Raw genomic sequence first — 72089 nt, forward strand, 5'->3', positions numbered from 1 at the left:
GTGAACATTAAGAAGGCCGCAGCCTAAAGAGGAACACTTTCAATAGAAGAAGACATGTCAGAGAAAGGAAAACACCTAATAATAAACAGCTCATAGAAGATCCCGTATCCCTTCAAATTGTAAATGGGGATACGACTAGCAGAACCACTTATTCGAGATATTAATCATTTCGACATGTCTTGTTCATAATTCTCGCTTTTAATATCAAATTTGGCGTTTGTTTGACCCAACAAATGTATCGTTTTAAATACATGAAAGTGACAATGACCTCTTAGCAAAAAACTGCATTTGGAATAGCTATGTCTTGATTATATATCTATTTTTACAAGCAATAACAAGAAACGTGCCCATTCATCTTACAATAGGTGCGTATAGGAATATATAAAGATTTCTGATCAGTCTTATCAGAAATTTGGTTGCTAAACTTGTGGCAGTTTGAGATTAGGAAATGCTCGTTTGAGACTGAAATGGCTTTTTATCAATGAACTGCTGAGTGGAAGACGTTCTGACAAACGAAACCTTGTGAGTCAAGGAATAGCTGTAAGGGGTACACGCAGCATTTTTTTATGTTTCGACCTTTTCCTTATCAAGACATGTCTTAATGTCAACGAGAACACAATTATCTAAGTAGTCAATTAATATGAGATTTTTGAAGTTATCGTAGTCTTGACCAATATTCTTGCCTACGCACCACCTATCAAATTGTCATTCGTTTTCCCATGCAAATTCGATATAAGTGTCATCAATGAATTCTACAGCACATACTTACTTTATTTCAAGCACAAGAATGACTAAACAGTTCATATAAATATAGAACATATACATAAGGTGATACTGTATTCGGAATAGCTGCAGAACTTATTTAAAGAGATTCACATTTTCAGGATGTGAAGAGTTACATATTCCATCAATACGAATTTAGTTTAAATATTCTCATCTCGTATAAATTTTATGCGCATTGCAGCATGTCTGTTTTATTCCAGCGTGTGCATATGATTCAAATAGATCTCTTTAGATCCTTAAATGAAACATGTTTTAAATACAAATAAACTACACAAACCTCGTTTTCTTGCAAAACATGTATGTATATAGATGACATATGCTATATGCATCACCACAGTTGATTGATGTGCATAAAAATAAATTACTTTAAAACCACTGTAATTGTAGTTTATATATAAATCAGATACAACAAAGGTAGAAGGAGGCTGAAACAATGAGACTTTTTGGGAAGTCGGATGGATGCTTGAAATTAGTATTTTTCTGGACTGTATTTTAGAATTGAAATTAACGTATATAAAATCTCTTACAATTTTGGTTGTAGAATTATATCTTTGATGAACTGATGATCGAAAAGGCATTAACCGTAGCTCTTTATTGCAAATGAGCTGAGTTAAGACACTATTTTCTTTATTGTAAAGGAGACGAAGCCTGGAAACGTCGTCCATGCCGCAGTAGAACTGAGGTTTGACAATTATACACCTGGCGTTGATGGCTGCACCCTGAAATAAAATAGTTATAAACTTATGACATCCTAAATTACCCCTTTCTTCTTGTATCAATTTTATTCGCATATAATTAAACAATAAGCATTAGTCACTTGTTAATTAACCTCTCTATATCCTTTCACGCAACATTCGAAAACCTTCAGATTTGACAATAATAATGTACAAAACGTGTACAAAGGTAATTACCTATTTTGTCAAAGAAAGCTGTATTAGAACTCAACTTAAAATAAAGATATATTAAATATTAACTGTATAAACTATATATGATAGGATAATGAGTGAGATAGGCTTCTTTCAATGGTATCAACGTGTTTGTTGCCAATATCATAATCAAGTGGAGGCTAGAGAGCCAGATTAAATGACGATTCTTCAAAGATAGCTAGACTGAAATAGTCTAAACCTCATCAAAGGGGAAGAGAGAGAGAGAAAGATCGAGAGTGAGGGAGAGAGAACGTGGGAGGGAGAGAATAAGTGTATTCCAAAAGCGTCATATGAATACACACACCTGCGCTTGGAGGGCATTAGTGTTATTATGATGTAAGTTGTCACATGTATCTCTGGTGTTTTTATATTGGTTATATAGCCAAGTACTTAAATATAGATGACATTATTCATGTTGAATTACCTCTTGTTTTTTTATATAGATTAGGAATCTGTTTCCTCATATATCGCTAGATCAAGAAATGGGTAGAGCAATATCTAGAAATACCAAAAATGAAAATGTTGGCAACTCTCAACATACACATTTTATATGTGGTCTGAATTGTGTAGCCTGATGATTGGATCATTAAGCGCCATAAGGTAATGTTAGACTTTTGAGATGCCTGTTAGCAATTATTAATCTGTGAGGTTTTGAAGGATTAAACATAACAAACCAGTCTTGTGTGCACCAATAGGGTTAGCGAGACCTACTAGTCCTAATTTGTATTGCACAGGATGATATAAACAACTTCAAACGAAGTATCATTTTTAAATGCATTACGAAGTCAAACTGACACAGTGTCGTTTCTATAAACATTAAACAGTTAAAGGCCAGAAACTGAACATTGGAAAACAAACGCGGTTAGATGATATTTTGTTGAAAATGAATTTCAGATAACGTTCTATATTAACTTTCTTTATCATGGTAGACGTTTACCAGTAATTTCATATTTTAAAGTTTATAATAAACTCGTACATCGAAACGATATCAAAAGCTTAACTGATAAAAAGGAAGGTCAAAGATGTAATTATAATAGAACAGTGAACAATATATATATATATATATATATATATATATATATATATATATATATATATATATATATTATAACAAAGTTCATTCAGTTGTGGTATTGTTGTTTGCGAAGGAGGAAACCCAGTTGAAATGAAGCTTGGAAAAGACGTCCTTGCCGCAGTGGAACCGATGTTTGAAAATTATAAAACTGACGTTGATGTATGCGCCCTGAAATAAAATATTTTTAAACTTAAGCCATTCTAAATATGCATTGGTACAGTGTGTCATATCACATTAAACAGTTGAATTTGGTCGTACATAAATGAATATAATAATATATATGATCATATAACCTAAGTTACCAATAATTACATGGTAAAGATAAACTTCTCTCTTTTAGTTTTCCCGTCTTTCATTAGACGTACGCCAGCTAAACGGATTTTGTATCCACCAAAAATTACAAAAGCGCGAACTAGGTAATTTGTATTTGTACTGGAGATAGCTTACGCCTTTAGAGATGACGTCAGCACAGGAGTTTACTGAGTTTCTGTATGTACGCAAAATTGTATTGATGCTGAAATAGTTCACGGCCAGGGCAATTCGGTACTAAACCAACATCATGCAAATACATTGAGACGAACATTTACGTCCAGTCCGATCAATTGTTTGGTAAACTTTGGTTGCCAACTACATGTTTTAAACAAGGGAGTCAATTACCATCATTCGTCAGTCATGCAATCCATCACCAGTGATTTGCCTGACTTTATCACGGCCATAAATTTGTAATCATCAATGCATGATAAACCAACGAGAGGTAAAAATCGGGTACAACAATTTGAAATCATTTGAGATATTTGGAGTCCCGTTTCAATTTTCTGGTAGAGTCCCATAAACAACATTATTCAATGATAATCACGTGGAACATTATTCTGGATTTCTTTAAATGGTTCTTAATGACGCTTGAATCTAAGATAAACTTAGCTGACACGAAGGCGGTAAAACCGACGAATATATGTCGAGGTGAAAAAACATGTCAGGGTATTGTGTGATTTGTCAGGAAAATTTTCCAAACACTGCACTTTAAACTGTACCTGTCGTCGTTGTCACTAGCTCATCGTAGGATGACAACTATCCTGCATGAAACACATTAGTCGACGTTAATCAGTTAACGACGGTTTCAACGTGAACATCCACATCGACAATTGCTTTCTAGTGTAACATTTACACCTAGAACTCTTGTTTCAGCGTCATTTACTCCACGTGGTGCTCCAGACAGCATCGTTGGCATCATTCCGCCGTGTCAGTAAAACTGTATGGCTGGTCACAAAAATAACATTTCTAACATTTCTACAAAACCCAATAATGTGTCACAGAGACATTACCGAACTGAATCGGTCTCCGACGTTAATTGGTGTTTTACGAACTTCAAATCCCAAGTTGGAATTAGAGTTGGACGGCAACGAAACAGCAAATCGTGGCAGCTGGTTTGTCTGTCGTTCCTGCTAATTTAACAACAATATCTGCCTATTCAAATGGGATGTCATCAACATTATCCGTGATGTCTTTGTGGACATCACTGAGGGTCCTGCGCAGAGATAACCCATCGGAGTATTGTTCGAGTCCAAGTATCGTCGTTACCGCATGAGCTTTGTCTTAACATGCTTATATTTTCCTTTAATGATGTATCTTGTGCTGTTAAATAACGCCACCACACTGTTGCTAACAATGCGTAGCCGCATTGAACAATGGAGTTAAATTCTAGATCACAGTGAAACCCGCATATATATAATCAAAACTCATACCAGTTCAGCAGAAGCTTACCAGATGGGCAATCTATTTAATATGGTCGCTGATTTTCTACCCACCTTTGGAAGATAAGCGGTTAGGACATGTAGGATGTAACTATTGTATGGTCTTAACGTAACAGACGAGTGCGAAAACTAACATGTTTCGTAACATTCAATATATAATATATTACCCTAGCATACAAAGTGCAAATTTTAAGAAACGTACAATATTCTGAACTAAATCCCAATTAGCAGTAAAAGTTATATCACGGGTCCAAAAGTATATAGAATTCAAACTAAATTCCAGAGGTGTCCCTTATAAATTCCGATAAGGAAGGTGTTTATATGCATGTAGTATCGAATATGATAACGTGCAAATAATCTTGACGTGTCACAATGATGTACTCTAAAATGTCATTGAACGAATTCGAAATAATCATGTGACCCAGGTGCGTGTTTCTCTTAAACGAGCGAGTGAGTGAGTGAGCGACCGATCACAGTGCTTAAACTGCATGTATGGAACGGTAAAGTCGATGCCATGCCAAATAACAAAAGCCCCTGGAACTTCTCCTCTGGTCTAAGGACGAACAACAATATACTCATTCTACTCTTGTATATAATCATAATTCGAAAGAATTGTACCGTTTGAACACTTCGAGTCTTCGTGTTGCTAAGATGTCATGTATACTGCTCTGATATATTGAAATACCGGCCTGCAGGTCGAGTATAGCTTTTGTCTCATCTCTAGTGTTGTATATTTCTGTTGTGTTATAGATTCATCCCGTATTCTTCATGTTTGCTAATACATCCCCACGACAAGCGAGTGTTCTAAATCAATGAACTATTTAGATTTGTTTAAGAATAATATAAAACATAAATTAAATCCTCTCGAATAAACATAACAACAATTGGTTCTAACTAAGACTGATGTTCATTAATGGAATACATACTTATGTTTACGTGAAACTTATATACGAACTGTTACCTGAATCATGACGCAACAATATGCCCTTAACTTAAGTCATTTGCAATGGAATTTTCCATAACATTCGTACAAAACTTGCTTCTTGACCATTATAACTTTCAAAGTAAAACTTGACTTTAAACTCAACATATGTAAACATGTTCACTTCCATATAATAATCTAAATTTGTAGACAAACGTTAGCTATGTGACATATTGTTTTTACAAAATAATAGACCATTAGTCATGTAGACCACTATCTTAAATAATGGCCAAGGTCAACCGCAGAATTTAGATATACATAACACCTTAACACGGAGAAGAAAAACAAAACAATAACGAAACAAATTATCTAAATATCAGACGGAAGACCTGGACAGATAGATTGATGGTATCACATTATCCCCTACATATTGTTTAGAAAAGAGTGAGATCAAGAACAAAATAGCGTCTCAGATCGACAAAGACTGCCTGTTAACTGGGATGTGACCCTTATAGCATTAAAAACAGATTCGTCATGTATGCTGACACCGCTGCTCTTTTGCTCCACCATTAGAGTCAAAATACTCTTATGACTGGCAAGAGCAGAGTTGATTTTACCTGTAATTGTAAAACATTCGGAAGTCAATTTAGATCCGACCTTAGACCGAAAGACTCTTTGTTTCTATATCTTGCTCTGTCTGATTGTCTCTTTGTCCACCATTTACTAGAACTACAAACGAAAAGTGCTAAATATGCTCAAAGTAGTATTATTAATATTATTATTTTAACATTAGTATAAACATCATGTCCATTTATTTAGCTACAAACATTCTTAATGTCAGTCATTTTTTAGTTTAACGTTAATTAATTTTTTTACATTTATATTATTTATACAATATTTACATTTACGGTTAAAAAATAAATATGAAAATAATTGAAATCATTATGTCACTCTAGGCATTTTAAAAAGAGTTCTTTCTGTGAAGGAAGTGGGGAAATGTATAATTTATGTCCGTTGATATCAATGTTGCAAAATATTGATAACCCCAAACAGACAACAAATAAATGAATACACGCCATTCGGTAGAGTGGAACATATATATATATATATATATATATATATATATATATATATATATATATATATATATATGGCAAAACACAAATAGTTCATAGTTGCTTGTTTTTATGTACAACTCATTCAGTTAATAGATCTTTATTTTCCATTATACCGGACAAAAAAATAAACCAAAAGACATTTGCCTTAATTTAAACTTTAAAATTAAACAAGAAAAGACATTGCGCATATAACTGATTCAAATTGCACGGCAGCTATATAAGATCAAGTTAGCTTTATCGTCAGATTTCCATGGTGTTATGCAAGCACTGAACTTAAAGAATTCAGCTTGAGTATGAAGAAAGCACGACTGTAAGGTTGTAGATAACTGACTTTATAAATATTAATTTCTAGTATAGTGAATTCTGAGAGTGAATTCATTTTAAAAGGTCGCAAGCTGATTACGGCACAAAATTGATTGCCATCAAAAGCCGACAATGACTGTAACCTTATTTAATTGAGACTGGCAAATCAGTAGATTTATCCCTAATTCAAAGAACACAATATCATAATCCAAATTACGTAAAGGAATGGGAATATGTTAACAGATTTAAATTGAAATGATTACAAAAAAGATATGATAAATAATGGAAATGATCGGGTAGTGATCGTTAAATGTCTGTTATTCCGAAGAAGAAACACAACGAGAGTTAAATAGATAGATATGGAAAGAGGGAAAGAATCAATCTGACTTCAACTTCGCGTAAACAATGCACCTTCACCCGCTCTGAATCCACTCTGAATAACATTATTTTATCACGATCTAATGAAACACATTTTTTTCCAAATAATTATGTATCGTCGTTTGAAGTAGTATCAAAGACTGAAGGGTCTAACCACCGTTTCAATGGTCACGACGCACACATAACTTTCAAATTTATCCTCCACCATTGCATCATTTTTGTGACCATGAACACTGTTGCAAAGATTTTTTCTTGCATATCATTCCTTAATGCTATCTACAATTTCCATTGTGGTGAAGTTCAAATCGTTTAGTACTTATGAAAAATGAGATGAAGTGTGTTATACGTTGCAGGCATCAAACGAGGTGTAATATTCAAGATTTTAGTACCCGGTGAGATTTTTCTTTTCCCAAACATCTTCATGTACGATTCTGTTTATTATATAATAATGTCGTAGGGTCGTTCTTGTAAAATATATTAATCCAGAAGTCAGTTCATCTGCGCGCATGCATCATATATATCACGCTGAGTTGTAGACCTCTGTTCGGTATTTGTGCGATCCGGATATATATATATATATATATATATATATATATACTCGTCCTCATGTGTTTTGGCAATTATTCATAATATATGAACGTTTATGTTTGTATATTTCAAAATGTTCCTATCTCTTTGTGTTCCCAGTGTAGATTTTGTGGAGTTCGTCGACGCGATTTATTTGTGCTAGAATTCTTGGTTGCAATATGTTTTTGACTCGAATTTGTATTTGGATATAGTGGTTGTTATATTCCAGTTGTTTATTTCCGACGAGTGGTTATTGGTTTATAAATCTGCGATTTGGCCGGAATTTTTGTGTGCATTTGGTGACTGAGCGATGCGTGTGTGCAGACTTTTGTTTGCGGCTTTGGATACTTGTCTTAAATTGTGACAAGCGTGTAAGTGTTTTCCCATTACAACATTATCAGCGAAGGATGTTTGCAATATTGCCTCGGCTGTCGTGTTTCGCGGTTTTAGTTTTCTCTCATGACTGATGGATATTTGTCGATGGCTGTTTGATCCTTAGCGTAAAGTGGGGATTGTCCTAGGAACTTTTACACAGTCGTAAACGACCACCAGACTTCGCTTCGATGGTGGATTTGAATTGGCTGTTCTGAGATACCGAACAAAACTAATACCAGAGCGGAGACTCTTCTGGTGGGTTTGGCTGCCGCCGCCGTTAGTGTGTATAATTTTTTAGGTGTTTGGGTTGTGTGAATGCTTCTTTTTTCTGGTAAGTTGGGCAAATAGTCGGGGTGTGGGCTTAACAGAAACAAATCTTCACAGGTGCCGTCGCAAAAAAAAGTAATTGATATTATTGTAAACGGCGTCATCAGAGACTCCCGTGTGTCCATTATGTTTATTGAAAATAAAATTGGTGTATCTGAGGCTGCTGTAAAACAACACATGGATGTACATGGCGCTGAGTTGCCCGGATCGCCATGCGAAATATTTTCATGAAGCCTAAACGCGAGAATATTAATTAAAGAAGGCGACGAACTAACTGACTAGGAAACCTTGGGAAATGGACAAAATGAGCCTCAAATCTTAAAGGAGCACGAGTCCAGACCTTACTTGTTCATTTTAACTGAAACTATGTTGATTTATTTAAATGAATATCACGTCGTATCACAAATAAGAATGATTATAAATTTTACACATATACTGCATCAACATCAATTTGAAGGAATCAACGTTTATTCTGAAAGATACCAACAGTCTTTGTTGTTTGTGTTTAGCATTTGATTTATCATCACATATAAATATATAATTATGATGGTGGCGACGAGGGTGCTGAATTAAAGGACTGGGTGTTAAAGCAATTGACAGTGACTGCTAACATTGTTAGCAACTTTGTTACACTTCTGGACACATATATGCTTCATAGCAGAGTTACCAGACCATCGTATCCTCTCAAATATGTTCTTTTAAAAGTCCAATAGCTATTGTTTATACAACGATGTAGTGGAAATCACTGACTAATCCACCATGGTTATGTTTACCAACGGATGTACCGAAACATTAAGTCAGCTTAGAAAAGTAACATATTATACATTTATTTAACAAGGTTGCACTTGTCCGTATAAATGTTATTTGACGACAGTGATCAACGGAAGTACAAGTTATAGGCGTAATCGATGTGTTTTTAAAGGGCAAAGGTGTTAGACACCCAGAACGCACTGTAGCTGGAGATTTAAATATTCCCCCAGCAATATATTTTATATCATTTTATGGCAGAAATGGGTGGTTGGCTAGAAGTGCGTTTACGCGTTACACATGGACATGGTAAGTCCAGATGGATCTGCTAGTCGTGCACTTTTCTATTACGAATATAACAACTATAATGTATCCTCGTTATTAGCGACATAAAAAAAGCAAAGAAGAAACAACTGCACGATGAAATCACCGAGAGGACAGTGATACTTGTCAAAGATAAACTTGCATATCTTGTTCCTAATGCGATTTTTGGAATCTACGCCGATGTAAATGTTGGTGTGTCTGTTGATAGACTCGGAACCATAGCATCTCTTATAGGTGTACCAATCGGAAGTCTTGTTAGTGCTATAAATATGATACCTGGCATTGTTAAGTAGTGCTGGTGAAACAAAAAATATCAATACGGTTACAGTCACGAGTACCTATCTTTTCAGAAATGCTTGCAACGGAACAAATAGTCTGAAAACATTCAGTAAACCATATTCGGTTTATAAAGAGGATCAAACACATTTGCATGGTGAAGTTCAAGAATATGTTGTTGGAAATGGACACTCAACGACGACTCTATAAAAACGTCTATAATAGTAGTATCAAAGGCGGTTTTGGCGGTTACTGATCGTGTTTTATAGGTCACATCGTCTATCTTACATGATTCTGGCCACAATTTGAGCACTCATTTTTGAGTATTATTAAATCCACAGGATGTGCATAATATGTGTCTCTATTCATACAATGAGCAAAAATGACGGGAGCTAGAAAGCAGTTACGTATGTCAGGAACAGATCGGCAAAAACACCATTAACACTCTGCCGGTCGACTTGATTTGTTTGCTTGGATTTTGAATTCTACCTGACATGATATTTTTAGTATATTTCAACATCTTGTAATTAAATAAGCATTAATAGTGTATCGGGTGATTAGGTTTTGACAACATTATTTGTCGTAGTTTCTCAGATGAATTTGTACATTCGTAAAATTAAACGAATAATACTTAATACTTGTATTTACAATTGGAATAGCTGCTTGGATGAGTGTATCCTTTACGTGTCTAATAACAACTTGCATGGGTGATTTAGTAATACGAACATCAAAATAACTGCTATCATACTACATTCACGTATATGCGTAAGGTCTGACGAGTCATGCCGATCGACGTTAGTACAGTTACCATGTGGCAGTTTGCGGGACCAATTATGATACAAAATCAACGAGAGAGGGTAAAGTCGCGACAGAAAGATACAACTAACGACGGAGTTAACCCATACAACCATGCATTATACATAATGATAACGTCAGAGGATAACCTGGCACAAATTTTATTTATTAGAACTTTAACACTGTATATTACTTGTTTGACTTAACAGTTGTGCTGATTTGATTTGTAAGTGAACTGGTATGCAGTGTGTGTGTGTGTGTGTGTGTGTGTGTGTGTGTGAATTTTATTATAATGAACAAAACAGATGCAACAATGTTCAGCTATGACTAAACACATAATTTTGTTTCACTCTATTGGGGGAAAGATGGAGCAACTTGCGCATCTGACTTGTTAGCAAATAAGTTATTAAAAATATTAAAGATACGTTTAAGATAATGAGAGTTTAATAATGCTAATATATTAATTTCAAATGACTCAAACGTTTAATATAATATGCTAGGATAGCATATATAAAAAAAATATCATAATGGTTTTGTTGGTAAACATTTTCCATTGCATGACAAACTTTCCAGGTCTGGTGATTTTACAATGTTCAAATAAAGGAAATTCAAATGAAAACTTGCCACTAGAAACAACGATTGTTTAAATTATTTTATTGTACTATTTAATTGTCTGATAGTTAAGGAATGGTTGTATCCAAAAACGTGCTATTGAGATAAACATATTGCGGCAATTGATGTTTCCAACGTACCGCATACAATGTGTCAAACAGACCTAGACCGTCTCTGTTCAAAAGTCAGCAAGCCAATGCTTCCTACCTTCTCAGAAATTTTAGTAGTGTAACTAATCATTCACAATCCAACATGCGGCATTTATCGTTTTGGGGGTTTTAATTTATAACTTGTGTCCAAATTATGTTACACATTCCAATTTTGGTCTTGTTAAGCTCTTTAAATAATTCAATATTTATTTATCTTTATTTTTTTCGTTCGACTATTTCACTTAATGAAGAAAAAAAAGAGTTTTCGAATCCGTCATTGTATCAACATGTAAATGTCAACGTACCAGTCGCCGCCGTCTCTTATACAAACGGAGATAAGATAGCTGATCTTGTTTCAAATAATCAGTTATCATATCGAAACTTGCAAATATGACTGCCTAAACCTGTGTTGTATGTTTGAGTGCTATGACCTTAATGTTTTGAAGAGTTGTTTGACATATATGCCCATACATAATGTTCAACTCATGACCAGCTAGAAACTGGAAAGCCCCCGATCCGACGGTAGAATTTCGCATGCAGATCAGGGTCTACGCTGTCTCACTGCAATCATTTGCACAGCAAAAACAGACTACAGGTGTGCGAACGAGTACTGGCAACAACTGTCCGGACACATCCAATGTATGTACAGTGGCATCAAGAAGGCTCTATGCCCTACAGTGAAAGGGGTCGCTCCCCTGAAATATCTGACGGGAGAGAAGATCACAGACTGTGGGCAACAGATGGGTAGAGCACTAATCAGAGCTATACTTCCGAGAAACGTCAGTCACCGATGCAGCCGTCAGCAGCATAAAGAATCTGCCCACCATGGAAGAGCTCGACAAAGTGCCAACCTTAGAGGAGCTCAGCAAAGTAATCGACTCCCTTCCAAACGACAAAGCACCAGGTAGTGACAGCATCCTGCCCAAAGCCATCAAACGTGGAAAACCAACATTGATTAAACCACTGTACGAGCTACTTTGCCTCTGCTGGGAGGAAGGAGTAGTCCCCCAAGACATGCGCGATCCCACAATTGTGACCGTTTACAGAAACAAGGGCGACCGCAGTGACTGTAATAATTACAGAGGGATCTCGCACTTGAGTATCGTTGGTAAAGTGTACGTCCGCATCATACTCAACAGGCTGCAGTTGCTGGCGGACCGTGTGTACCCGGAATCACAGTGCGGCTTCAGAGCAGACAGGTCGACGACAACTCCAAAAGAATATCAGAGAGCAAGGTCAACCACTCTACATGATGTTCATCGACCTCACCAAGGCCTTTGACTTGGTCAGCAGGAACGGCCTTTTTGAACTTCTGAGTAAGATCGGTTGGCCCCAAAACTCCTCAGCATGATAATCTCTTTCCATGCAGATATGAAGGGAACAGTCCTGTATGATGGATCCTCCTCAACCTCTTTCCCAATTAACAGCGGCGTGAAGCAGGGCTGCGTGCTGGCACCAACACTTTTTGGGATCTTCTTCTCCCTGCTCCTGTCCTACGCCTTAGACACGTCCACCGATGGCATATATCTAAACACCAGGTCCGACGGGAGGCTGTTCAACTTGGCACGATTGCGCTCAAAGACTAAAGTGAGAGCTGTGCTCATCAGGGAGATGCTTTTTGCAGATGACGCAGCTCTTGTGACCCACACCGAGGAAGCCCTCCAGAGACTGGGAGACCGTTTTGCTGATGCCTGCATGCAGTTTGGTCTCACCATTAGCTTGGAAAAAACAAATGTCAGCGTGCAAGATACCACCATTGCCCCTTCCATCAAAATCATCGGTGTCACCCTGGAAGCAGTCAACAACTTTACCTACCTAGGGTCAACCGTCAGCAACACTCTCTTGATTGATATGGAGCTGGAAAGAAGGCTTGGAAAGGCAAACACCATTATGGCTCGATTAACGAAGAGGGTGTGGGAAAACAACGCGCTGACAGAGCACACCAAGGTCCGAGTCTACTAGGCCTGCGTTCTCAGCACCCTTCTATATGGAAGTGAGACCTGGAGTACCTACATGAGGCAAGAACGCCGGCTCAACTCCTTCCATATACGGTGTCTAAAACGTATCCTGAAAATCAGCTGGCAAGACCGTGTTCCACACAGCGAGATCCTACAGCGTGCAAGCACCCCAAGCATGTACTCCCTGCTGAGCAAATGCCGCCTTCGATGGCTGGGACACGTCCGACGCATGGAGGATGGAAGCCTGCCAAAGAACATACTATATGGACAACTGGCCACTGGCATGAGAAGAGTCGGGCGCCTCTCACTCCGTTTCAAGGATGTATGCAAGAGGGACATGAAGGCATGCAACGTTTCACCCGATGGCTGAGAAGAGCTGGCCGAGGACGGAGACACCTGGAGACTGACGGTAAACAATGGCATATCAGTCGCTGATGCGAGGAGAGGCCAGTTGGCGGCAGAGAAACATAAGAGAAAGAAGAACGCGGCAGCAACCACAGTAACGCAGACTTCCCAGTATGTCTGCACCAAATGCAATAGGGACTGTCACTCACGTATAGGCCTGCACAGCCACAGCAGACGATGCCAACAGACACAGACAACACCCCATTCGCATGGTCTTTCGAGACTGAGTCGCCAATGAATGAATGAATGAATATATTTCACTGTCAATGTCTTATTAGACAACATATCAACACAACATGACTTTACACAAAATGTAACAACTTTGCACTTGATAATGAGCACACACTGTTTATTGTTTAAACTGTGTTTTAGATAAAGAACGTGGATGTGCTGATTCCTCAAGACAACCAGGGGTAGGTTATAGGAGAGGGAATCTAATCAGTATAATTATGCAAAACTACGTGGCTGATGATGATATTCGGTACCATTAACGGACATATGTAATCCTAACATTTAATGAAGGCACCTGTTATGGACGTATGTATTCTAGTATCTTTGATTGTGAAACACTCTCTAGGCGACTTTGTTAAGTTTGCGGTAAAAGAACGTAAAAAGGGAAATAAATACATTGTTTAATGTAATTCTTTTTTTCACCTTCCTACTAGTTTTCGGCAATATATACATATTTTTCGGCTCCATCAATCCTTATCAATCAGGATAACTTTGATCTCGATTCACGATACCCTAATATGACCTACTATCAAAATATGGCACCCCTGTCCACATTAGCTGGTTAAGTAGAAAAGTTTGACTATTATAATCGGTAATTATCTAATTTATATACATCCGACCCAGCTTAAGGTGATCTTGAAGAGGCTGAATACGATAAAGCAGGGAAGGTAGGCGACTTGCCAACAACTTCCACCAAAATAATATGTGATTCAGCATACATACAAATTGCAATAGGAGCAGAAGGTCATGTGATTCAAATATTGGATCATCGAAATTAAAGAGAGAGAAACAGAGCGACAAGACAGACAGACAAAAACAAAATATCAAAATCCTAAAGAATCGATATATTTTCATTTATTTCACTAGACCATAACACACACGTCATCGCTTTCAATTTTGGATCTCTTATTATTACTAGGGCTTGTGTCTTTAATAACTGGATTATTTTTGGATTTAATTCGCAATAACATAAGTCCTTTTCTCTCTCATTATTTTCACTTTATATTTTGAGATATAAATTATTTGTTAAATTTTAAAAAGCTTGTTGTTTTCGCTCATTTCTGTTACTTATGTTAAGATCATAAACTTGTAACAACAGTTAAGAAAATCCGAGTATTTTCTGTAAATTCTTCGATGACAGATTGCACTTTTATTTTTGTTTTCATCCTCACATATGTTGCAAACGGTGTACAACTAATAGTTCTACTAAATGTGATAGTTGTTTCTTATTTACAGCATCGAAATGGCTCATTAGTGTGAGTACGTTACAGTCACCCTTGCTGAACTGAATTACATTCGTCTTCGTATTCGGTTTACGATCGCTAAGGAGGGGACTTTGTCATTTGTAGTATACTTACCAGAGTTAAGGTCAAGAAGGCAATGTTTAGTGAACGTTTCTAGGCAGTTCCTCATGTTAAAAAAGTGAGATGCGTAATCTCAAAAGGACTGTACACCCACCCAAGTGGAGGCCGAATTCCGTTATTGCTACGGTCCGTGAAAAGCGACCCAATAGTACTCAGTCCGCAGCCAGCGTATCGATACTTATATTAACGTCTTTCTTAATGGTTCTTGGTTTCCGGTAAATTTTTGTTTCCTTTACCATTACTGAGCTCAACTTTACCATACTTCATTTATGCCTATACTATTGCAGTTTCACATATTTTCGTGGTTATCAAAATTTACGCTTTTTCAACAGCACGAACAAATAAGAATTATTAGTCAATGTATGAATTAGTGTGTATGAATCTGGTTGAGGTATGATGATGCTATCATTTTAGACAGTTGTTAGCTCGGATTTTACAAATGAAGCTTGTATCAATTACAGTTTTAACGGAACAAGAATAATAACTGCCACTTAAGCACAATTTAATCGGTTTTAAGTGAAAACTCTGATCACATACTCAGGGCTTCGTAGTTTTACTTAACATAAAGCTTAGAGCCCGTAGATTATGGACTAACATTGTAAGAGAGAGAGAGAGGGGGGGATAAATGGGTGTTATTTTATAATCAGGCATGACGAATGCGCAGAAATGTGTACATACATTTTTAGATGAGCATAAGTGGCACATCCTAAAATTTACCATGCATTCTACCGAGATCTCAAAGGCTCCTACATTGTAAGTAAAATCATGACCGGAATCATGCGTTAAAGAGGTGAAAAGTTGCCGGATAAAGGAAGCTTCTGTACCTCTTTGACAACCAGAATGTAATTATCGATTACATTACCAGCTTCATGAAAGATTCTCATACCACTGACACGAAGAAAAGAAACTTATGCTAATGCTAGTTATCTTGACTTACATAATGCAAAATATTGATCATTGTGATATTATTGTTTCCTTCTTTTTCAAATCATTTATAATAAAAACATATTCATGAACTATTATTATTGTCCACCCTAAAGACTAGAGTTTACCTTGAGTAATTTATAAACTGTTAGTACTGCTGTAGAGACAGTCAGTATGACCACTGATAGAGGCATAGTTCAAGTAACAATGTTGATAAGCTTTTAGGGATGACATGTCTAGTCATAAATGTTTAACGTTTGCCAACTTACAAACACATGTATTCCCAATTTCAACTGCATCGTGATAAAGATCCATCTGTGAGATGAGCATACATTGTTATTATGTTTGTGAAGCTTAAGATGTAGATCACAAATGGATGCAGGTTGCATTTTAAGACATATGCATCCTTCATAACTCTAAAATGAATAGTAAACTCTTTATACGAAGTCACAATGACAAGAAAATATAGATAAAAAATATCTCATATTGCAATTACGGTTAAAATGTTTGTCTAGTTGTATGAGTCAAGGTATGATAGATCGCTTAAAGCGTTCAGAATCATATTATGTAGTCATGATATAAAATCAACAATGTCACCAACGTTGATCTGATTTATCGTAATTCCCAGCTAATTCGTAATTAGCATAAACAACATCACAAATGCCAATATTTTGTGCAACTAGGCACAAATTGTTTTGAAAGAAACGGATGACGTCTTTATATTTTAAAATAACAATTACGTCATTATCATATGCTAATATTTTTCTCCGTTACCTCTACATTGTCAGGATCGTTCAGTATTTACGATATTGCACTCGCGCGGACTTCATATTGAACTCACGTGGACAAAGGAACTACTTTCTATTTGTAAACAAACAATAGACGCAGACGTCATCACTTTTGATTTATTTTATTTGTCTTGGATGAAGTAAACCAACTGTTTGAACCATTTGAAAGTAAAAATGCCAAAGTTGACAATGTGGATGAATTCACAGACTTACAAAAGAAACTTTCAACAAAGCAGGCGACTGAACGTGATATCAGAAATGTGCAGCGACTGCTGTATTTTAACTACTTTGTAAACAGTTCATGTATACCCACGTAGTAGGCGCTTTACGTTTTCGTTCATTAAATTTGTTTCTGAATGAACTAAAGCAGATATTTCGTGGACTGCAACATAACAGCTGCTTTGCCACATTCTGCTTTAACATTTTTGATACAATGTTTCTGATTTAGGCAGGAGTTCATACAATTACTGGGTCACTACAAATAACATGCAAGTGACAAGGCATATACTGTCTTCTTTAGCTGGTGATAAGAATGGCAAAAAATATACTTACAAGTTTACACCCTGAATTTCCTCAAAATGCTCTTTCTTAGTTCTGCAAATCCGAATTACATGAGTATTGTCCTGGGTTCTCAAGCTTGATTGCACATTTCAAAATTTGTACTGTAAATCATTTCGACTATATTACACGTGTAATTACAGCCTCCTTACTGTACACAAAATGAAATAAATGTTATATTCCATAGCGTCGTTTTGATAATTGGAATTAAAAGACTTCATATTTTCCCATATTATGATTTCAAACATTCAATGACAGAACAGAAACACAGATGTCAACACGCTGTTCTGTCGCCGCTGAGATCCGATGTACTTCATGTAGAATTGGCACAGATAAATCCAATCCATAATCACATGTTGTAGAAACGACAAAAATACCAACATCTAATCATTCCAGATCAAACGGAAAAGGTGTTGCAATGCGCATTTATTCGTAATATGACTCTAAATTTCAAATTTAAGCAGACCAAAACGCCATTTTCTTTTGAAAGTTATGTCTATCGCGCGACTAATTTCAAATTTATCTGGGCGGAATAATATGAACATTAATAATGTTTTTGTTGTGTAATGATAAATTTACGCTTGTGTATTAAGTTTGGAATACGGCATCTATTCAGCTACTTTGTTTCTTGTAGTGTACTTTTGTTTATATAACTAAGCCCTAGGTATAATAAGAAAATTAGCATATAATAAAAAGGTTACTGCATTTGTATGGGAAAATATGAACTCGGTTTGTCGGATTGATATGCTGCACTCTCAAGGTCAAGCAGTATTTCCATTTGAAAAACTTGTTCATATTTTCCCATATAAATGCAGTAACATATAATTACCTAACGTCATAAATCATATGCATCATCATAACACTTTTATATATGTGACAGGATCTAAAAGAGTCTCAAATGAAACCTGAATCAGTAAAATAATAAAATAAAATAGTGACAAACAGTCATACATATAATGATATTGTTATAAAGGATATACAATTTATCAATTTTAAAAAATTGTCATCCCATATCGTATAAAAATGGTATACCATATAGCCAGGAAAAACGATACCGGCGCATTATTTCAGATGATTGTCAACTGCGAAATTTGTTGAATGAATTAAAAACATATTTGCAAAACAAAAATTATCCAACACATATAATTGATTCTACGCTGAACCAAACCCGTAATCTTACTCAACATGAGGCTTTAAACAGAGCAAAATGTACAATAGAGAAAAATATCATTCCTTTCACAATACAATATAATCCTTCATTATCTAATATAGGCCTTATATTTAATAAATATTTGAGTCTCCTAAATTTATCAAATAAAAACAGCGTAAAATCACTAAACAACAATAAACTAATTCTTGCTTATAGAAAACCCAAGAAATTGCAAGATTTGCTAATTAGAACTAAACCAACAAAACAGACAATTTTCGTCATCTAAATGTAATAGAGAAAGTACTTCTTTCAGTAGCGCTAATACAAAAGATGTATCTTCTCTTATAACACCAACTACATATCAAATAATGCGATATATCTGATAACCTATAAAACTTACAACATGCAACACGTAAGACAAATACTTCATCAAGTTTCTAAGAGAATGAATAATCATCGCATTCATATAAAATATTATAGAGATCATCATTTTTCCTCTAATATTTCAATACATTGTAATACCAATGCTCACTCTTAACTAGATTTGTCTTTCATGCCAATAAATATTGTGCATGGAGACATGAATAGACTCATGAAAGAAACTTACTGCATTTGTAAGTTAGATAATATGTATCCTAATGGCCTTAATACCAATACACTATATTAAATTGTATATTTTGTAATTGATAAACTGCATATTCAGCAGCTCATTCGTGTACTATAGTGACACTGTATTTCATTTTGAACTGCATAGTTATGCTTTCACGTCAAAACCAATTTTTTATCCCACGTCATTTTGCATAATGGTAGTTTTTGATATTTTTGCTCATTATTTTTGTTTAGGAATTTCCCTTTTTAAAAATATAGCCAGTATTACCGTTTAAAGTGTTTTTCTCTTTGTTAAAAATGTAATTTGCAAAACAAAAATGTTGGCAGCAGAGGTCTTGATAATAAATATGTTGACCGATATTTCCGTCACAAAGATCTCGCTGCGATAACATAATTGTAATGTTGTCCCAAAAGTTAAATAGATATCAAGCCAGCAGCGAACCTGAATTCAATCAGTTTTATGCTAAAGTGGAATCAAGCGTTAGAAAAAAATGAATAAAAATACTTTTATATCGAATTCTAAAGCAAAATGGTATGATGCACTTACAAACAAAGATAACATGCTCTTAGAACGTTGACAAATAAGAAAGTATACCTTGAATGTACATTGACGCAACAATTATTACAACGTAATATTAGCACTCTGTGTGAAAACTGATGAAAACTTACGAGTTCAATATTCAGTGGTACATGTTAATTTTGTTACGGAATATTCAGGTATCAGATTGAAACTGCAGTTTCTCCGTAACTGACGTGTATCTTTCATTACATACCATATTTATCAACGACATTGTCATTCCTTGTCTTTTCTTAAATATATGATGCACAATAACAATCATAAATGTCATTATTAGAGACAATTACTTTTTGTAGAAAAATGTGTATAAAGTTACAAACTGTTATCCAATATGAAGAATATTATATAGACTTTTTTTGGACATTGTCTTCTCACTCTTACATTGGTTTGCCAACTATATGTTAAAGGCATTATATTTCAAACGCCATATTCTTTAATACGACACAATGGGTGGACATGAGCTTTAGTACAAAAAAAATATTACCTTTCTATCAGGGGGACAGAGAGATGTAGGTCATACCTGGCTCATTTCATTTTTAAAACATTAATCAAACATATTCCAAAACAATTTTTTTAAATTTGGTTGGTGTTTCATGATAGCTCATTTTATTATCCTTTAACGTTTACCACTATTTTATGAATTTGCTTTTCTTCACACTACACAGCACGCGTGTTTAAAAATAGCATCGTGTGTTAGGGATTATTTTTGATTGTTAACAAGCAATGTAAGCTCGATGTATCAGATTTATTAAATTTTGTTGATGAAGTCAGTAACAATATGCCACTCAATGTCAATTTCAATTAGATGAATATTGACCTTCCTTTTGAAACAAATGACCGAGCGCACATTACGATAACAAGTTCAAAGGTCACTGAGGAATGTCTAGCATTAAACGTGGCAAAGTAAGATGCCTTCTGGCTGCGGTATTGACTTGTATGTTAAATGAGGAACTAATTAACCAGAAGAACGCGTTATCAGTACAGTCTTCAATACATTTATAACTGTCATACATCAAATCGATATAAAACCATTTATGCCTGTTCACAACTAATATAAATTGCCCAGTGACAGGCATTTATTTAAAGGAGTAAGAAATAAAAGACTAATTTGCCACTAGTCCTACGTGAGAAATTGCAAATCTCTAATATCTTTAAAGACTCACTTGTTTTAAAATGTCCGACCTTATTCTAACCTAGTACTTAATTCTTGTAAGAACTCACCTGAACGACCTGACCAATGGGAAAGTCACCGAAATTTATCATCATTATGAGTAACTAAAACACCTCCAAAAGCATCTATTTTTAGATTTTATGCAATGTTACTTTCTTAATATATTTAACGTGCAAAATTTCAGCTTAGGATTATAAATACAATTTTCAGCCATTACTAAAATTTCCAGGCACTATAAATATTCATAACTCCATCCATCTCGCTGGAAACAAACAAAATGAAATATGTATCCGACATGTAGTAATGAAATTATCGTGACTAGTTTGCCATTTTAGACGCCTATATTGCATTAGATGCTTTGACCAAACGGCAACACGTTGCTTAGGCTTACATACTGTATGTGACACTCATCTGCGGACTTTCGTTTCACCAGTCTACCAGCGCTATCAGAAATCGCATATTATTTTGATATTGTCTTCCTTGTCTTGTTATCGTGTACGAATCCGTTTTAACGGATCTTCTAGAAATCATGCGAAGTTACATTGGTATAATTATGTCCAAACGTACATCACTTGATTGGATATTTATTCCGTTTAAATATTAACCTAAGTTGATTACAGAGGTGTATCCTCTTCTTGTGGCTGCATAGCACACACCCAACGTAAGTGGACCTAATTGCTGGAATTAGATTTGTTTTGGAGAACAATTATTGAAATTGCGCTTCATCTCTGCAAATTACATGTTACAATTAAGTTTACACAACCTGATATTTATTAACAGAACAAGTAGATGACACTTTTTAAGGCAAGCACACACCCTTCTTAGCAAAACTTTAAAAGTGAGATAAATATTGTTAAAAGTCCGAACGCCTTTTATATGAATATGAACATGACTTGATAACTTAGAAGAATTGAGTGTTGTTGTTGTTATTATCATTATTATTATTATTATTATTATTATTGTTCTTGTTCTTGTTCTTGTTATTGTCGTCAATGGGGCCATATGTTTTTATTGCAACCAAATGAAATATTGTTTCTCTTGTTTTACTGTGATCAATGATTCTTGCTTTTTGCAATTGTGGTACGTAATGTGTTTAGCCGTGGTTTTCATAAAGCTCATTCGCGCATTCAAGTTTTGCTGTACATAGTTCTTTAGCAAATCTCGAGAAGCAGATATTCCATTAACACCTAGATGTTCAGGCCTTGGGATGCAAACTGAAGAGGCAAAATTATTTTATATTTAAAAAGTTTTAAATTTTATTTATTATGTGAATGGTACCGTGAAACAATTTTTTTTTACAAATTGTTGGACGTTTATCACATATCATATGTATAATAAGCTAAATCTAATATATACAGAACAATCATAGCATTTAATAGATGCGTATTGTATTCTGTAGTATCTAAAGCTAAAGCTTCGTTCAAAACAAATGAAGGGGGACCTGTTATGTGGTTCGACAACGAAATAGAGACATGCACACGCATCCACATTCAAACTTATATGTACCTGCAGATGTCTGAGAGAATCAGAGAAAAGTGTTCACGGTCCGTTTTGAATATATTTCCATAAGCAATTATAGGTGTTTACATTACATATGTATGTAACAACAAAGTATCATAACAACAAAGTATCACGCACAATATATATAAATAAACTTTTTCTTTTGCAGGGAAAACACTTATAATAACTAGCATGTTTAGGGTAATCTAAGAATAACCGAGTTTTTGTAGTGCTAGGTAAAATTCTTTATATCCTTGCAGTTTTATTTAATTCCGACAGTGTTATCTTTCTCACTTTTCTCTTGTTTATTTTTTCTTCTTCTCCTTTGCTGATCGTGAACATTATTATGACTGATATGTATAAATACAGGTAAGCTGGTTGAATAAGCGGTTGAAATATATAAATGCAAACAAACGATTTTGCAATAAATGCTGGCACAGCGTCAATGCATGGGCATTTCGCGCGAAGGGTTCAATAGTTCTTGCAAATTAAACAAGTTGGCAACAACAACATCAATATGTGAAGCTGTTCTTGAACGCAAAACAACATACTCAGTATTTTCCATTACTATGTGTTTGGCTTATTAGCATTAAATGTCTTATTGTTTCTTTTTCTTCTTTTATCTCTAACCTGCGTACTGGTCTACATTCTGGATAAATAATTTTCTATAAAAAATATGTATTCCATTAATAACACGCAACGACAGATGCCATACTTCAGCCAGAGTGTCGAATTCCAAACAAGAACGAAAATTAAATCTACATTTTAGTGAATAAATATTACCCAAATAAATTAAATATATGGAATTTACAAAAGTAAAATGGGTTTGAAAATTTTTCTTTAAGACGAGCAACAAAAATGCATTTTTAATAGTTGAGAATTACTTATTAGAAGGAAACTTTAGATGTTGAAATTACAATATCCTAATAGAAAAGTCCAAATTGAATAAAGGAGTTGACACTTGTCAATAACTTCTCCCAGTTTTCATTTGAGATGCTTCGTTTTTTGCCATACTAATATTAAAAGTACGATCATTACAATATTTTTAAAGTGATTACAGTTGCAGCGTAGATTTTTGAAACCATGATACATATATCAGTCTCGAAATAGGCGTCCGAGAAAAGGTTGGTCACTTAGGCAAAGTGATAATAAATGTTCGCGTTACTAAAACACCCCTAGAAAACTAATCAGTCCCTTAGATACTAAATGTTCAGAGTGAACTATATTAGTTAAATGTTTTAGATAAATATTGTTATATTGAAATGCACAATGTGTATTTACACAATGCTAGGATATGTTTTAATAGGCATCGAAATGTTTTGTACATTATTCGTGTCATAAACTTCATAAAATTCATCCTATGTTTAATATGTTGCATACAAGTAATTAATTTTATTGCGTAAATCTTTTAAAAATTCGTATTAATTCTTCATTCGATATGTCATTAGGTGCAGAAAAGAAGTCATCCACTGTGGCAGCACGAGGCTTCAAAAATGCCGCGAAAGATAATCTTTTCCAGGCTGAAATAAATGATCTAAATGTAATAGCGGGAGTAATATTTGGTGTGCGTGACACTGGAATGCAAACAATTTAACTTTTAATATAGTAACCTTACCATCTTGAGGAAATTACAATAAATGTGGTCACTTTGAGTAATTTACATCAGACACAAGTAAATATACAACTAAGAACGAACCTTACTCATCGTGTAGCTTCACGGTTGGCCATGTAGCTACTTTGATTAGAAACAATTGTCAAATTTTTCATCAGTATAAAATTGGAGTTTACGTTGTAATAAACGTCTATTGACTACAAGTTTTCATTGACATCATCAATTTGAACAATTATATGGCCACTACGGGAACAGTGAACGACTTCCTGAGATGTACAAAATTGACCACAATGGCAGAGTTGGTTTTGTTCACCATATTAATCTACTTGTTATTGTCAGATAGATTGTCTACTCGAAGTGAATAGCAGTGAGCGGGGGAGGAGTGGTGTTTTCCCATGTTCAAATGCCATTGCAGATCAGCTTATACACGTTCTGTGTTAATCAGTCTTAGGAACTTGTATTGGAAATATGTACGGTAATCCAATAAAAAACTAATTTCAGTTGTTAATTATTTTAATATTATATTATATAATAAATGAATTAGGGGTTACATCCGCCAATTTAGAATTGTTGGTTATAAGCTATTAACATTTTTCCTTATGAATACCTATTTGTTTCAATTGCTTTCGTTTATATCTATATTTAAGTTTATTTTAGATACAATTTCCATCATGTTACCCAATGTTCGGTACACTTTATCTAATACACCGTGTTCCATATTAGGCATAGCTGCATGGATCCTTGACATGTTAAACTATATTGAAGAAAGAAAACGCATAGTAAATTCAAGTCTTAAAGGCTAATCGACTTTGTGCGCCACTATCCAAATAATGAATTACTTTCTGGTTTTGGATTGATTAATTTAATTGTGTCTCAAACATGTATTGCACATGAACATACTGCACCACATTAGAACTAAAGCATTCCCATCAGGTTCGCGAATCATTTGAACATTTCCAAAGAAAGCTCTTGTGGTAGCTACATCAATATAAGAACATTAAGCCAAAATATATCTTGAGAACTTGGACTCTGATTTGCAGGATATTTCGATCGATGTTCCAGTACTGATGTCACTAAATATGGGCATAGCAAAGTGTCAGTGTTGATATGCGTGGGCGTACTTCGTTTTATCGTATGCTAGTGTTGATGAAGCTAATCAAACCATTTATTACTTGGTAGAAGTTAGTTTATATATTTGGGACCCCGCGTGGCCGAGTGGTCTAAAACACTCTCCGTTACGGATCACTGCCACCTCACCTCTGTCTGCGTTCGTTCGAGTCTAGGATTCGGCCAATGTGGGTATGTGAGAAAGCTTGCCGGTAGCTTCTTCTCGGGGTTTTCCCGGGTTCTTCCTCCACCATTAATACTGGCCGCCATGCATAGCCTATCGTGTGCTGATAAATGGCGTTAAACCCCACAACAACAACAAGTTCATATGTTTAGCATTTGAAAGTTAACTAACCAGTTATCCTGAACATAAGCCAACATGTGATTTTCTATTTTCAATTACTTCAATTTTTTACAGCGCTTCAATAATGAAGCATAGGTTAGGTATAAAAATAACAGGAATATCTGTAATCAAGAGAATCAATATTCGCCTGTAAGTGAAATACGTTTAACCCCGCGAACCAAGCTGTTGAGTTCAATATCATAGGCAGATCTTCTGAACGTTGTGTAAGCGCTAAGTAATTTGGTGTACATATACACCAAAAGTACACACTACCTATCATCTGACGAACGGCGTTGTATCGTTCATTGGAGGGCATCAGCTTAACATCACCATCATATGGACCATAGATAAATGCATATAGAGTATCTCGGGGGTATCAGTATATAGCAAAACTACTGAAAGTGTTGAATAATGTCCAGCTTCTGCGAGCTATTTTAAAATTTAGTATTATAAAAAAAGATAATTTGAAATAATGTTTATCCTTTAAACTGAAATAATAAAAGGAGAAAAAAACATATAATTTGGTTCTATCTGACACCGACGTTAAGCCGTTTGTTTGTTGTCTGTAAAACAAAACAGACCCAGACGCCAGATGAATTAATTGTTTGCAAGCCCACTAACCCATCCCACTACGAGGATATCTGTCCATTTAACCGTACCCTTAATTTTATGTGTAACGAGACTATATGTTGCAAATTAGCCATATACCGAGAGACGTCATTTTTTCTCGCCAACGAATCTTGGAAAATTGGTTTGAAAAATGGCCAGCAAAATGTTGATAGCAATAGTAAAAAGATATTTGAGTAGGCAGGGAAAGGAAACTTCCCACGTTTGCAGCGACTGCCTAAAGAGAACACATTCACACATTAAAATAATGATTCACGAGACACGGATTTGATATCAGAAATAAGGTAAATACATCAATAAAGCCGTTTTAATATACCAGATAGTTTACCAAACAATATATACAGTATTCCAATTACACAGGTTGCAAATACAGAAGCGTTTGCGAAGAGAGTGTTATTTTGATATAAAAGTTCATTCCCTTTCGCTTGATCTTTAAAAACGAAACTTAGAAAACTGATCCCTTTCTCCTTTCATATGAAAAGAAAACAACACATGCAAACACAATGATTAGAGAGGATTACGGTACAATTGAGCCAAAATAGCTCTCAATATTTTCTCATCAACAGGTGATAGCTTATTGCAGAAATAAGAACTTAGATGACTTGATAGCCAGTTAATTATTCCAAGGCAATATCTGCTTAAGCCCTCCGAACAGAAAATCTGATCTAAAACCTAATTCTACCAGCTATTTAATCTAGAAGTCTCAACCCAACTCCAATTTATTATTAAACCTAAACTGCACAGGTACCCCTAAAAGTTGTGGCACATCACATCTATAGTCTCATGGCGCTATGTTCTACCATTTTAATGTCACACAGTCTAGTAAAGGATCGATACTAGTTACTTTACACATTGAATACTCTACAACACTATTAAATGTAGTATAATGTAAATAGTATTGCAATTGTTTGGATTAAATTCATTGTTTCAAACTCTGTGTGTTACAATATCCCTAGCACTAATTTTAATGCAAACAAAGTCAACTTGTTTAGTGTCAAACTTAAACGAGAACACTAAATAAAGTTGCATTAAGGATATATTTCTCAATTAAAATGTCATGAACAACATTCGTATACCTAGTACATTTAGACAGCATGGGAATATTTGGATTCATGGATAAAATCGAATCAAGCATTCCGCTATCAGTAGACCAATAATTATTAAGATAGCAAGAATGCCTTGCAAAAGAGTAAACGTGAAAGCTCCAAATGAAAGATTGGCTTCTGATATGCACCTGCTTCTCCCATCCAAATAGACAGCAAGAACTGAAAAGGAAATAATTTTACAGAACATGTAAGCAATAGTAACTTAATATGTTAGTTTGAAGTGACCATTGTTCATTTTGGATTTAATAAACAAAGTTACAAAAATAAAGACAACTCATTTTATATCTAAATAAAACAAATTCAGGTGGATAGTAGTTTTTATTAGATTCACTATATATATATATATATATATATATATATATATATATATATATATATATATATATATATATCAGTAAACGAGCATTAACCTTTATTTAAATTACATTACCAACATTTCTATGAAGAATCTAATTGTTTTTCTTCTTTCCGAAAGAATCAAAAAGTGACCTATTTTAAATAAGAATTCGCTTAGTGGACCGTACTATCCGTTTAAAGATATATCGTAGCTAAAGACTCAAACAAGAGTCATCACAATAGATTCAACTATCTCATAACTAATACTCCGTAACCTGTGTGGGAAAGGTAAGGCACATTTTATCCCTTTCAGAAATCACTTTAAAAAGAAATGTTGTTTCCTGTTTTGTTTGCATTAGATACTACGTTTAAATACATTCATCAATATTTAAAAAAGGAATGGTAAAAGAAGATATATGGGCTTGTATCATACAAGTTCCGCGAGGAAGTGATGCAGGGATAATTTTAATCCTGCACGAATATCATCTGACAGAGTTTTATTAAGCGAATGTAAGTATTTTATAAGCTAATTTAGGTATAAAAAGGTAAGATTGACCACAAAATGTAATTTGACGAAATGAATATACGCTTTTCTCTCTCCCCGTTCTGATTTAGCATGAGACTAATGTGCAGCTTTTATTCATTATATAGACCCAAATGACGAGATTGAAAAGGTACTTGCAGACTAAAGACTATACGTAGAAGACGTGTGAAAGTGTCACTGTTTGTGTTTCTTTGGGTGTTCCAATTCATTGATAGCTTTCAGATATAATTAACCACTTTGAAAATTTCAATTTCTTCCTACATTATGATATTTCACCCAGATCTTAATGAGTTCCGTTTATGTACACGCTTCACGCTAGTGGCAAGATGCACTTTTAAGAGTTATTCAAACGTTTTCAAACATTTACCTTATTCACCTTCCAATAGTTCATATTACTAATATCTAGCAAATCTAAATTGCCTTTTCCTTTAGTTTTTGCAGAGTAAGCATTATATACAAGTACTAGAGGTTTTAATTGCAACCACATCATCATTCTGTTGATACTGATATGATATTGAAACATTTTGTCTCTCTTAACAATAGATCTTGCATAGTTTATGATATTAAGAGCAGTGTGCTGTGTATTTACTTACCTATTGATGTTATAGCTATAAATACGCAGCAGGCCCCCATAAATTTTTGGACTATATGAAAGTCAGTCTTGTAAAATAAAAATACCGTAATACATCCCAAAAGTACTACGATAGTTCCATATATTCCGACCACTATCGCCATCGTTTCTGGGCTAGAAGCAGCACACTTAAAGCCTAGAAAATAAAGGTGATTGCATTACCGTCAGAATATGTTAGCATAGCGACTGCTCATAATCACAGCTAAGAAATATATTACAATCTGCTATTGAGTGCAATGACCAACACCGTAATTACAGTCAACAATTTATATCACATAATATTGTGATTTCCAAAATGGCATTTGTTAAGGTAATAATTAACATGCTTTAAGAAAGTAGTATCGTTTTATAACATTACTATTATATGCAGGTTTAATACCAGATTAAAGATCATAAAATCACAATATCCATATTTAACTGCGTAAGATAATATTTGTCGACGCGATGTGAAGACGAATATTGAAATTTCATTTTTGAATTTAACAGTATACTGAACTCACCTGACACCTAGGTATCTTTTATTACTTTCATGCAAAAAATATAACTAACGATGCATAGTGGTTCATATTGCAAATATTCTACAGTGTTAATTAACAAATGTGTCAGAAAAAATAATGATATTAAAAGATATAACTATTATACGCATTTATTCATTTGGGCAGTTATTATTTATATTTGAGACTATCTGAACGGTGTGAAATATACCGACATAATTCGTAACATGCATTGTTTGCATGACTGGATACAATGTATGTAAGTCGTGTATGAACAATCAACAAGGGGATTCGTGGACGCCTGAAAGTAATTATAATCATGCTGGCTAGAAGAACGATTATTTGAACTGAGAGAAATAATTACCCATAACACATTCAATACTGCCAAGCGCTAACACAACGACGGCTGCGACGCCAACAAGCACTAATAAAAGAAAGCAAAATAAAGTGATTGCAGATGAAATACTCTACTGAGCTTCAGACTGTAACACAATAAGGAAGACGTGAATACAATATCAAATTTAGAAATAATCACATTCCACCATCTCAGTATAACATATTAAACATTCACGTACTTCAACCCCTGTACCTAACCTATTTGCTATGAAAACTATGTTCGTAAACGTTCTTCACTGAGATTTTAGTACTTGAAGTACCGAATTTTATCCTATGGACAGCGAACTTTTGTAACAGTGATTGTTTATATCCAGTGCCACAAAATAGCGAGATAGTACAACATTTTTGTAATTTATGTTGATTTCAAGTATCACGCAATACAGAAAAATGACATACATGTTAAAAGGTTTTCATGATTATAAGAAAGACCGCGCATCTTTTATAAAAGCGTAGAGCACCATTTGCTTAATAGGTCCAGGACTCTTGTATGAATAAGCTCTGGGAAAAGATTGACAATACATAATGCTTACATATAACTTGACTGTAAACCTATATTATTATTATTATTATTATTATTATTATTATCCAATTCTAAAAGTGAACATTAGATAGTTAAGTTATTAGAATGCCAATTAATTCATTGTTGTGCTCTGCTAAATACGTACCTAGCACCGTTTTTCTATTTTGAGCTGCTCCGTAAACCGGGTAAACCCTGCTTATAATAAAGATAACATTGTTTGTTATCATATCATATATGTTTAAACTCAAATATGTCAAAAGAGTATTTCGACAAATTCTGATATACACTATCACTGATGACACGGTTCTTTTGATAAATACTTAATTGTGGGTCAGATGGAAGATGATGGAAACCAAAGTGTACGTGCATTATGTTTATTATGCAATTTGTGATTTGGTTACCATTCTCGGTTCATGCATGCTCAACGTTTATATATGCCTCATCCATGGTGAGAAATACTACCAAAGACCCATATATAGACCCATATATATGCTATTTCGTCTTCAATGTTGTGTTTGTAACAACATCACATCAAAAGCAAACTGATAACACTATTCTGAGTAGAACTTGTGGTAATTTAACTTAAGCGCTTTAGCGAAGAAAACGATCTTTTATCAAAAGCAAACTAACAAAGACCAAAAATGGAAGATGAAAATGGGCATGCATTAATAAATATGTATTTATAAGTATTGTCTGTATTATTCATTAAACACCATGCTTCTAACATCCCAGTTACTACAAGGCAAGAAAGTTAATCATTAAGACGACAGTCTTCTCGTGGATGTGGATTTCTATTCGTACGCATTATTATCTCACACGAACTTACGCAGATGCATCGAGTATTCGGATTTATTCCCCTCTTAATAACTAGTTTGAATCTTTAATCCGTGTTCTAGAAATAAATATCAACCATGTTCAACTGCCGATTATCGAACGCGTCAAGTCAAACCTTTTGTATGATTAATATGGTATCACCATCATGTCAATAGAACGATGCATCAAAATACTTTTCAACGAGGCACTATTTACACTCAGTGAAAAATGATTCACGACAATGAATCAATATGGATCAAAATGGTGGAAAATTCCACCATTGACTTTGAAGTTCACAATGACTTCCAACGTCAATACAATTTATCACTGGGTCATCAGACAGCTGCACTATCTGCTTGCGTATCCGAACTACACTTGATGACAGGAAGATATGCACACCTGTACTATGAATCAACTGACTCTCACCTATATATGATCATGATTGGCTGTCACGCAATGGACGTAATAAAATCGAGATATTCATTACAAGAAGACACAAGAGCACATATATTTAAGTGCCACAATTTATTTTAAAAAATTATAATTTATGATTGTAATTTTTTAAAATAAATGTTGGCATTTTACATAAATTATCAAAACACAACAAAAATCAGTAGAAGTAAATGTATACGTTTAAAGGCGGCACATAACCGCGATGGAAGCTATATGGTGGCCATCGCTAGAAATGAACTTTTGCTTACTACCCTGATACCACAAACGTAGACAGATGATTCGGAAGCAATATCACTGAGCTGATTGTTCTTAACATTAAGGAGGCTTTTTCCAAAAGCTCCGTATGTTGCCTGTAGTAGACATATACATTCAAAACCTATATTGAAGGAGTCAGTGTATAATGTGGACTGAACACACAGATGCAGTCACATCCAAGTTATAGCTGATATTGTATGTTATGTTAATTATGAATGCACAATGATGTGGTTCAGTCCAAGAATGTCAATCTAGCATTGTGATTCCCATGAATAATACAATTTAAAAAAAAAAAAAAACGATTTCTCTTCAGTTACATCAGAACTCAGCTAAAGTGATTCCACAGACTGATGTTGAAATAGGAATGTACAACTGCATTTATACAACTTTATATAAAAACCTAAGACAAGATATAATGACCAGGATGTGGGCCACAATTTCTGTTCTAGACAATTCAAAGTTTGTAAATCAGGCTAGAACATGAACTCAGTGCAAACACGTATATATAATATACCATAATGGTACAAATCATGTACACAAAACACTCTATCATCAGTCATGTACAAAGGTCAATACGTTGCACACTTTCATTTTCAAAAACAAAATAATTTTAATTAGTTAAATATTGATCACTTTTATGCGTTAGAATATGCTTACAATTACATTTTCTGCCAAACTTTTGAGACCACTTATTACAACGTCTGTGCTAAATCCTGTCAAATTTGTATAGATATTAGACATCTAACACGATCAGACAGCCGATTACAGGAAAGAAGCAGATGATCTGTTTAAAGGTAGAGTAGTTATCACATGATAAATTGCTGAAATGTTTTTTAAAGAATAAATTAACGGTGGTGCTGATGTTTGAGGAGAAATAAGTGAGGTATTAGTCCATCAGAAGATATAGAGAAACAGTTTTATTGGCTTAATATAAAGTGGCAATTATTTATTGGGGTAAGTCAAAACGCATCAACATGGAACTGGAGGTGGTGAGAGTAGCTGTTTTTTTGCCAAAAAACTGTTCAAATCGATTCATTCCTAGCTGGAACGTTAGTTTACTTGTTTTGGCAAAAGTAATGCGTACTTTATATTTTGGATAAATGTTATCAGTTTGCATGTAACTAATTTAGTCAGCTGTATATATGCTTTTGCATCCAACCGTACCTACACTGTTATAGTTAGGCTTGAAAGATGCCAAATTATGCGCTGCTGTTGGTTCTGAAGATTTTGTTTTCCAGTAATATCCTCTTCGTATCCTTTATTTGTACGTATCTGGATTATTCCCTTGATCATTAGTTTGTCATGAGGGTCCCTTAGTGGCCGAGTGGCCGAGTGGTCTTGGTTTTGACACCTCTTAGCGCCATCCCAGCATATATGGCTGGTTAAAACTTAGAAGTGACACCTTGTTTTTCAAAAAGTGTTTTTGGTGTGGGTTTCCCCTGTCATCCCGTTTGTGTGTAAGTATTATTGTGTAAAAACAATAATGCGGTAAAAATGTGCAGGGTTGCTTTATTTTTTTAATCTATCAGTTATTCAGTTTTCTTAGCCCATATATCTACTTGATGTACTATCTTCCCTATGTCAGTGCTTACATTGGGTCTGATTTCCATCCTAGTAGCTTAGATTTAGGGTTGTGCTATTACTCCGGGGTGGGCGTTGGATACTCATGTTGTACAAAAGGGATTGATATCATCCATCACGCGGACGTGATGGAAAACATCATATTTGTTTTAAGTTTTAGATTGATTGTGCCATAGCTCATAATGTGTTCATATTCGTGGTATTGGAGTTCTCCCTCATTATAGATAATGTGGGTAGCCTCAAGATGTTTCGATTTTATTGGGTTATGCCTTAGCACATGGTAGTTTTGTCAAATTATTGTGGATGTATATTGTTAGTGTGTTGGTTTCTTGTGACCAGGATCTTGTTATTTGCGAGTATCCATAAGATATAGTTATTATAACAATTGTGCAAGTAATGTCTGTGTTGTGCCTTAGCACTTGTGTATTTATGTTAGTGTTTAAATCCTAATTGGTTGGGTTCAGGTTATTACAATATGTGGTTGACCTTAGTATATAAAAGAACTGCCAACACTGGGGACATTTCTCTAACAGATGTAGATATGCCCAACTATGCTACAAATGCGGGGGAAACCACAAAGGTGTACGTCGTAGAACTACACCCAAATGTACCAACTGCAGGGGCCCCCACCTACCTAAATCCCACGAATGCCCCAATACTATCAAGGAATATCAAACCATAAATATCATGAACAACAAGCAAATCCCGTATCATGCGGCGAAAAAACTAACCCCCAGTATTAAAAATCACCACCATATCATGACCCCAAACAAACCAGCAACTGAAGCAACCACAGCCCTAACACCCAACCAACCAAGGTCAAACAAGGTCAACCAAGATCAAACAAGATTAAATAAACAAGATACATTCTTAATCAAATCCTGCAAAGACTCACAACTCCACCCCGAAGAATCAGATAACAGTAACACCAAAAACAAATCACTGTCAAACCCGACAATAGAAAAGTTAATCATAGAGATAAAAGCCGAACTTATCAACAACCACCACTCGATCGTGGATAAAATAACACAGATAATAAGCAAAATCGAATCAAATTTAAAGTTAACACCATAACCCTCAACACAAAACAATCAATAAAGGACCACCCCAGTAATGGATTATACAACAAACCGCAACATTATAATATGGCAATGGAATGCTATAGGGCTAATAAGTAATATCAGTGAACTCAAAGCCAAATTACAAAACTTAGAACACAAACCAGATATTATATGCATTCAAGAAACAAAAATAACAAGTAGAACCAAACAAATACCCAAACTCCCAGGATATGCCCCAGGTCACTTCAAAAATCGAACCACGGGACAAGGAGGTGGGGGTTTAGCCATCTATATAGCAGATAACATCCCGAATGTAACAACAATAATCATAGCACCAACCCCAGGTAGCAAAGAAGCATTCGAAATTCATTCCCTCATGATTCATACAGGCAAGGGTCAAATACAAATATTCAACATTTATGACCCGGGGGAACATCAGGCACAGCCAACTTAATTACTTACAAACAAATAATTGATCACAAACGAGTAGATCAGATCGTCATCTGTGGAGATTTCAATGCCCATAACGAGCTGGGGGGGGGGGGGGGGGGCGGTGTGACGGACAAAAGAGGCAAATTGATTTAAGAATGGACCGCAGAATTTAACTTATCCATTTTAAATGACGGTACAAAAACACGCCTCAACCCAGAAAACGGTCTCATGTCCGCCATCGACCTCACCATTTGCTCGCCATCAATAACCCAGGTGGCGGACTGGAGAGTGGATCAAACTGACCCCTTGGGCAGTGACCACTTTCCAGTAATAGTCACCCGACAGATGACGGTCCAATAGAACTCGCTAAAAAGAACCCCTAGATGGATATATTCAAGAGCAGATTGGACCACATTTAATGAAACACTAAGCAAAGTAGACACCAAAAGCCTAGAAAATGATAATATTAATAAATATTACGAAAACCTGATTGATACCATACTAAAGGCAGCCACCACCAACATACCCAAAACTAGTGGTAACCCAAATAAACAAGCAGTCCCATGGTGGAATAAAGAATGCAAACAAGCCATCACTGATAAGAATAAGCTCTCAATAAATTCAAATGCACTAAAGACTATTGATTTCACTATATATAAACGAAAGGAGAAAAACCTTAAAAACATAATTAATCAGGCAAAGGAATCAACTTGGTATAATTACTGCACGAATATCAATATCACAACTAGTACCAAACAAGTCTGGGATCAGATTAGATCAATTAGAGGGAAGACAACTAACACCACCCCAAAAATAGCTGGAGCCATTACTAATAAAGAAAAAGCTGACCGACTAGCTCAGCATTTCTCAGATATGAGTAGCAACACCAACCACACCCCAGCATTTCAATTACATAGGGACAAAGTAGAAAGAACCCTTAGTAATCTCTTTAAAGACCTCGGTCCCAAAGTCTCGAACCTAAATAAAGACATTACAACTTACTAATGGGACCTAGCATTGAAAACCAAAAACGAAACTAGCCAGGGGAAGATCAAATAGGATACACAATATACAAAAATATCCCAAATAACATTAAACAAACAATTATTAAATTACTAAACCAAATATGGACCTCAGGCAAACTACCCGATACATGGAAGCACGCAATAGTAATTCCAATACCCAAGCAAGGAAAAGACCCTAACGATATTAGCTCCTACAGACCCATTTCCCTAACAAACAACATTTGTAAGATCATGGAAACCATAGTCACCAACCGACTCAAACACCACCCAGAGAGCAATAATTTAATCTCTTATAATCAATGCGGATTTAGAAACAAAAGATCCACCACGGATCAACTAATACGATTGGAAACCGCAATCAAATTAGCGTTTAATTCCAAACGCAAAGCTGATAGGAATTTAATTGCAGTATTTATTGACCTCGAAAAGGCATTCGACCTTGTATGGACCAAAGGCTTATTAGCCAAACTTAACCACTACGTCATCACAGGTCGAATGTTTAAATTCATTGAAAACTTCCTCGCTGACCGCAAAATATCAACCAGTGTCGGCGACACCTACTCTGAACCACACACACTTGAAAACGGTACACCACAAGTGAGCGTACTCAGCCCAACTCTTTTCAACATCATGATTAATGACTTGGACACCAACTTAACATCAAAACTAATTGAACTCTAACAATTTGCTGATGATAGTGGATTATGGAGAGCAGGAAACCCCTCCAACCACAAAGTAATCAGCGACATTCAAACAAGTTTAAACAAAATAGGGAAATGGGCTGATAAATGGGGTTTCAAATTATCCCATGAAAAAACCATTGCAGTATTATTCACTACCAAACGTAAATTACAAAATCAGTTTCCAAAACTCACCATCCAAAATCTAGAAATTAAATTTGTAAAAGTAGCACGATTTTTTAGGAATGCATTATGACTCCAAGCTAAACTGGGGACACCACATAAACGAACTAGTCAAAAGGTGAAATAAAGACCTTAACCTCCTTACAAACCTTAAAGGAACCACCTGGTGATCCAATCAAGAAACCTTACTATCATTATATAAATCGTTAATTAGATCTAAACTAGATTACGGATGCCAAATTTACAACTCGGTACCCCAAAATAACTTCAAGAAACTAGATAGCATACAAAGAAAGGCCCTAATTATTTGCACTGGAGCACTACGATCCACATCACTAGTGGAGCTTCAAATCTTAACTGGAGAACTGCCGCTCCACCTTAGAAGACAAGAACTCACCCTCAGATATGCAGCCAGGCTAACAACACATCTCGACACACCCCAGCCGGCTAACTATAAATAAATGTAACATACCTTTTAGAACTAAATTAACACAAAACATACCAGCAGGGAAATTAGTCCATCAATTAGTTGAACAACTTCCTTTAGACAACCTCCAAGCAGAAATTGCAAATCACTATGACAAAGAACCATGGATAAATATCAACCCCTCAGTTAACACCCTCATTACGAAATATGGCAATAAAACGAACAGGAACTCAAACTAAACACAATCTGTACAGAAGAAATCAACTCAAAATTTTGCAACTACATTAAGATTTACACTGATGGATCCAAAATAACAGAATCACCCAGAACAGCAGCAGCTTACGTAATCCCCGAACTTAACATTAAAGTAGGACGAAGACTACCTAACCTCTGCTCCATATACACACCTGAATTCTGGGCCATACTTGAAGCACTCAGATGGATGAAAGAGAACAAAATACCCCAAGCGGTAATAATAAGTGACTCGCTAAGCGTCATAAACTCAATACTTAAAAACAACACCAAATCAAGAGAAAACTATCTTAGGCAAACCAATTATTGTTAAAAAAAACTGAACAATAATAACTTACAAGTAGAATTTATGTGGATACCGTCCCATATTAACATACAAGGTAACGATATGGCAGATATAACAGCTAAACAAAAACTAAACGAAACCACTCACATCAACCTAGATTATAGCATATGCGAACTCAAAAGCATATCTAAAACCCTCATTGACAATAAATGGCAGGAATTATGGAACAAAAGCACTCAATGCTGGAAACCCATCATTAAAGAAGTCTGTAGAAATAGGAGACCACCCAAAACAAAAGCCAATGAACAAAAATTCATAAATAGAATACTCACAGGCAAAACCAAGCTGGCTAACAGCTTCGGACAGTACATAGGACCACAACCACATAACCCTAACTGCTACCACTGCAGGGTCCCAGAAGACCTAGAGCATATTTTTAACAACTGCCACACACTTGAAAAAGAAAGGGCTAAGTTTAAAGTTAAACAGCATAATATTGAATCCCCTGCAACATACCCAGAATTCTTCATGGACACAAACCCCAATATTATTCTAACATTCGAAAACATCATAAGTTTTATACACGAATCCAATCTGATCAAAAGAATCTAAGAAAGTAAATCAAAGGCCAGTCAAATATATTACAAATCACTGTTTGGGAATTATGACGGCCGGCTGGGTCTCGTGGGTTCACAGACTGACACAGCCGTTCATAGCCCGAATAATAAAAACCAGTTCAGGACGAATCTAATCAAATAAACAATTTTTTTATTTATAAAATCACTGTTTGGGAATTATGACGGTCTGCTAGGTCTCGTGGGTTCACAGACTGACACAGACGTCCATAGCCCAAATAGTAAAAACCAGTTCAGGACGAATATTACAAAATCACTGTTTGGGAATTATGACGGCCTGCTAGGTCTCTTGGGTTCACAGGCTGACACAGCCGTTCATAGCCCGAATAATAAAAACCAATTAAGGCCACAAAAAATTAAAATAGGAAAATAGGAATTAATTAAAACAGGACTACATAATAACATACAAACAACCATAAAACAAGTTTTCACTCCAAACCAATAAGATAAAGAATCAAAATAAATAAGGAATTCAAGACGAAAAAAAATAATCATAAAAATTTAAAAATAATAAATGTAAACAAAAAATTTTTAAAAAAAAATAAATTATTTCTATTTTTTTCTATACTGCCTTCCTGATCTACTCTTAACCTTCTCATTGTCTCTTAAACAACATCTGGCATGAAAATTAACACCTCTACGAACTCACGGAGCGAAAGCAGACCCAGTTACCACGTGACTCCAGTATTGCGACTCAACAAGAGAACAAACTACAACAGTCTACCTCTCACATAACTACAACACAAAGGGCCGGGATTGAGAATAAGACTGTCCATACCAATACGGACCAAGATCCGTTAGTAACTTAACAACTGGCTGAAATTTTAAATCAAGCTTCACAAATTATTTCTACTAACATACTCAGCCAAATCCAGGCAATGTTGGCAGACGACCCCGAAGAATTTGAAACTGCCACGCTGTCACCGGCCCTGGAAGTAGCATGATTCAACGGCGATGAAGCTGAGGAACCTGCACCACCTAAACAGAGTGGAAAAACGGAAGGCTCTATCTACCGGAATATGGGACTGGGAAAGGCAATTGATGATATAAAAAAGCGGGCCACTTCGTCATGCAATCCAATACATTAATTGGCGCTCTCTTGGTACACAGAAACCACCACCGGCACAATGACATTATGGAGTCAGGATTTTGAGCCAATTCTATTATGAAGCTTACTCAGAGTTCTCCTTGCGCCAGCTGACCGAGGCGGCTAAATACATCGCTAAACTTCATGGTTATGCCTTCCTGGGGAAACTAACGAAGAAAGCAAAACAGCCCAGCTATGCAGGGAAGCAGAGGACAGACGGGGAACGTTTGCCTAAAAACAAAAAGCCCTTCTTAGGGCTACTAAAATTGCCTGTAAATACCTAATAGGGATCCATTTTGGCTTGGTATCCCTCCTAGATCAACTAATCTTATATCTGAATTGATCTGTTTTGGTACCGCCGTTTAAATTAACACACTTATTCTTTTACCATGGGTTACTCAACTGCTATTAGTCGTTTCGACTTAACCGATTGGTTTTTAATTTCAATAAATATGTACACTATGTACACTAAATTCAAACTTGTTCGAAAATTTATTCAAAATTTATAACTCTTATGATTTGATTAATTGCAGAGGTGGCTAACACATTATTAGTATATTTTGTCCATTAGTAAAACTGGACATGATTTGGAATAAGTACGGGCTGGCGTTTTGGGGAGTACATGACATCCATGGCTGGCTTTCCGAGTACCTTTCCTCCTTTACCACGCTCGGACAACGTACACATGGCAGTATGTGGAACGATTTCCACCTGCCATAAGACCAGGTATCCTAATGTGACGTCATCGCTGCCGACCAATCGTAGCGGGCGACACATACCGCTTGGCTTGGCACCTGGTGCTTTTCAATCCAACTAAAAAACATGAATGTGTGGTGTGACTATTCCCACTCATGTTTATTAGCCTCTCAGTCAGTCTGTTCGTCAGAGAGTGGGTGTAAGAGTGACAGATGAAGATGTCTGATATCATCATGTACGCGTGTGTAATTTTTTACAAGTTGTAATAAAAATTGAAAATTATTTTTTTCCGGTTGATGTATAGCTTTCAAGCCTGTATCAGTATCCATACATATTTGGTTCTATGTATAAAGAAAATTTAAAATATAGTGGAGAGGCAGTGTCTGGGGTCCTCTGTATGTGTCAAAGTATGACTGTCCCTTTTCCCACTGCGCCACTATTTGATTGATAGGTAAGGTAAACCTGCTTTTAGGTAATAGAAAATTTTTTTTTCAGTAATGGGTTAGACAGATGTAGTGGAGAGGTTCATGCTGGAGAACCATCGGATGTCACAAAGTGACCTCCCCATACACGCAATCCCGCCACCAAGGTTGTTAAACCATAACAAATGGTAGAATATTTGATGTTATTCTCAAAGAAGTAATTTTAGATTTGTGGTGAATAATTTGGTTTTGAAGTCGTGTCATTACTGTAATGAGAGTTGAAAGCAGTAACGGAGAAAATCATACTGGGATCTCTTAGGATGTCATTAGGTGACCTCCCCCATATATGATACCCCTCCGCCATTGATGATTTTAAATTGATCAAATTACTTATTTGGTTGTTAAGAGGCCTGATACATGGATAATACATGTATCTAAAGACGGGTGCAACGGCGGATATCTCCATCCTCAGGTGCAGTACGTCCTGTATAGGAAGAAAGAAATATGTTCTTGTTATTGTATTTGTCTGAGTAGTAAGGCCATTCAGTAACCAGCTGGTCCATCAATTAAAGGATTTAAGTCGCCTACGCAACTAATGGTTTCGCGACTGGTTAAATCCCGAAGATCGAGATTTTCAATTGATCGGAACTGTAGGAATGGAGCCACTACTGAAAACCAGCTGGTATTATGAAGTAGGATTGAAACATCCCACCTTTAGTATATCATCATGTAATCATTTTAGGCAAAGTATGATCTGGTGTTTTTTTAATAGCCATACGGCTCTCTAGATTTCTCTGTTCTTAGAACCAGCCCTTTGGGGCTCTCCATAGCAATTATAATGCTATTTAGCAGGGAGCAATTAAACATAATTCTGAGGCCCATTTTTATCCTTTTTTCATCTATTATGTTATATAGATTTATTATTCATCTATTATGTTATATAGATTTATTATGTCCATATATAATTGTTTGTTATTGATTTAATTTATGTAAAGTAGGTTGTTATCGTTAAAATTCCCGTGTTTCCTAACTATTCTGTTTTTAATTGATTGTCTTTGAGTAGGAAATATGTTACACTCCATTATCATGTGATATTTGCTATCTACTGCTGTTTGGCATAAAAGGCATTTAGGTAGGTATGGTATTAAATTTCTTTGGTGGGCTACTTCTCCTGTCCACCATGCATTATCTAGATATAAATATATGTTTGCTTGTTTATTGGGGTCTTTGATTTCTTTATGATTTTTCCAAACAGTGTTCCAGTCAACTTCTCTAATTTTGGTTTCCCCATTATTCGGTGTGAGGACCGTGTTAATCAATATTTCTTTTTCAATTTCACTTTTGTTGGTTAATTTCCAAACATTAGGAGTTGTTTTTAATTTTTTAATGGTTAGGGATATTTTAAATACACATATTGGATATTTTTTAAATACTTATTTATTGATTGTATTCAGATGATTTATTCTTATATCATGTAATCTTCCATGGAAGGAAATAAAGATGATGATGACGATGATGATGAAGAATAAATTGGATTTGGTGTAAGACTATTTAATCTTTGCATAATATTGATTTGTTTTTGTGAAAGGTCAGGTAGACCTTCTCCGCCTAGTTCAGGTTTTCTTTGTAAAGTGGTCTTAGGCGCTTGCCTGTATCGATAACTGCCATTTCGCCTTTATCTCTCTGTGAGGATTTGTGTCTCAGAGTAGGTAAATGAAGATATGTGAAACAGTTGCCTTTAGCTTCTCGTGGGTCGGTGGTTCTTACTAGGGTTCTCTGCGGGTTCGTCCAACACTAGTTATACTGCACGCCATATATAGCTCTGATAAATGGCGTAAAACAACAAATATTTCGTTATGCGTTGATAAAATTTACAAATGATGCATATTGTTTCATTTTTATGTTACTCCTATTTAACTGAACGCACACTCAATCATTGCAATTGTACCGATTTCCCTGACTCTGGTACATTATTGTCCATCAAATGCATAGACAATCCCGAAGTCAGATGCTTTAATTCACAGTGTCCGTAACTTATTACATTGTGATCTGTCTTTGTATGCACTCATTACTGAAATATTTTAAAGTGTAGTTATAAATAACGTTTAGCAGTTTATATGCGAAACCTGGCGATTCAGTATGTTAAACTTTAATGTCGTGAAAAATCAAGCACATTTTAGATTTAAAATGAACAGTTAGATAATAAGAACATTCTGCTAGTTTCATTCTAAAATTTAAAAAAATCAATTTATCACTAAAAGTTTGTCAGTATTTGCAAACTGAACAAAAATAAATTGTTAAACTGTCGCAATTACTTACTATTTGAAACTGAATTTCTGCGAAAAATGCACTCATCATTGATAAAATATTGCTTTCTTTATTTATAGTCAATTACAAACGTAAAACTCAATATTACAAACTATGAAACGTGTACTGATATTACAAATAATGAGCGAAACTGTTCTTCACATCAGCTGCTTTTGTGGTAACTATCAACTCCCATTAAATTCACTTAACTTGTGAGATTGACTGATTTTTGTAGGGATACCTTGTACAAACAGCACATCCGTGCTTATGTTTAGGATGCACACATCTCTCGATCAAAATATGGTATGTACTTTATGACCCAATGGAAGTATATAATATACCTAAATCAACATATAATTAAACATTTCCCCAAACCCAAAACGCCCAATTGCCAGGTTAGACTTGTGTTACACTTACCCTTTATCATACATGGCTGATCCTATGACCAAGTTGACTGTCTTCCGTCCTGTGTACATATAAATGTTTTAGATAAAGTGGTTCACTTGATTTGAAAGATAACGACCTACATTAGTTGATAGAGATGTAAGGTGTACATTATAATCAAAACCAAGCAACTGTACTAAAATGCACTTTACACTAATATTGTCATATATCCACAACCATCCAGTTGATTAGAACTTGTATTTTGACTACCCGACGCAAATTATACATTCTAAAATAATTGCGCATACATATTCTGATCGTACCTTTTAGTAGATTAAAATGTTCTTTAAGCCATATTTGGCTCTTAAAACATTTCAAGATTGACTATGGTTATTAACTATATGCCTATTTTAATCTTCTTAACGTTAACAAATCATTTTAATACATACGACCATATCTCAAGGAGGATCAGAAATACTGGTATTTCTATAATGCTATATTTTAACCAATTGTTGTAACATTACGTTTATTTTTTCACCTCTGACCTTATACTTATTAATGCTTATAGCTTTGATAAACACATGAATATTGATAGCTATTTTGTTTTACAGAGACGAGAGAACACACACGCATATATATGTGTGTGTGTGTGTGTGTGTGTGCCAATATGAAATCATATATATATATATATATATATATATATATATATATATATATATATAATCATATTCGATGTTTTTCTAAGTTCATCTGGTCAGATAGTAATTAACTGTTTTCTTATAAGTATTCACTATTATACTGACTGGCAATAAAGGAACATTGTAAATAAATATGTTGCTATCTTTTTTATAATAATGAACGCTTGGTGTGCTGTAATATGGAATTTAATACTTCGGTCATTTTGATATTGAATAGATTTATCCTTTTAGTCCATCGTTTATATGTTGAATTAATAAACTGTTACTTTTATTTGTTTTTCTCTCCTTTTCATGTATCACACACTCGTGAGAAATGCATAAACTGTACATGTTAAATATTATGTATGGACATTTATGTTACGTATATCTATATTGAACGATATCAGTTGGTTAGCATTGAAGGACCTACGTGACTACTCGCATCTTTTTATTGTAAACAACATATTACACTGCTAAAACTTGTTTATGATTTTAGTTTTACATATTATGATAATTATTACATGGAGGTAAGGATGGGATTGGTTTCTAGATACAGCCTTGATTATAATCTTATAATTTTCTAGACACAAATTACGTTTACAATTTCATACAATTGTTAAAAAATGAAATGGTTCTAAACTGTGTCGTACTTTTAAAAAAAATAAATTTGTTTAATTCAAAATTAGTAATTTCATATCTTAATTTAATTCTAATTACAATCGATCGTGTTCTAATGAGAGAACATAATTTATTTGTTAAAATTATTCACTGGAATCTCAACGTGCTTTTCATCTTTAAAACCAAATGTTGGACTTTGTGTGAATTTAGTCAAGGATAATTGCAAATCATCAAGACTGTTAGGATATCAACTCTTTTGTAGGCTACTGGCACATCCGCTTATTCAAGTTTGGAATTCTTTTCGAACAATACTCGAATTAATTTGAAAAAATGTATACATTTTTATTTGTAGTAGCACTTTTCCGACTAAGTTGGAATTTAACTCACATTAAAATAAGTTCATTCTAATAGATTAGCATGTGTATTTTAGTGGAATCCAATTTGTGACATAAAAAATAACCGTATAATACCAGCTGCATAAGTTTGTACAAGTAGAGGATACTTCCATTAGTCAGATTATAACATTTTGATCATACTGGGCTGATTACATAATTTATACTTACTTCTACAGAGTCACATGCAAAGTAACCAATGAAAACAGCCAAAAACGAGGTAAGGAAACTAGTTACCTTTGAAACGAAATTATTGGCGGATTTATTAAAAAATGACTCAGATATATATATAGTAATCATCAAACTATTATGATTTCACATTGGCACATCAATCTAACTATATCCTACTCTACATAACATACGTATCTCGCTGACCATATTTGCTAAATTCGATGGAGCTCACACGTAAAATTAAACGAAAATCAGTTATATACTATTTTTGAAAATAGATGACTCGAGTTGTATAAATTTTGAGAGCTTGAGTACACTTGTGAATTTTTCAGTCAACCCTGTCGTGTGTACCCCATCAAATCGCCTACCAACACACTTGGAATTTTGTTTACAACATTACTTGAGTAGGGTTACGATCATGATTCGTCACAACATGCAACGAGTACTTCCCGAGCAGAACTGTCAATGTCTAAAACACCATATTCTGGTGTAATACTTCGAGTATGTCTTTCTAGCAAGCTACATATAAAGTGCAACGAGAAAACGTCAGGAACGTATACATTTAAACTGGAGTACAATTTACCATGAGAAAAAGAATACCTACACTTTTTGAGCTGGATAACTAGCTAGCAGGGCAATGCCAGACTGAGATTTAGTGCTAAACCAAACTATATTCAATATATATCATGCACGTTTTAGCCTGATGTCGCGTTTGGAAACTGCTTATATGTGTGTTGCTTGATTGCGTACTACTAAAACCTCACATGTCATTCTACTATTCCTGCTCTTCAGACCGCATACCCTACAACCTGACGTTTAGCAATGAAGAGCGGAGTAGTAGGTAGTGTTAATAAGGGAGCTAGTTTCATCACAAGCAATATATATATATATATATATATATATATATATATATATATATATATATATATATATATATATATATATATATATATATATATGTGTGTGTGTGTGTGTGTGTGTGTGTGTGTAACGAACGAACCGAAGGCAGAATTTTGCAGAATCAGAGCATGTTGGCCGGACGTCTTGCAAAGAGTTACATAATTTTGGATCTCTAGATTGGCTTCAAAGGTATTTAATCCTTGTGTAGGCGGGGCTTCTGCCGAAGGGCATATTCGGGCCGGATATCCCGTAGCGCGCAAAGATGGTGTGAAGAAACATGGATCCAGGCGAAAAGAATATCAAACTGTAAGCGTGTCGACTAATTAGGGATGAGAGAAGCTAGTTCTTCTGCTGGGAGGGGCTAATACTTTAGGCGGAAAAATGCTTCATTCTTAGTCGTAAACTCGCACAGACCCGTCAGTGAGCTGCAAATTTTCGGGGAAGAGATACGTCTTGTCTAATAAAGCAGGAAGCTTATGTTGATAAGGGAATTTTAGCTAAAAGCCAATCCGAGACTTAACTCGTAAAAAGAAGGGAATTGAACTGGGTAAACAAGCATCTCAAAGGTAAGACGGTATCTTGGCCGAGTCTTTGTGCTTGATTTGAGTAGATAGTTGAATATATTAGAATATTGAATACGCATGTATAGTTGCATTTATCTGAATATTTAATCGCATCAGATTGTTGAATTTATTAAATAATTGAATTGTGACATGTACTTAACATCTATCAGAAAGTAGATTGAGCACTATGCGAAATGAGAGTTGGATTTATGTGCATATGTATATATATGTATAATTCTGTAATTCTTAGGACGCATGCAATAGGAATGATTACATAATAACGATGGGTAGATACAGTGTATGTTACAAAAATTCATTGAGTAATGCTATTCGTGCATAGAGCGCAAGGCATGAAACCGATAAGCGGAAATTTATATGCACATAGGGCCTGGTAAAATTGTTCGCCCATTAGTCGGATGGAAGGTCCGTCAGAGAGTGGATAATTTCAAAGAGTAGAGTAGGGAGACAAAGGTATACGTCCCTTATATTTCTTCAGGAAGCTCCAAGGGTGCCGCGAGAGTCGGTGCTGAGATATTTCAGGGTATACGAAGTGGCGACAACGACAGAATAAGAAGGAAGCCGTGGAGACTTTTAGTGTGTACACAAGAGACACAGTGTATAGAAGGAGGAAGAGGACGGAAGGAGGAAAGAAGATTGGTTGGTTGTTGTGGGGTTTAACGCCATTTTTCAGCACACGATAGGCCATATATGGCGGCCAGTATTAATGGTGGAGGAAGAACCCGGGAAAACCCCGGAAAGAACCACCGACCCACGAGAAGCTACTGGCATGCTTTCTCACATATCTACATTGGCTGAATCTGAGACTCGAACCGGCGCAGACAGAGGTGAGATGGCAGTGATCCGTAACGGCGAACGCTTTAGACCACTCGGCCACTCGGGGCCCCGAGGAAAGAAGAGAAATTACACGAGTACTTGGGAAAACTCACTGAACAGAGACTCTCACAACAGAACATTAATTTCTATATGACGAAATAATGAGTAAAGGGCATTTGGTCAACCCGGCCATTATTGTATTATTATATATTGAGCTGAAGATTTATGTCCATGAAATTCTTGCATTCGTATATTTGATAAAATTGTTATTTATCCAACCTTGAGTTGTTATATGTATCTATAGAGTCGGAACTGATGACTGGGGGCTCGTGGATCATTAAATTTTAATGCACACCTTCTGCAGTATTATTTATGATACCGTAGTGAATCAGCATTATTTTATAATACAGCAGCGGGGTTGTGACTCTATATATATATATATATATATATATATATATATATATATATATATATATATATATGTATGTATGTATGTGTATATATATATATATATATATATATATATATATATATATATACATATATGGAGTATTTGTTTCCCAAGCTATCATCAGTCAGCTAGCTACACACATGGGAACAGTCAATCGGAAGTAACCCTAAATATCCTGGTGAGGAAGGTAATCAACTGATGTTGTTGATTAATTACATAAACAGTTTGCCCTTGTCCTCAATGTCTGCGGAGGACCAACACTCCGAATGTACGAAATACACCAAAGAACGAGAGCAAAGGTTAAGGCTACAAACTGACAAGACGGCTCAGTTGGTTTGCATGGTAACACATATACCTGTACACAATTATCAATGCCAGCTCAGGATATCAACTTATCAATTTATGTTGACCGTATGCTAGCCTGCAGTTACTGCAATATGAACGAAGGTGCAACACAGTCATTTAGCAGCTGTGAGCCATTCTCATATGCAACCGCGTGCGCGAGAAAAACTAAGCAATTCATAAGTCACCCTTCTGTCGAAACGATCCCCAATAGCTCACCATGATGGACTCAGTTTCTTTATCACGTGAATATTATACTTAGTCGTGTGAAAGCCCTGTTTGGTTAAAAGACATAAACTCATTTTTGGATGTAAACGATATGACTTAAGCCAAGAGGCCATCTATAAGTTTCTCAGAGGAAGAGTTTTGGCATTCTAATCCAAATCACCGATGTACGTGCCCTACTAGTTTGTGCAACACGGGGACTTCATATCTTGTGCGCCACCAAACCCCTTCATACGTTATATATAACCGCTCAATCTATTATACTGAGAACTTCATAAGAATTATGGTGTTTGCTGCGACAAGAATTTGGACGAAATACTATGATTGTGGATTATATAATCGGAGCGAAGAATTGTTATGCCAAATAAACATGAGTACAGTGGCATGACAGCAAGTCGTAGTTACATGCACTAACGAACTGTAACACTATACACATGTAAACGTGTTAGAAGGACGAATGAGTCACTGGAGTCGTCTCGGCTCTGTTCGTATAATGCAGTTGTAAGCCACATTCCGAATATAGATAATGTCTAGCACGTAACATGGAATAGGATACGATCATATATGCATCTTTGACAACACCAACAGCCATTCTGACTTTACGTACAGTGTAGTACTTCCTAAAGTAGTGCTGCTACTATTTTAAGTACAAGAGCAAGATCAGGAGGAAGCCGATCATCACTTTTCTTTTGTTTTCATCCTTGGGTACACAAACACGGAGTCATTTCTATTAACCTGTAATTAACGTCATTGGATCCCAAAAAATAATTAGAAACTACTTAAGAGATGTTTTACAAACTCATTGAGTCTTTTTATTTTTCTTTATGGCGAATATTTTATTTACTTTATAAATGGGCAAATCAAACTGAACTAACTTTGACAGGAAAAACAAATTGGGACCTACATAAACAAACGATTATCAGTACGCCAATTGTAACTCATGTTTAACAGTTTAAGTATGTAGTGAAAATGTGCAAATTTGTCATAAAATGAGAAGAAAAAAAAAACAGCCAAATTTAGCCAAAACATAATGATGAACATGAACGAGAAACAAATAAAGAAAGCTTGTAAAATCTGTATATAGTCTAATTGTTGTGACTTCCATGTTTCATTGTCAACGTATAAATATGTACCATGACATCAATGATTAGAAAATATATTCCCACTATGATCTTAGTTTGCAGAATGTATTGAAATAAACTGAGAAATGACTACATTTCATGACATTGTATCTGATACATCATTGGATTAAGGCCGTTCAAGATATGATTGCATTTCACTTCACCCACGATGCAACAGAACGTGGCAAAAGGTTACACACAGTACCTCCCTGCAATCCTTCACTCTATGAGGACAATGTTTTTACGCGTGTTTCTAGCACATGCCGCTTGGGCTATTTGCTGTGGATGTAGTAGGCGCTTCATTCGTATCGTACAAATTTACTTGTGCAGATCTTCCAATGATGCAGGGTAAGATCTTTGGTAACACAGACATTATATCCACCTTGATATTAATCTAATTTATGTCGCAGGATAGCAATTAACCGTGCCATATGCTAGATATTATCCTATTTACCCACGATGGCCTCCTATACTTTTTTTACGTGATAATCATGAATTTCATCAAATTGAAGAATATCGATGACCACGCCGATATACGGCCGTATGACAGTGATATATCGGTCAAAAAGAAAAGATGCCAGGTTCTCGCCAACGTGAAGAGGAACTGGCAAAAAGAAGTTGTTCTGGGCTACAAGTGCGCCACATACATGGAACCAACTGACTTGATAATTGATCAAATTTATGACGCTCGTCTAGGGTAATTGCCAGAATGTATTATTTTCTGAAGGAGATGTAAGAAAACAAACACTCGTATTCATAGTTTATGCAGAGAGAAAGGTCAAGTCAAGACACCTGAATAATTGGATGACGTTTCGCTTGCATTTTTACAGGCGTCATTCATGATACATAATAGCTATGATAACTTTATCTTTGCAACGTAGTGCACGAAGACATCTTTGTAGCAGTGAACGCCTAGAACCATAAAGACAAAATGTTTCACCCTCTGGAGGCCCAAATAGCACATACAAAGCCAAGATAGTGTTGTTTTAGCCTTCCCTACCACGGCTACAGGGATATCGTTATAGCAGCTATGTTTATTCCAAGCGTTTTGAAAGTAAAAGTTACACACGCACACCGATGGTCTGAAGTTTGATTCAAGCGGATCAACTAGGTTCGGTTTGCTCAATTTGGATAGAAAGCGATATATAATTCGTCCTCCGTAAGTTAATGGCTCCCGATGAAAGCCTTCGGCGTAGTCTATCACTTGACTCAGCAAAAGAATCACACGCCACTCTCACAAATCGACCAGTTTAAACCAATCTTCCTTTAGCTACTTGAACTTTGTCTTTCGGGCACTGTTAAAACATTTTAATATACTTGATCCACATACTAATTGAGGAGTATGACGGCGATAGAAAACGAAGCCATGTTCCCCTTACAAAAGATTATAAAGTTATTCAATCAGATCGCTTGGCATGTGACGTATCACGTTTACAGAAAAGAGCTAGCTTACTCTCACAATTCTGTTGACAAGAAAGTTTGTGTACGCAACAAAACAAAATTGGTAGAATATAATAAAAGAAGTGTCCCTCGGTGGTCGTTTGGTCTCAACTCGATGTATAACCGTATGGAATATTTCTAAAGGTGTCTCCACGACCTGATATAACGACCTGAAGTGAATTCCATCCTCAGCTATCACACTGCATGTTGTTCAGGCGCAACAGTTAGGCATGTCGAGGCAACAAAAACATAACCTTTATCAAGTGGAAGTAAATATTGCATGGGAAGGTTTGATGTCACCCGACCCCTATCTATAAAAGAAGGAAAAAAAAAATATGAGTGCAAATAGTCGGCGACATCCAACCAGTCTTTCATTACAATATCACACATTTCATAACCATAGTCGGAGCAGCACCAGCAGTAGCCACAGAATCAACTCGAGCCACAACTCTTATACCCAAGTCCGTCGCCAGGCTTGCCGTCGATATTATTATGAAGGACGTGTTAAGTCAGGCAGCTAACGAAACACTACTGGCATTTGCTTCCAGTGGCAAAAATCTGTTGAGTTACACGAGCGCTTCCGCAATGTGACACTACCAATAGCGAAAACTATACCATGAAATTGTGTGCTTTCGTCATTGATATTGCCCGCACAAAAATTGTCCCTGTCATTAAATAACAGATAATGCAACAGCGGGCCCAAACAATCTTTGCCTCACCTATGCCGCTCGGTGCGCACACCGATTCACTTTCAAACTTTGCATTCGGATCAGGCATTTCCTCTCAAAATACCGATACGGTGGCCTGATGGTTAGAGCGTCAGCCTCAGATGCGGGAGGTCGCGGGTTCGAACCCCGGCCGAGTCATGCAAAAGACTTACAAAAATGGTACTAACAGCTTCCTCGCTTGGCGCCCAGCAGTAAGAGGTTAGTGTTAGGACTGGTCGGCCTGGTATCATGCTACATGTCTGCTGCATGATGCCCCAGTGCTAACATCACTATAAACTGTCACACTGCAGACATCGTAGCGATATGACTTTAAAATTGTTAAAGCTACGTTAAAACTCTAAATCACACACACACACACACACACACACACACACACACACACACACACACCTCAAACTATTAGTATACTATAAAGGCGTCATGTCCTGTTGTTGAGTGTGTAATGACTTCATTTTGGAATGTGCAAGACCCAACACTCTAATGAAGGTCTCTGTACGGATATTTAATTGCATGAAATTTGCAATCTAAATCAAATTGATACACCACAGTACTTTCTCCTCTCTGAATCTCTCATCGAGTTTCTCGGCTAACATGAAAAAGGCAAATGGGATAGATTATCAGATGTTATATTCCAATAATTTGCTTTTCGACAGTGCCCAAAAAACTATTTTTGACTTGCAAATTACAGCGACGACTACCTCAGTAGTGTCGATACTCGAGTAGGAAGATATTGACCACGCTGACGGTGTCCCACTTTCATCAATACTGGTCAGAAATGCAGTAGTAAATGCTGAAAGGATCCAACGGGATACACTGTTACCAGCTTCATCATATTCATAGGGCACATCTGGTAACTTCTCATTCCGCTAACCGACACATTTGGCTTATGCCATAATGTGTGCAAGATGGTCTAGAGTCCCAAGCACACCATCTCACAAAGCCGTAGAAACCAAGAGGACGATTTGATGGTCTGAGTTATTAGAGCGAACTATGGCAGGGCTCTCAAGCTCAATCAACCCATCTCGGCGGATAACAACCTGACTAAGTTGATGCAGTCAACTGCCAGTTTTTGCATTCTAATTTATCTTCCGGACATTTTTGCCCCCAAAGATGTGGAAGTGCTAAGCAAACGAAAGAGCACCGCAATGTTATTGGTCAAGTTTGATGTCGCCGTAGTGTACCAGCGTCTCAACGTTCACAAAACGTCAAGAGATTGTGTCCTTTTAGACCATGCCAACATTAGTATGGTCAGCAGTTACAGTCAACTCTTGGACTTCTTTAAGGCTAATTTGTTATGAGTTCAGGAAACCAGATGAGTCAATATGACTCTTGCCGGTCTAAAACCAATCTCCGACTTCAACTTGGAAAACCTTAATTGGTCAAACAATCATTTATGGTTGGTAGCTACTTAAACTCCCACATCGTAAGCGATGCATTTGCCAGCTACATGTAAATCAGCGTTATCGTCTCAGAAGATGATAGGCACCACCATCGAAGACACCATTTAAAATCCGACGGCCAAATCGTACATAGTTAGCGAGCAAAACAATGCAGCAGCAAGTGGAGTTCCTCCTCAAACGTCAGCACGAAAAATTTGCTGGACGGTGGTATCCCCTTCAAACTAACAGCCTCTCATGCAAAGCAAAGGAAGGCGTGGTTTGGGATTAAAAAACTTAGCCTCTCCTTTGAACGCAATGCGCAAAGAAATCCCGTCATGCCCATGCTGGCCCTTGCTATTCCATTTCATGTTGCGTTGACGCCGACGGAAAAACCGAATAGTTTGACGAGTTTGGCACAGTTGGTGGTCTTGCAGTTAACGGATTCGCTGACACAACGGCGCAGAAATAGTCTGAACAATAAGACAAACAAGGATAAGGTCGTGGAATAAATTCGTACGCGGAGGTAAATGTACTATCAACTTCTGACCTCTGTTTATGGCCATGACTGTAAAACAGTTTTCAGGCTTCCACAAAACGGCCAAGAAACACAGAATTATCTGGTGTTCGGCACTTTATTTGTTGTAGTAATAAGGAAGCTCAAAACGACCCAAAAACATATATTTGTTGGATACGATGCTATTGGCTAATTGTGGAATGCATTGTTATTTCGCATACTCACCGAAATCGTTCCTACTATTCAAGGCGATGGGCCTATCACCTATCACGTTACATTTGCATATTTATTAGTTTTATGCTTTATACTCTGTTTTTATCGTCAATAGCTTAAAATGCAAACCAGCTTCCTTAAAATGTTTATCGATTTAATACAGACATTTCCTTTAAACACCCCACATTCAGTTCGGTAAGGCATACATTATGTCATTAAGGCTGGAACTTACTTTTACATGGTCACTAAAATTTGGGGTGGATGGAAAAGGATCCTTATATTTCCAATAAAGACTGTGCATATCCGATTCCGAGGTATTGGTATTTTTCTATCGACATTATCATTTATCTGAAAGAGGGCTTGTTTGCTCTGGCCATCAGACCCGCTCCAGATCAGATGGGTACCAATTTGACTTCATGCTTGAGATACGGACGCATGAGTTTTGCCTCCTTGTTGCTTTTTCTGTTTCGAAACGCCATGTCTGTAACAAGATTGAAACCAGATGGATTCTAGATCAAGGTAAACCACCGAAAACAATGTACGCGAACGAATATGAATTTGCGAAATGAAAATTAATCCATACTACAATAAATAAACACATAGACAATACTAATGAATTATCTCGTACACAATATACATAAGACTCATAAACATGTAAAAAAACAACCACTCATCAAATGACACGAAACTACAACACTGATCAAACAACAGAAATATCAGTATCACTCGTGTCAGAAAAAAAATGATGAATATGGTTTATGTAACTATATTTTATTCAGTCAATACGGGTCATTAATTCATTTGCTTTAAGTAAATGAGTATGGTTCACACAACTGTACTACATGATAAAAATGAGCCTGATTCATGCAACCGTATGCCTTAAGGAAATGATTATGATTCATACAACCATATGATTTAAAGAAATAGTATGGTTCATTCAACCATTTGTCCATGTAATAATAAATCACTGTTCACTGTCATTTTGCTATGACCGTAATCAATACCATTCAACTAATTTTCACCGTCACAAATTATGATGTTCACTGCCAGATAATCTGTAACTGCCAGTTACACTGCTACATAAAACATCTAGGCTGCCACACTGCTGGTTAAACTCCTATGACAATAGACACGCCGCCACACTGCAGGCCGTGCCACCATATTATCAACAATATCATGCCACACTGCACAACTCAATCAGCCTTATGCTGCCACGCGACATCACTATTATTGTTATAAATCCATGCGGGGATAACTGAGCTTGACTAAATACATTTTTAAAAAGAGTATAATCCATATCACCGCTACACCAAGTCCGATGAATATTTCGCAACGTGTGCGTATCAACTCCTGATCACTTTAGGAATTTGTGGATACCGCTGAGTAACATAGATCAAGTCTGTGTTTGTATGCCTGCCTCGGGAAAATATTCTAGCTGAATTGGATTGTTTATCGAACATCACATCATCGTATTCAACTAAATGGTTAATAAACCCACCAATATCATCAATATTTGGCGCTTCATTAATGTCAGTGATAAACTCAAAAAACATCATCACCGTGCTCATCCAGCAACTTTGCGTTTTCATTAAAGTCTTTCAATACATCATATCATCTCTGATCATCTACAGACGGTGCAACTAAGTACAACTTATCGCATTTGATCCACCTAATAATCAAATTCAGCAGCAATTGCGTCTTACCAGATCCAGATGGACCTATGATAATCATTCGGACAGAATTTGGTAGCGCAGCATGATGCTACACCGGTTCTCGTTTCCTTGTCGCTGAAAATCAATTACATCCATATAATTATAATATGGATTTATATTGCGTGAAATGCAGGGCGCGTACCCCCACAGGTGAACTAGCAGCTATTACAACAAAAACAGATCAGCAGTTACAGGTAAGTGTGAACGATGCGGTACAGATAAATTTAAGTTTATTCCTGCTGACAAGTCAGTGCCAGATAATATTTTTAAAAAAGAGGTGATATTGTCGCCCAATTAGCCAAACTACCAGGAGCTCCATGGGGGAAAGACCCAGGAGAAAAACAGCTCCCAGGATATAATTACTGTAGCCCTGGAACCCTACTTGATATTAGACTTGATAACCAAGACCTACCAAAACCAGGCGAGTATCTAATAAATGATATTGATCAGGCTAGTCATGCTCATGATGTACCTAATAAAAGTAAAGATCTGCAGCATAGGCACATAACAAATGTGAAATTAATTCACGCGCTAAATTCCATAAAAACTAAATCTTTCAAAGAATGATTAGCCAGTTGGTTAGTGAGATATGCAATGAAGGGTAATCTTGTATTGAGAAGCGGTAATTAATCAACCGATTATTGAAATAATGGAGTTCATTTACTATTCACCAAGAGGATACAGGAAAGGTAGAGCAGCGATTAGTAAATTCGCTGAAGCAGCAAGTGTCGAACGTTCTACTGCTGAAAAATGGTTAGCCCGACATGCAATATGGCAAATTTATCTACCACCACCTAAAACAATTCAGTACGTGCATTTTGAAGTAAGCATCCCTAATGAAGTTCATCAGGCTGATATTCTATTTCAACCATATGATTCTATCAAAATTGGAAGACGCCGATTAACGTACAAATACACGCTAACTGTCGTTGATGTTGCAAGTAGGTATAAAGAAGCAGAGCCTTTATCAACAAAGACAGCTACTAAAGTAGCTTCTGCGTTTAAACGAATTTAACAACGAGGTGGTCTGCGATGGCCTCATCTGCTACAGGTTGATCCTGGCAAAGAATTTCAAGGCGCAGTATCATCGCTGATGAAGCTACATAATGTCAAAATACGACGAGGACATACTGCAATTCACAGCGACCAGGCGTTTGCTGAGCGATTTAATAGAACACTTGCTGAGCGGATATTTGGATATCAATACGTGAAGGAAATCATTCAAGATACAAGATCTCGTGAGTGGGTTGTACGATTACCAAATGTGATAGGTGCGCTAAAAAATGAAATTACTCGAACAACCAACGTGAAGCCTATTAACGCAATTACAAGCGCGCATATAAAAGTACAACGACGTGATTTTTCAGCACAGCCAGTGCTGGGTACTGTTACTGTAAGATATTTATATTAACCCGGTGAACTTGAAGGTGGTAAAACAAGAACAACTGATCCTATCTGGAGTATTACAACACACACAATTGTCAGCGTGGTAAGATCCACGGGTAGACCTGCAATCTACAACCACCGCGATCACTTAACTAGCGCCGTTAGGTCGATTACACCGAGACAGGTCAGCATTGTATTTTCACGTGTATGACCGCGACTACTATCTTTTCTATCTACGGTAAATTGTCTTGGATTATTACTCGAGTACTGCCACAACATTACATAATTACAGCTCGCACAGTAATTATTCTGCTGCTGCTTCAGCGCTATGACAAATTTAACATCTAGATCAAAGTCGCATTTGTTGTGTGTTTTTTGTCACTTTATTTATAACGGGCTAATTTGTTTTACTATATCGCTGTCAATAACATCATTGATGGTTTCTGTAACGTATATGCCAATTCTCCGCAACTGAGATATTCTTCTGACTCGAGACACTGCGAGATAAACTAAGTTGACCATTCGACACGATCGTCCACAATCCAAACTCGAGAATCAGAGATGGTTAACCCCTGAGATGAGTGAATTGTCATTGCGTATCCTAACGTCCACGGGGATTTATCAGCGTGTAACGCATCCTCAACAACACTGAAAACATCGTTTAATACGAGATTCTGTTTCCTTGACTCTGTCAAGGGTCCTGGTATAAAAACGTCGATATTCTGTCGTCATGTATCAGCTGGTCTATAACACAATGGCACACGTAACACTAAAAACTTTTCTTTATGCTTTTCAAATAACCTCCGCTGAAGTGTTTCACGAACTATCTTTCTACTTGCCACTATCAAATCATTTGGTCTCCACGTTTGCAGAAAGGCGTTCATTGAAGTTTCTTAAATTATTTTACGCATAAGTTCACATTGAATTTTAATATTTCTGTTGTAGTCTGATTAATTTTTTTAATTCTCTTAATTCTGCATCAAGAGATTTGTGATCATCAGTTATCTCCTAGTAATAATCTACAAAATTCTTTAACCAATCGAGTGGAGATGGTCCAACAAACGGTGGTGGTTGACCGTGATCGCCGCACATTATCACAGCTGTATTTTTCAATAACAGCCAGTCGAGAAGCATTTTTAATATATCTTTAGATACTCTGCAGACTTCATCCAAAATAATAATTTTTGGAATATATTTTTCTTCCATTTGGTCAGGAGTCCATGTGTCACACTTGTATCGAAAATCATCTGTGATAAGTACATGATTGCACTCCTCATTGATTCATTTCTCTTGCGAGGCTGTATGTAGGTGTTAGCACAATCATATCATCTGAATTCTGTCGAAAAAATTCGATCACCCGAGTTGTCTTACCAGACCCACCCGGCCCGTTTAGATAGACCGTCTTGTGTCTAGATAGTGGATCATAAACGGATGCCGCAGGCGATAATTCTGATATCTGATTGCTTTAATAAATATCTTTAATCGTAACATCTGCGGATTCATTTTAATTATATAACATTTCTTGTTTTATTCTCCACGAACCCCATGATGTATCAGTATTTGCAAAACGAGTTACCAATGATGTATATTTTTTATCGATATAAAATGAATCCGTTGCAACTCTGACTGCAGTGTCAGGGAATATATTTATCATCGATAATAAATTCATAGACACATAAGCGAGCATTGAAGATCTTAAATGAGTATACTGGGGCGATTCGCCATTGATATAACCAACAATTGTACCCAACCGTGTTCCGTCAGATAAGTTAACGTTTTATCGACTTACAAATATATTTCTCGCTGTTTCATAAGAGATTGTAAAATCATATTCAGCATCATCTAGAATTAATCGTGCATAATGTCATTTATGATCATATGCTCCACCTTGAGTAAATTTACCGATTATTCTTGGTATTTCCAAATCGCTCAAAATATCTAGAACACTCCCCAATCCAAGAAAATTTCCCGGTAACACGCGTCCATATCAACCGAGATAACGTTCTTGTGGTCATATTTGGTATTCCACAATCGACCATGTCCGTATAAACAGCAAATAAGCTGCTTGTCTTTGAGAAATGCAAATCGTGTTGGCTCCCACGAATTTTTCTCTATTGCAAGGTGAGCTGCAACTGACCGAACTGTAAAACAATTATTTAATAATTGCTCAGTATTCTCTTTTGAAATTTCTGCGGAAGATTTTTCATTTCTTCATGAAGAGATTCTTTACGATATATTTCGCCGTTAGGTCGTACAAATTGATCATATTTTTTATCATCTGAACTTTCGTGAATAAATCAAACATGTTTCTTCCAGAGCCTTGGTAAAATCTTACAGTTCGATCTCATGGAAATATTGTAACTGCGCTGGTCAACGCGTGCGCATTATGCTCAATTTAAATTGGAGCTCCCTTAGACTTATTCTTTGATTCTAATAAAATCTCTCCGTTTCTAACGTTTTTACTATTATTAGAAATTTTAATTTACTTGATAATTCGGCAACATCATTTATTGTAGCTCCGGTATCCTTAACCGATTCAGCCCATTTGTTTATTCGCTCACGTCGTAGATTTGTTAACTCATTTCCACGCATCGCATTTGTAAAGTGTTCGATTACTCGTTCGGCTACACAATTCAGTTTGGAAAATCTCATTGGTGTAAGATCATTAATGTTGGGATTATCATTTAGCTGATAAATTCCATAAACAATCACTGTTATAGGATACGCTCGTTCGTAATATGGTCTGTCAATAGCAGCGAGTAATCCTGGCTTGGAACTTTTACTTAACACAGCGGTTTCCAAGCTCGATTATACATAATCTCTCAAACTCTTCCATATTATATTTCAGACAAGTAATTAAATAAAAAATATTATATATATTATAACTCAAAAAATAAATCAGTGCAAGTAGTTGATGGTAGGGTCTTCAACTCCTTGTAACAAATCCTGCGTAAATTAATTCTGCGGTGAATATTTGGAAAGTGTAAGGAGGGGGAGTCTTGGTCCACAACCGTGTTTACGGTGTGGTGTTGGAGTTAGAGGAAAAACACAGCTTTGCGTGCAAAGTTGTGGTAAGAGATACAGAGAGTTAAAGCGATAGAACGATAAGAAAAATAACAATCCTGTCATTGATAAGGTGCTAAGAACCCCCTTGAAGACTATATAGCCAGATTTGAAGATAAGTTATGATTTAGACAAATAATATTATGTATAAATGAAGCTAAAAGAATTTGTCCAACATCCCATCATTAAGACTTAGGAAGTATCCTGTGATGGTACATCAAACATAGTCGGTGTTGTTGATAACCCCGGTTATCTTAGATTCGACGCTGGGAGGGAGAGGTATGTCTCTCATAGATGCATATTCGAGATTTTTCACGGTGAGATCAAAAATGGTCTAGTGATTGATCATATTAACGGTAACAAACTCCATAAATCTTTACTGAATCTTCAAGCTATCACAGAGAGTGAATATTCTGCACGTGGGGATGCTTGTCGGTTTAAAACTATTGGGAAGAGAACTATTAAAGCTTTAAATACAGAGACCGGTAACGAAATAATATTTAAGTCTATGACCGCAGCTGCCTAGTATTTCGGTATTAACTCCCGCTCGGTGCAACGTGTTGCAGATAAAATATACAAATCATCGTTTTCTCAGAAGTATGATCAGCGGATCTCATTTTGGTATTTAGATACAGGCGATGAAGAGAGATAACTCTACCGTGGATATGTAACGCGGTTAACAGAGTTATCTTTTGTTTCCTGTACTGATTAAACCGAATCCTAGTTTCATTATCGCATAGTTGTATACATATTACATCAAATCAATTGGGCTAGTACAGTTTCTCATAGACTAAAAGGTAAATTAGCATTCTTTCCCCGTTAGTCTTTTTCTTGATTTCAGAATATATGTAGCAAATATTTTTATCTGTGGTAATTGTTCTACAACACACGGAAGTAAAATAACCACGGTCTATCTCAACAATCAGTTTGGTATCAGTTCTATTTCAAGACCTAACAGTTAGCTCCGATTACTTCCCGTAGATTTTTATCAAGGACTGTCAGTACGGGCAGGTGTAATTGATTATAGGGATAAATACATTTTTTTTACTGACAATATATATATTTTACTGAATCCGTCCGGTTTTCTGGTTCATTCACATTTTTTCTGCGATTATAATTAGGAAAAATTAAGAATATAAACAACAAATAAGTCACGCCTATCGCGTGAGCTATCTTTGAATTTCCAAGTATCAGTCAGCTTATATACTATTGGACCGGTTTCCTTCTTGGGGTCTTCCCCGAAAAACAACAGGTAAACACATCTTCCCGCCATGTCAACACGTGGCGGACGCCTGTTGCTCTCTCCAGGGATTGATTGTGGTGCGTGTGTGCAAAATCTGTTGAGCGTAGAAAATGGCCCAGTGTCCATCTGTACCTTCCTATATGTGCCGTGCTGTCCTTACTGTAAATAGTGTAAATACCTTACTGTAAATAATGTAAAAACTATTTACTGTGCCGTCCTTATTGTAAATAGTGTAAATACTGTAAATAGTGTAAATACTGTCAATAGTGTGTTGTGCGGTACATACTGTAAATAGTATAAATACAATGCTGTAAATATGCGGTTATATGTACTGTGCCGTCCATAGAATTAAGTTAATTAAGATTGTATGTTGTGCCGTCCATATAATTAAGGTAATTAAGATTATATGTTGTGCCATCCTTAGAATTAAGTTTGTAAATACTGTGAATATTGTAAATACAATGTTGTAAATATGCTGCAAAACAAGAAAGGGTCAGCATTGACCCCCATCTTTCTTTTAAATATCTGTTATATACTGCATAATGAATTACGAAAATATCAACGGTGTAATTTCTGCTATAACAAAGTTAGAAAGCGACAGCATACAAATATCTGATGAACTAAATCCTGAAAAAAAACTATTTTTGATTTTGAGACATTGCAAGAACGAAATGAAGAAGGTGGATTGCCTTTGCCATCCGAGTACAGATTCGTAAAACAAATTCAGACGACGATGTGTCAATCGCTAGCTACAGTAAAAGAAAGTGAAGTAAAGGAATTTCTCTCTCTCTCTCTCTCTTCTGAAATCGAAAAAATTAGATTATAATTAATGAACATGAAGCAAAGAAGACAATTAATACTCGTGTGATGCAACCAAGAAAGATTATATCTGGTAATGAAAATGAAAGTTAGACTCATTCGTGGAAAATGAAAATCAAAGTATGTAAGATTGTAGTCTCCCTCTTACTGATTTTAGTCCATTTGTCAGTAAAAAAAAAATATCCACCTTGGCTATCAAGGACAAGGAGGAGAATTATTTTGTTATTGTTCTGTTTTAAATGTGTCAGTGACATTTTTAAAGTATTGCTGTTCCCTTGATAAAAACACTACGAGGAATCATAGAATTTTCACGATTGGAAATCTTTAGTCTGAAATGTATTCGCGATAAACGCGGATTATGACACCGTAGATAGACGAGATTGATTGGCTCTTGCACAATAGGAAATCCAGGTGGTACTTGTGGGGTAAACGAATACAAAATATATCCTTGCTGTGCCTGTGTGGATATTTCTGTGTTTGTCTGATAGCTTCCATCAATTAAATTACAGACGATGTTGAACGCGATCGTTGGAGTTGTATTTACGATTTCCGGAGATACATGGCGACCTCTCCCGTTGGGATCATTGTTGTGTGTGAGAATGTTATCTCGGGGTAGTGTTATCTTTCTCCACTCGGCGAGTATTTAAAGGAAAAGCTCATTGATGATTTCGTTGGTGGCTTTTCTTAACTTGTTTGGGTTATACCCGGAAAATTTATAATTCGGTAGATCAGCTTCTGTTATCGAATGTGCATCTAAAAATCTTTGTTTATGGAGATTTTCGTCGTCAGGGTAATCAGTTGTTGCCTGAATTACTCGCTGGTTAATATATTCCATGTCGGATGCAAGTTGATTTAATATTTCTTTTGTTTAATGATTTCGCTGCGTGAACTTGCTATATCAAAAAGATCTTCTCGGAAATTTTGCCGTAGTTTTTCTCGTTGTGTTTTATGTTCTTGATTAATAACTCTGAAAAATCTAGCAATTTCATCTAGGCGAATACATTTAAATTCAGTTATATCATGTTTGTCAAAATACCAAGCTACAGCAGTCTTTTATTAAATTGAAGCCCGCTAACCTGAGTTGTATTTTTTATTTTAAGTAAACGATCTTTGTATGATGGGTTTACTTTGTAGTATGAATGTTTGCCCGGGTAAAATCAGACCGTTAAGGTTCAGGTATCGGTGGTGGTTCCCCCGGTGCAACATCAGGCCATCCTAACATGATCTAATTGATGATTTATGGAAATTTAACTCGATTGCAGATGATGATGTTGGTTCATGACCGATTCTTGCTATCTTGGATTCTCTTCCAGTTATATTTTTTTATTTGACGTTGAAATTCATCATTGATCTATTCGATTTGATAACTTCCCGTTGCTGTTCCAACAACATACCAGTCGGGGGTTCTGTTTGGTTTATTTTTATTTGCAAACACCAGTGAATTATTTGTTTGTAGTCTACCAAATGATTTCGATCTGATATTTGGCCAGCAGTAGTATAATCGCAACTGCGCAAGGGCGATCTCGCTTACCTGAATCGCAGTTGGAAAATTAATACCAAATTCAGGGTTAGTGGAGTTTACTGTTATCGCTGTGGTTTTCCGAGGGGGGTGTATTTGCGGCTATCTGCTGAAGTAGTTCGGTCATTATTTATCTTAATCACTATAGCAAATTCGGTATAATATCGTTGTGTCGTCGAGGCTGGATGCTATCGTACAACATAGTCATTTAATTTTGTATTCGTGCACGTGGATATCTTTTTCGCGATAATATTAAAAACACCTGCAATTGCTGCTTGTGATGAAACAGATATTGTTGCTACTGCTACTGTTATCGGAGTCAGCACTGACAACACTATACCGGTGGACGCAACTAACGTAGACACTGAATAAACTACAACATCAATGGCAACTGTACGCCTCTTGTACTTTTTTACTTTCACGTTGTACTCATTAATGATGGCTTTTAACGCTGATTGCCATTCACGTACTTGATCATGTCTATATTTCTAAACACTTGACTCTGTCAACGCCATTATGACTTTACACAGTAACCAATTGAGGCGTTTCAGCAACAAATTCCAGACACCACCAGTAAGATGTTACGGTTAATATCTTATCAGCTGCTTCCAGTATAAATGTTTCTTCGGTTCCGCTATTTAACACAACAGACACAACCCCGGAAAACTTATCGGTTAAATGACGCCAAGGATATGTAGTGTATATACTAAATTTTGCAGAGCTCAACACAGACAGCATGTACACTCCAGTGACTTCCGCGGTATGTTTGTATTATTTTGCTACGACCATGTTGCGAACCCGGATGTCACTGTTTATACGTGTATTGATGATCTGTTTGTGGGGAATTTTAATGAGATTAATTTTGTTGACGATCTCAGGAATTCCACTTACTTTATCTTCGAGTGTTTTCTTAATTGTATCAATGTTCGTCTTGATATCAGAGAGTTTCATGTCAGCGGTCAATGGAGTACCAGAGAAAACATCTGCGATTTCATCAATTTTTCTAAAATTTCTACGAAGATTTGTGAACATACATGAAAGTCATATTCGTCCCGTAGCGTGGATAATTTATTATCTACGGTGCTGTAGTTAACGTACACATATTTTTTGTTGCCGCTTCGGATGTTGGCTCTCTTAAACCCACTATGCTATTTCCGTTCATGCTGAGTTTACCTGTCATTGTGTCGGCGATATTTTTGAAACGATCGGCGACACTTCTTGCAATTTCATCTCTGATAGTTGCAAACGATATACTTGAGTCTCTGATTCTACCGCCGTCAGTAAACACAGGATCTTATCCGTGACCACACCGAGTACTCGTCGAACTATATCATTCCATTTGATGTTGCTGGTTTTTAAAACACTGTATCTGTCCTGAAAAACAGTCAACTCCAGCCATGTTCATGAAATCATTAAGATCGTCTTTTGTCACGTATTTTGATAAATCTATGTCAGATGTTTTGTACTCGCACCTCGGGATCTTCCGTAAATATCTACCATTATTCTTTTCTTCGTTTTCAAATCGTAGATTTCCAACGCTGGCTTGTATAATTGTACACAACTTTGAGAGATGATAATGATATTTTTTATATGGACTCGAGCACAGCAATTGCTTAACGGCCGCATATTGGCGGATCAGTTAAATTTTGTGATGGTAGCGTTGAGTACCAAACTTGTGCGTGAATGGAGGTAACATACTTGATAAATTCCTGCGGTGGAGCTAACCCATACGAATCGAAATAAACAATTCCACGAAGGTCAATCGTGTATGTTATCTAGATTAATAATATCGGTTTCAATATTGTTTTGTCCTTGTGGTAATTGATCTCGTATACAAAACTCTAATTGTTTATATTTTTCGTTGCTTAGCAGCATAAGTAAATCAAAATTTGACATCGGTGTAAACTCCCATTGTGGGTTTAACATAGATAAGTTTCCAGAAGTCTCAGACCTTTTCCTTGAACTGATCGTCCTAGATAAGTTCCCGGAAGTCTCAGACCTTTTCCTAGATAAGTTCCCCAAAGTCTTAAGCCCTTTCATGTTGCTTTTTTATTGCGATTCCAACGGCTGTTCCAACAGCACCTAACGCGGCCGCCTTTGCAACAGCTGAGGCAGGAGCAGCTATCAGTGCTGGTATTTCTGCGAGAAGCGGAAATATACCGCCTGTATTAGCAGTGTCGCTGATGGCACATGCGGAAAGTTTAAGTCGTATTCCAGTCTTGGGTTGTTTAGCGTCATTGAGATGTTTAAGTTAGCGCGCTGTCAACGACAGTTTATTTTCACCGCCTGTGATTTGATTGTGCTCTAGCGTTATTGTGGTCCCACATTTTGTTGCTGATGCGGATTGTAGCTTCGTGATCTGACCAGGAGTCAAGCTGACACTAACATGATGGTAAGACATTTTTATAAAATACTCCTGTTTCTAAATAACGTGGATAAAAGATTTTCCACTGTTGCATCAACGAATCTTATTCGGCTACTATAACCTTCAAGTAACATTGCTTTGTCACTGAGTATAACCGCGATTGCTCTGTAATTAACACCACCACCTGTATTCACGCTGGCTTTGAAGTGTATATCAACGACAGATTGTTTTGATAAATCAAGATGCTCCAGCGAAAAGTGGATACAGATTTCTAAAATCTAACTGTGATATGTGTAAACCAGTATCTACGTGTTTATCGCGTCCCATAATCGTCATTAACCGATGGTATACACGCTCTATATGATTGTGTTTATAATTTAGTAGTATGTTTTCTGTGGTTTCTTGTTGTCCGTTTATCCGTAAAGAAACCTCGGTAACACCAAGTCGGTCAAATATCATATGGGAGTGAGTTTGCGAATTTAATCGATTATAATTCTGAAAAGCAAAAATATATGTCGTGGTGCAGAAACACATTGCTGTGATGCTATGTGCCGTGTAAATTGACCGTTAATACCAGTTTGAATACTATCTGTGGTTGTTGTCAACCAGGACAACAGAGACTTACCACCCGTGTCCATAAAATCTAATAGTCGCTGTTCTTCTGTGATCGTTGGAGTCATTACCGGCATCTATAACGAACGTTTTGTTATTATTACTTTACCAGCATCACCAACAGGCCTCCAGATAACGTTGTTGTCGGTATCCTTTCCAACAAGATCAACTGTGTGTTTAGCTTCAAAGATAACTTTTCTAACATTTCTGCAAAATCCAAAGATATGCGACAGTGGAATTGCACGTGAGAAATTTCTAAGACCTCCCTCCAACATTGATCGACATGTTGTAAATCCTAGGTTTAATTCTGGATTACCACCATGAACCACCGGCCACACATCAGTGGCAGCATTATTGGCAAAATTTCTTGGCCGTCTTATATTATACGGTCTGTTGTCTGGGTAATCAGAATTGTCTTTCATAAACATCATAGTGGGGCCTGCTGATTTTGTATAATCATCAGAGTATCTTGCCAATCATATTATTATTGTAGCAACGTCAACATCTTGCTGAATCTTCTCGATATTTTTTCCATCGATCATATAGGTGGCGCTGTCAAACAATGTCATGATTCCGTTGTTGACAAATCCAATTCGTACTTCATTTGCATATACAGTATCATTTGTTTTTATAATTTCACCTTCTACCTCAGTGAAAGCCTCAGCGGGTAAAAAGTCTATATTTGTATCATGAACTTGTAATTCAATTCTTCCACGCTGATTTTGTAGTCGTGCGTCACAAGAATAAAACTGATAATCACGCACAGACTCATCTTTAAGGACAGGTGCTTCCATGTCAAATGCTGTGTCGGATATGCGCTTAAACATTTTTATTAAAATAATATTTGTTTAACACGTGGATAGCCTCTTCGGGAAACTCCGCTTCCTGATATTAAACTTGCTGTTCTTTCTTTGATTTCATAGAACACTTTACAATCAAAGTTGATGATTGCGCCAGGAGCTTTTTCACGAACAACATCAATAGACTTCAGTGATAATTGCTTTGCAACAGGTGATACTTTTGGAATAAACCTTCTAAATACTCCCTGAACAACATCACCAAGACCATTTCCGTAAATCGCTCTGTAGGCTGGTAATCATGCATTTATTGCTCTGACCATTACAGATCCATGTTGACAATTATGCATGATCATCTTATTTTACTAGCCATTTATATAATCACTGTGATAGTCATCAAATAGTTTATCAATAAGTTCTCGGTAACCTGTTGCAAAACAATTATCACTGAAGTCTATTGTTAGTGTCAGTCTGACTCCTGGTCAGATCACGAAGCTACAATCCGCATCAGCAATAAAATGTGGGACCACAATAACGCTAAAGCACAATCAAATCACAGGCGGTGAAAATAAACTGTCGTTGACAGCGCGCTAACTTAAACATCTCAGTGACGCTAAACAACCCAAGACTGGAATACGACTTAAACTTTCCGCATGTGCCATCAGCGACACTGCTAATACAGGCGGTATATTTCCGCTTCTCGCAGCAATACTAGCACTGATAGCTGCTCCTGCCTCAGCTGTTGCAAAGGCGGCCGCGTTAGGTGCTGTTGGAACAGCCGTTGGAATCGCAATAAAAAAGCAACATGAAAGGGCTTAAGACTTTGGGGAACTTATCTAGGAAAAGGTCTGAGTCTTCCGGGAACTTATCTAGGACGATCAGTTCAAGGAAAAGGTCTGAGACTTCTGGAAACTTATCTATGTTAAACCCACAATGGGAGTTTACACCGATGTCAAATTTTGATTTACTTATGCTGTTAAGCAACGAAAAATATAAACAATTAGAGTTTTGTATACGAGATCAATTACCACAAGGACCAAACAATATTGAAACCGATATTATTAATCTCCATAACAGCACTGGAACTGGAACTCATTGGGTATCATACACGATTGACCCTCGTGGAATTGTTTATTTCGATTCGTATGGGTTAGCTCCACCGCAGGAATTTATCAAGTATGTTACCTCCATTCACGCACAAGTTAGGTGCTCAACGCTACCATCACAAAATTTAACCGATCCGCCAATATGCGGCCGTTAAGCAATTGCTGTGCTCGAGTCCATATCAAAAATATCATTATCATCTCATGAAGTTGTGTACAATTATACAAGCCAGCGTTGGAAATCTACGATTTGAAAACGAAGAAAAGAATAATGGTAGATATTTACGGAAGATCCCGAGGTGCAAGTACAAAACATCTGACATAGATTTATCAAAATACGTGACAAAAGACGATCTTAATGATTTCATGAACATGGCTGGAGTTGACTGTTTTTCAGGACAGATACAGTGTTTTAAAAACCAGCAACATCAAATGGAATGATATAGTTCGACGAGTACTCGGTGTGGTCACGGATAAGATCCTGTGTTTACTGACGGCGGTAGAATCAGAGACTCAAGTATATCGTTTGCAACTATCAGAGATGAAATTGCAAGAAGTGTCGCCGATCGTTTCAAAAATATCGCCGACACAATGACAGGTAAACTCAGCATGAACGGAAATAGCATAGTGGGTTTAAGAGAGCCAACATCCGAAGCGGCAACAAAAAATATGTGTACGTTAACTACAGCACCGCAGATAATAAATTATCCACGTTACGGGACGAATATGACTTTCATGTATGTTCACAAATCTTCGTAGAAATTTTAGAAAAATTGATGAAATCGCAGATGTTTTCTCTGGTACTCCATTGACCGCTGACATGAAACTCTCTGATATCAAGACGAACATTGATACAATTAAGAAAACACTCGAAGATAAAGTAAGTGGAATTCCTGAGATCGTCAACAAAATTAATCTCATTAAAATTCCCCACAAACAGATCATCAATACACGTATACACAGTGACATCCGGGTTCGCAACATGGTCGTAGCAAAATAATACAAACATACCGCGGAAGTCACTGGTGTGTACATGCTGTCTGTGTTGAGCTCTGCAAAATTTAGTATATACACTACATATCCTTGGCGTCATTTAACCGATAAGTTTTCCGGGGTTGTGTCTGTTGTGTTAAATAGCGGAACCGAAGAAACATTTATACTGGAAGCAGCTGATAAGAAATTAACCGTAACATCTTACTGGTGGTGTCTGGAATTTGTTGCTGAAACGCCTCAATTGGTTACTGTGTAAAATCATAATGGCGTTGACAAGTGTTTAGAAATATAGATATGATCAAGTACGTGAATGGCAATCAGCGTTAAAAACCATCATTAATGAGTACAACGTGAAAGTAAAAAAATACAAGCGGCGTACAGTTGCCATTGATGTTGTAGTTTATTCAGTGTCTACGTTAGTTGCGTCCACCGGTATAGTGTTGTCAGCGCTGACTCCAATAACAGTAGCAGTAGCAACAAAATGTGTTTCATCATAAGCAGCAATTGCAGGTGTTTTTAATATTATCGCGAAAAGATATCCACGTGCACGAATACAAAATTAAATGACTATGTTGTGCGATTAAGTACAGCCACGGCCGCGTACTCGAAATTATCGTCGCTGATATCATCCAGCCTCGACGACACAACGATATGATTCCGAATTTGCTACAATGGTTATGATATACAATGAAGTAATTGATTTGGAAAACCACCATTTGAAAAATGACGGTTTAAAAGGACAATTACCCTCTCGCTGTTGAAGGTTGATTTACGGTGAAATGGGTGATTCAAGTGCTCAAGTCTATCGCTGCTACTTTAATTGATTTGCGTCTTCTTTCCATCGCAATAGGAACCAGTTCGTGGTATTCCCACTGAAGCATTCACGCACCAATGACTTGTAGATGCCATACACTCTGTTTCCTACATGCATTAATACCCATGTTCCTTAGTCGATCGCAATCGTAACAATTGGATGATGTCAGCGGTAAAAAAAAAAAAAGTAAATACTAATTCTGCAGTTATTATGTGTGGCGTAATCAAGTGACGGATCATTGCTACCGTAATGTGCCCTTACGAACATTTTACACTGAGTTTACACAGATTCAACGAGTTCTCCTCGTTTTATTACCCCTTAGTTAATATAGGTTTCTAAAGAACAATACTACGCCCGAGGCTGAGATAGTATCATTGTTGTTAATTGGTTACTTTGCGTACGTACCGTGAAAGTAACCACACTCCTTTAATGTTCTTATTCCGCTAACTTACGTGAAGTTTTCGGATATCAAACACCTTCAAGTGCAAGAACAGAAGAGTGACTGTGCTTGTGTCAGTTTGGCTAGTCAATGAGCCACTCGTGTTTCTATCATTGGTGTCATTAAATGAAGTGAACGTCATTGCAAATAAGCTATTATATACACCAGGACCACGTGTGCTCAAATGCACGTGCATTACAAGTAATCTCAAGGTTATAGCGCATGCGAAAATATTAATCGGCGATCGTCTTTCAGCAAACAATCGTATATTTATATGGATACTATTTTCACGTTGTCCACACCAGAGTAGTGTTATAAAAACGACTTGGCCTGACTGACCATAGAACATACCATCACACTGACCGATAACACCTGTACATAGGTTATTAATGAAGCCAAGAACACGTGTACACATAGTATAATAGCAGTATTGATAATTTTGATTTTATATCGCATGCCATAATACTAACCGACGATCGTCCTTCGTCTAAAATTATATATATATATATATATATATATATATATATATATATATATATATATATATATGATAAATTAAATGCGAAACTAGTTGCACATAATCTTTGGCGTTTGTGCTGTTTGTTATCACAAGTATATATATATATATATATATATATATATATATATATATATATATATATATATATATATATATATAAGATAAGAATTCTTTATTTCAGACTACAAAGTCCATACCACTATAATAAAATATAGATATAAATTAAAACATTGTAAACATAAAAGAACATATATATATATCATACCTACAAGTATACAGATACATCTACAACTATTAACTGCTCCATACGTTGTTAAGAATGCAATTAAATAACACAATTAAATAGTAACTTGTTCCATCTGCTAATAATATGAGAATTTAAATGAATGTCATAGTTCCAAAGAGATTTCAATATACAGTTCTTACTATTAGATAGTCTTGTCATCATTGTGAATACAGACTTTCTCATTATTTCATCAAAACTGAATGCATTATAATTTACAAACATGTTGGAGGCACTGTTCCACCTAGGAAGACCTAACAGAAAACGAAGACTGTTATTATAACCAATAACTAGTTTTATTTTCATACATTCACTAAAGTTTGTCCACAGAGGAGCACAATACATGGTGCAGCAATAAGATTTGAATAACCTAATTTTGATATTCAATGAAAAATTATTGAATTTACGTTGAAGCATGCCTGTTTGAGTACACAAGAATCGGTAATGTCTCATCATATCTTCATTATCCGACCGATTGCATTTCAAAATATGACC

The 72089-nt window shown here is 36.1% G+C and overlaps 1 protein-coding gene across 1 annotated transcript; it reads right to left on the reverse strand.

Annotated features, from left to right (window-relative positions):
• Nucleotides 1–26819: 26819 nt before the first annotated feature.
• On the reverse strand, nucleotides 26820–43505 carry LOC149799616 (uncharacterized). Its single transcript, XM_089957103.1, has 5 exons — nucleotides 43392–43505; nucleotides 30525–30571; nucleotides 29828–29887; nucleotides 28932–29105; nucleotides 26820–27617 (listed from the first exon to the last, which is right to left on the reverse strand). The coding sequence occupies exons 1-5, from the start codon at nucleotides 43448–43450 to the stop codon at nucleotides 27463–27465; spliced, it is 495 nt and encodes a 164-aa protein (XP_089813229.1). The 5' UTR covers nucleotides 43451–43505; the 3' UTR covers nucleotides 26820–27462.
• Between the last annotated feature and the right edge of the window lie 28584 nt (nucleotides 43506–72089).

The sequence above is a fragment of the Sinohyriopsis cumingii genome, chromosome 5 (genome assembly GCF_028554795.1).
Source record: "Sinohyriopsis cumingii isolate HCF-2022 chromosome 5, ASM2855479v2, whole genome shotgun sequence".
NCBI lineage: Eukaryota > Metazoa > Mollusca > Bivalvia > Unionida > Unionidae > Sinohyriopsis > Sinohyriopsis cumingii.

Coding starts and splice junctions, on each gene's coding strand:
- LOC149799616 (XM_089957103.1), bottom strand. CDS start 43,450: ATGTACACAGGACGGAAGACAGTCAACTTGGTCATAGGATCAGCCATG. Junction 29,106..29,827: donor CAGTATTGAATGTGTTATGG/GTAATTATTTCT, acceptor TTTATTTTCTAG/GCTTTAAGTGTGCTGCTTCT. Junction 27,618..28,931: donor TATAGCTATAACATCAATAG/GTAAGTAAATAC, acceptor TTTCCTTTTCAG/TTCTTGCTGTCTATTTGGAT.